Source organism: Camellia sinensis, chromosome 4 (assembly GCF_055761805.1).
Source record: "Camellia sinensis isolate YWXY chromosome 4, ASM5576180v1, whole genome shotgun sequence".
Classification (NCBI taxonomy): domain Eukaryota; kingdom Viridiplantae; phylum Streptophyta; class Magnoliopsida; order Ericales; family Theaceae; genus Camellia; species Camellia sinensis.
Genome location: NC_138964.1, coordinates 166,339,072 through 166,411,160, shown reverse-complemented (window position 1 = coordinate 166,411,160; position 72,089 = coordinate 166,339,072). Strand labels below are relative to the sequence as shown.

Genomic DNA, 72,089 nt, shown 5'->3' with positions numbered 1-72,089 from the left:
ATCCTCCTCCGCAATGCAGATTTGGTTCTAACCAGAGTGCCCATCTATCATTGATAAAATCTGATGTCCTGCTGAGCTATCCACCAGCAAATCTACTATAGGCATAGGATATTCATCTTTCGGAGTCGCCAGATTTAGATTTCTAAAATCAATGCATACCCTCATTTTGCCATTCTTCTTAACTACAGGCACAATATTAGATAGCCACTCAACATACCTGGCTGTCCTGATAAAGCCTGCCTTGAGTAGTCTAAGAATTTCTTCCTTAACTTTCTGGATCACGTCTAAACCCATTCTTCTTGGTTTTTGTTTGTATGGCTTGAAGTTAGGCTTCATGGGAAGCCTATGTTCCACTAATGACCTATCCGATCCTGGTAATTCATTATATGACCATGCAAAACAATCTTTATATCTTCTCAGAATAACCAACAACTGGTCCCTATCAAGAGAATTCAACCAAGCACTTATATAAATGGGTTGTTGTACAGAATCTTCCCCTAAATTTATTTCTTCTAAGGGGTCTTGTATCTGAGTACTTACTGGAACTCCTTCTTTGATCCCTTCTGACTTCGAAGTAGTCTCCTTGTTGTGTTCTGTTTCCAAGCTCTTTGATTCCTCCTCTTTATTCTCCTCCTCATAGACAAAGTCTGTCCACAAGGTTTCTTCTTCCTGTATTTCTTGGACTTTCATTTCTATGTCCAATGCACAGTATTTATCAATGGTCAAAATTCTGGCTTGTTGCTGCTCCCGCTTGTAGCCAATTCTCATGACTTCTTTCTCTTGCTTCCGTACTTTCTGGACTATTGACTTTATATCCAATATTGAAAACTCAATTAAAGCCAAAGACCTGGCTTCTGGTGCTTCATCTTGCTACCTATAACCAGGCATTATTGTCATCTTTAACGACCAGCTCTTCATCAGCACTCTCCTGGACTAAGTGCTTCAGGTGTGCTACTTTCTCATCAGCCGGTACTTCGGCTGAGCCATCGGATTTCATCAGTATACTGAGCGGTGCCACGCCATCAATATACAACTTGGCTTCTGCGAAATCTACATAGGCTATGAAAGGTTGATGATCTGCATTAATTTCCTCTGTCTCCCCATTGCCTAGAGCTATTATCATTTTCTGATTCAAAGAGGAAGGCACACATTTATTAGTGTGGATCCAATCTCTGCCAAGTAAAGCATTGTACTTCGCATTGCTGTCGATGACGAAAAACTCCGTCATGCAGTCCTTGGTTCCCACACTCAGGTTGATGGGTAGAATTCCTTGGGCCATATGTTTGTCTCCAGCAAAACCAGCAATGGTTGTACTGGTTGGGATCAACCTGGGATTCTTTTTTCCTAGTTTCTTCAAGGAGGATTTCGGTAGTAAATTCACCGTTGCCCCATTATCCACTAAGACTCGGTTTAACTGTATCCCATCGAAGAAGGCCTTAATGTACAAAGGCTTAACATGCTGCGTCATAGAATTCGAGAGATATTCAAATGGATACGAGAGGTTAATACTTACCACTTCTTCACTCTCATACTCAGCTTCCATTGGGGTAACCATTTCGAAATTATCTTGTACCATACTCGCTTGTGAATCTTCACTAGAGATTGGAATTGGATCAATTTCTTGCCCCTCTTGGTTCTTATCTCCAGCTTGGAATTCCTGCGGTAGTATGTGTACCATGTTTACTGATACTGGGGAAAACGAGCCAAACTGGATGGCTGGCTGTACCTGTTTCCCCTCTTGGCCACCTTGGTCAATTGCCTCAGAAACATCCTGCATGCTGCATTCTGGTATTTCATTGCTAACAGGTTCCTTCGAATGATTTTCCTCGGCTGGTTTTCCAACCAAAAATGTTTGCTTGGCCATGAAAGCTTCGAACATTTCTTCTTCCACCATTTCTTTCTTTTAGCTCATGCCAATTTCTTCTTCTGTCTCGCTACCACTCTCCATCAGAGCTTTCTCCAACCCTGTTAGGCTATCCTTCTCTCTGACTTTTAGTTCAGAATGAACCTTGGCCAACTGTTCTCTGCTGCAACCCACCTCGTTTTGTAGAACTGGCTTTGGAGTATGGTCTGACTTTCGATTCTTCTTTTCTCCAGTTTGGATTTCAGGTCCTGCTGGTATTGGGTGTACCGATGCTGAATTTTCCTCCTTTGTGATCTGGAAATAACGGGGACCATATCTGGTTCCTTCGTTCTTGGGTGTTTCAGCAATACCCAGTTGTTGGGGGCTACCAAAGGAGGCTTAACCATCCTACCTTGATTTCCAACATTCCTTTGGGTAGGCATTTCCCTAGGTTTGTTTTGCATCACAAACCAATCTGGGACCCCAGGTACCCACGAACTTACTGACCCAGACGTTGAACTGCCCTTTTCTTCCTTCGAGGTCACCTTCGAGGCTGGCTGTGAAGGCAATTATTTGGCCCTGTCTCCAAGCTTTGAGCCTGATTCAGGCTTTCGATGATGGTGATCATTTTTTGTCCTCCGTGAAGCTAGTCCAGAGGGGCCAATTTCTGGCTTTGATCCTAAAACCTGAACTCTTCTCCAATCTTCTTTCAGAATGACTACTCTCCATTCTGTAATAGTTAGGTGACCTGGTCTCATATAAGGACCTCTTGCCTTTAGCATGCATTCTATCAACTGCAGGCTCAACCACTAATGGCTGCCGCCTAACATTAGCTGGATACGGCCTTTTATTATAAGCATTGGTTGGTTTGGAACGCCTCTGCACATTCCTGTAATATTGCTTCCCATCAACTGGAAGGCCTTTCAACCACTTATAGCTCAGTTTGCACCTGGGACACATCCTTTGCATTACGGCTGCCTCTAAGGAGTCATCATGCAGTGCTTCTTCATCAGAGTCTTCCCTCTGATGTGAGAAATCTCGTCCAATAACTGGTAGATTTCTAGTGTCTTTTTTTATTGTTGTCTGGTTGGCCACATGCATCTGTACATTGACTTTTTCCAATTCTTTCAAAGATAGGTTCTGAAAGTCTGACATAATGACATTGGCTACCACCTCTCCAATTTCTGGAAATGGATTGCTGTCGATCCCCATGGCTTTTTCAGCTTTGGCTGGGAATTTCAAACTCCCTTTCCGAATTTGTTCTTGGATCCTGTCTCAAAAAACAACACAGTTTTTAGTCGAATGAGACCAAGAATTATGCCATTTACATTATACTTTTCCTTTAAGTTCATCAAGAAATGGAATTTTAACCCCTTTTGGTAACTTAAGGAAGTTGGCCGCAAGCAAATGATCAAAAATGTCATCTGCCTTAGTTAAATCAAAAGAATACTTCCTGTGGAGATCTTTCTTTTTAAACTGCTGGTCAATTGTCGTATCTTTATGAATTAATGCCTCACAGGTCATAGGCTCTTTTCCCACAATCTCTGCTGCATCAATCTCATAATTAGGATCTTTGTAGTATGTTCTATATGATGCATTATTTCGATCTTGTTCCTCTTCTAGTAATGCTTCATATCTAGATACTTTGTAAGTCAGTTCCACTAGATCCCTGAACTCTGTTGAATCAAACTTCTTTCGAAGCCTGAACTCTAAGCCATTTTGGGCCAATCTTACGAATTCTGGTTCTGGCAAGATTACTCTACATTTATTTCGAGCCCTCTTAAATCTGGAAATAAACTGAATAGCCTTCTCTTCAGGCCTTTGACTTAATCTTGCCAAGTCTGCCATGGAAACTTCTGGCTCTGATTGGAAGAATTGGGCATGAAATGCCTCTTCCATTTGCTGCCAAGTCTGGATGGAGCCAGGTGGAAGGTTAATGTACCATACAAATGCTCCCCCAGTTAGAGAATTTGGGAATAGTCTCAACTTCATATAGTCATGATTGGTAAATTCACCACATTGAGCAGCAAACCTAGCAATATGCTCTACTGTTGATTGGTTTCCGTTCCCATGAAAGAGGACAAAATCTGGTACCCTGAAACCTCTTGGATATTCATGTATCCTGTCAACCCATTTTGGGTATGGTTTTCTGTACACAGGAGTTTGGACCCCCTGAGCCATTGGTCCACATAGCTCCCTAACTATATCAATAATTTGGTCCCTAGGGACCATATTTTGTGCCTGCTGAACCACTACTGGGGGAACAAACACAGGATTTGGTGGACAAACTTGTGCTTGTGGTCCTCTTGGTCCATAGGGTGGTACATTTGGGACTGGCTGTCCCTGTGGTACAGGTTGCTATTGGGGGTGTAGGTAACCTCTTTGACCCTGTCCTGCGAAGGAACCCACGAAAGGTGCTGGAACAGGTATTGTATCCCTTCCATTTGTAGGAAAACCTTCCAACCCCCCGTGTATAAATTCGAATAAGGGATTATTGTACCCCCTAGTGCCAGGTATGGCTTCGAATGTGGGGTTTGGAACCATTCTTATGCCATTTTCTTGTACTGGGCCAGATCCACCAATTTGCATGGCTTCACTGTTGAACATTGAGGCATTCTGGCCTGCTACAGGCCTCGAAATGGGTTCGTACCAAGACTGAAGTGGTAATCTTTCATGAATCTGATTACTGGTTTGACCATTAGAATGTCCATTAACTTGCATAGGCTGTTTATCTCTAGCCAATCTTTGCTGAGGGACATTTACTTCCTCCATGTGTCTTACATTTGTTGGTTAGTGGTTATTCATTCGATCCAAAAAGGATGCTGCCCACCTTTCCATTGTGTTTATTAATTGCTGTCCCATGACATCTACTAAGCCACCCCACGGATTTACTGGCTGAGTAGATGGGACATTGGATGGTCCAATTCCTTGGTCTCGTCCAATATTACGAACAAATGGTATTTGCTCTGAAGTACTGGTCTGTTCGACCATGGGTTCTGATAAGATAGGAGTCTCCACAGGATTTGTTATCACATTATCCTCTGGATTAGGTATCTCCACCTCTCCTTCCACGCCTTCTTCCAAACGTTCATTTTCTCCTTGTCTCTTACGTCTAGCCATTTTAAATATTTTCCCACCGGGCGTGCCAAAAATATATGTTGGCTTTTTAGCTTTCGAAGGTTATTCTTGTAATTATGAGTGTGCCAGCAAGGATCAATCAGTCTTTACAGAATTGTAATTGCCAACCAATTATTCAGACGATTGTGTTATAGTTCTTTTAGCCTCAATGAAGAGGACTTTTACTGGTAGCTTACTAGTAGCTTGATTTAGGAGAATTTAAGCATAAGAACAGTTAAATAAATTGAAGCATTTCATTAGTATGAAAAACTTACAATGATCTCAGCCTCGTAGAGATTTACAGCGGCAATATACTCGAAAACTACTCCTACAAATGAAGTGCAGTGCAGGAATTTAAAGTACAGAAATGTAAAGAACAGGAAATAAAACTGGAATATGTAAAGTAAGACTGGTTTTCTTTAGATTTGAGCCTCTCTCTTTTCTGATGTCCTTCCTGCTATTTATACTCTCCAAAGATAACCATCGAACTGCACTTTAAACTGTCGAACTGCTCCTCTATAATCGCTGATCATGCTGCCTTATGAATAGTTCCACTACGCTTTCACTTGCAGTTAGGCTTCCCTCCTATATTTGAATTTGAATGTGAATAACCGTTGAAGCCACGTCACTTTGCATCTCTTTGTTGATCCACTGTTACTCAGATCTTATAACAACCAATTTTAACTGTCACGTGTATGATCAGGATCGGAGACTTGACTGGTTTCCCCATATTGCCACACGTCGAATTGTCACTGGCGTATACAAAATATGTAGCCAACAGATACTGATCCATCCCAAGGTAAAAAAATTATAAGCGTATTGGCTGGTTTCTAAACTTATCAGGTTATTGTCGTTCACGACACTATTCATATTTGATACAGTCATTTCAATTGCTATTATTTTATTTAATTTTTGTGGCTAATGATTTTTTTAAAAAAATAAGGATAAATTACGTTGATAGTTCCTGCACTTTGCACTTTATGTCATTTTGTCCATATAATTTCAATTGACTTTATTTTGACTTTAAATTTTTAGTTTTGTCTCAATCTAATTCAATTAACAACGAAAGTTAAGATTTTGAACGAACAAGAATGGCACATGTGCCATGATTTTAAGAGTAAAAATGACAATATACATAGAAACTCTATTTCAACCAATCAAAACCATTCGTTTTATATATACAGACACAACCAAGCACACTAAATTATTCTTCCGTCTTTCAATTGGTCTTCCCACCACCTCTTCCCTCCGTCTTCCCACCATCTCTTTCCTCCCTCCCCTTCATTTCCACTACCACCCACCATCTTTCTCATCTCCACTGTCACCCATCATCTCCCTCATTCTTCTCCTTCCTAGCACCACCCACCGCTACTCACGGCCTCGTCGTTTCATCCCGTCTTTTCAAAAAGATTGTCCCACCGAACACATGCTATTCATGTCCATCCAAAACCCTAACTTTCGTTATTAATTAGATTAGATTGAGATAGAACAAAAAAATTCAAAGTAAAAATCAAGTCAGTTGAAATCATAGAAATCAAAATGAAGTAGAAAATAGAGTGCAAAGACTACTAACATAATTTGTCCAAAAAATTTAAACCGTGACATCCAATTACCAATATATATTCGATATTCCCAATATCATTATATTACAAGGCATACCAATATGTCTTCCAATAAGATAGTTTATTTCTAAATTATATTTTATTTTAGAAAAATGCTTCAAATATCTATTTTTTTTAGAAGGTTAGATACTTAATTTATTATCCTTAAAAATCACTCATAATGATATGTTTAATAAGTTTTAAATTTTGATTTGTTAAATATTCTATTATATGAAGTCTAACTTTGATATAACATTATTAAAAATTATTTAAAAGTGATAAATTAAAAAGATGTAATATTGTTAATTTTATTCTCACAACCAATAGAGTTCCGTTAAGAATAGGATAAGGAAGAAGTGGAAGTGGATGCATATTTGACTGATATATTTTATTCACACTAATTAAGGTAATCCAAAGATCATAAATTTTTCATGATCATTTTCATGAAATTTTTTTCATGATCTCTAACTTTTCCGGTTTATTAAACCACCACCAATTCTTTTTGTCTCAATGAAGAAAATTTCACAATTTTCTCAGGTAATGGAGATTGAAAAAGAAGTAGACTTTATTATTGTAGAAAAAGTAAAGATTACAAATTTGGATGAAGACTCTGGGTTATAGATAAACCAGGATTAAAAGACAAAAACGTTAGATAAAGAAATAAACTAATAAACTATCCTATTGATGAACGGATGTAATTTACATATCAGGATAGTATGAAAACTACAACTATGCTAAAAGAAAAGAAAGACATTTTAAGATACAGAAGTTATGGAATGTAAAAGATAAAAACGCTGAGCTGAATTGAAATGTTGAATGTTGAGTTCTTCTTTTTTCTTTTTCTTTTTTTGTTAGAATTAAAGATATTGTACATGGATTATAAGATGACTATACAATGTTTGGAGTGAATGAGTTGGGTTGCAAGATTTTGCAGGATTAGTATTCAAAATATGTGAATTTGAATATTCAAATTATATTGATTAACATCTAAATTAGTTAACCTAACTCTGATATAAAAAAAAAATTTAAAAATTATTTAGCTTACTCATAAATGAGATAAAGGTTATATATATAATAAATTTATGATACAATTTAGGAGACGATATAAATAAGAAAATAATACTAAATCAGTAATTGATACAATTACAGATTATATATATAATACTAAAAATAAAAATAAAAAATTATATACTCTTATTTTTAGATTCAACAATATAAACATAAGGAAAAAAATAATTACTAAGGATATCCAATTGAATATTTAGTGGCTGTGCCGCCGCAACTGTTATTAGTAGCATTCAATAATTTTTCTTTGAAACAATACCCCATCTATGCTATAAATTATGAAATTATCTTTCAATCATGAAGCATGAAGACTAATATGTAGTGCCAATCTATATGCTAGTCATGTCATTCTAAAATGGATGCCAAGGTGACTTATTGGGAAGTCAGAGAGTTCTTTAGACTCGACAAAAAAATGGAAGATTTTCAATGTAACTACCTTCATTTATGATTATCTAGTAAAATAGATTAGTACTCTACAAAATCAAGAACAGAAGGTGAGATATTTTCATATATATAAATAATAATAATAAAAAGTAACAAAATTAAAAGATTTGGGACGAAAAATGTAAGAAACCAAACCATATATTTTTTACGCTAAAATGAAACAAAATCCATATTTTAATAACTAAAATGTTACTAAATGCTTACTTTTAAACTATGTGTTTGGTCATTTTGATTTTATTAAGACTTCTTGTAAAATTTTAAAAATATCTCTCTTTCCATTACTGATTTTGAACAATATTAATGTTAGAATTAAAGTAAATTAATAGCATACTTTGAGAATTAAAGTGGAACAAATACAAGATTAGGATTAAATTATAGCATATCATGTACTTTGAACCATTAACCCAAAATAGTATTATCACATCCATCAAGTGAAACTTTTGGTTAACCCTCTTTGAAGGCTGACAAATTAGGCCATTATTAATGTCCAATTATACACCACTTTTTTTTTTAAACCACAAGAGAGGCCACCTTAAAAGATGACCACTTTATATATACCTCCACTTGATTATCTGTATTCTAAACCTCCTTATTAATTATATAATATGAATAAGATATGCATAACCAAAATCGTCAGCCCTTTCACACAACACAAACAAATGCTAGTGATGGCTTGCTCACAAAGGCAACCTTGTGCCCCCTATAAATTCTCTCCTCCTAAGGTATTCTCCACACACATTCAACACACATTTTTTTTTCATTAGCTAAGCCATAACCACAACCATTTGTTGTTTTTAAACTTGATTTCTGGTAGTGATGTCGTCTATTGGAGCTAGCTTTGCTCAAGTTTATGTGCAGCAAAAGAAGCATGAAGATAAACTAAAGAAGAAGAAGAAGAAAATGGAAGAGGAAAGAGAAACAAGCGGAGAGGCCACTGCAGCTGCCATTGAAATTGGCAGCTGTAAACCTGGGAAGAGTAACAAAATTCACCCAGGTGCAGGCGCCTCTGCGTTGTCGTTGAATCATAAGAAGTTGGATTATTTAGAGGGTTAGTTAATGTGAAGAAAAAAAAAAGGCGGATTTCTGGTAGACATGCATATTAACAGTGCCTGCATGGCTTGTTTGTTTTAAGTTCTATATAGATGTTGTGACTTGTGAGCTTTGTTTGTGTGCTTTAGATACACTGTGAATGTGTGTTTTGAGTGTTTTACAGTTCCAATTCTCTCCTATGTTTCCTTCTCTTAGTTTCCCTTCAGTTTCCATTTCCCTTTTAACAAGTTTGTTTAAATGAAATATTTGGCTTTGTGTTACATTGGTGGAGAGGAGTGACCTTTGCACATTTTCTTTTTCTTTTTTTCTTTTTTCCTTCTCTTCCCTATGCTTTATAGTCATACCTAAATAATAAATAAAAACACTGTTAAGAGCATGTCCTCAATCTATTGTGTAAATCTTTTATAAAAAAATAAAAAACAAAAAATTGATTTATTCAATATTTGTAATAATATTATTTTTTTCAAAAAAAATAGATGTTGAGCAAGAAATTAAAAATAGTATGTTTAAAAAATAATAAAATAATGTAATTATAATCTTTGAATCAATTTTTTTTTTTTTTTTTTTTTATGGATAATATTCAATTATCGGATTGATAGCCATAATAAGCCCACGAGCCCAACTAGACCACCCCATCCACTTTCGTCCCATCCACCAAAATGGACTAGAGACAAGCTAGATTATTAAAATAATCCTTATCTAAAGTAAATAAAATTTAAAAGGGTAAACTCAACAGGCATTGCTTGATGCTTCTAATATTTACAGAACCTCTCGTGAGGTTTCTTAAATTATAGTCTTATTAAAAGAGTTAACCCATGGTCAATCTAACCTGAGTAATTACCCTTAGAATTAAAAAATAAAAAATAAAAAAGAACTACCGTTCAAATTGAAAAGTGATGAAAAGTGAATTTTAAAAAATAAATATTTTTATTTTTTTATTTTAAAATTAATATTTGATTAGGAATATTCTAACTTAGTATAAAATAATAATATTAAAATTATCATGTGACACTGTGTACGTTACTAACTTATGATTATTACTGCTTTGTTGTGCTATTGTAACAAACTTATTCAATTATATATTCTTAACTTCTTAACTAGGAGGATAAAGGGTTCAATTTTTACCAAATCCAAGTATCAATTATTTCTCGCCATTATAAAGTATCATTATTTTTTTTTCCCATTTTGGGCTCATTCTATATTGATGTTGTCATTGTTAGGAGCAAGGATCCTCTAGAGTTTTTTTTTCCTTAAAGTTTTCTAGAGTGGTGTGTTGTATGGTTGAGATTTAATGACAAGTCACATCAATTTTTTAGCATTAAATCTCACCCATACACCACACCACTTTAGGAAACTTTAGAAAAAAAAAACTCTAGAGGATCCTTAGTGCATTGTTAGGCCGTTGGACTTAAAAATATATAGCTAATTGTTCACTTTTTTTAGGAAAGGAGTTAATTGTTCACTTTGATATAATGTAAATCTCGTGATATTGTAAATAATACCCTACCAACTAGGGAAAAATAAATAAATAAATAAAAACGTAAAAAATAAAAATATGGTGAGATGAAAGTGTTTGCATATGCAAGTGTTACGTTAGGTGTGGAGTCAAAAGCATTCAACTCTTCACATGTTTAAAGTAAAAATCCAATGGCTAAAGATTGGGTCATTGGATGTGCTTAGAAGAATTGAAAAGTATGGTTGAAATTCTCTGATATGATGGAATTTATGAGGTCATTTAATATTTTTCATAAAGCAAAAGTACTATAAAACTAGGAGATTAAACCAAGGTAAAACGGTTATTTTTTAAAAAAATTGTTAAATGAAAATTATTTAAGTTTGGGGGGGAAATATGATCACACTAATGAATCTAGAGAATATAGAATATCTTGTTGAGAAGTAAGTTTGGGATGAAATTTGCAATAAAGATGAAATTAAATAAGTCATTAGGATTGTATTTCTATTAAGGCTTGAAAATAACTACAAAGGGCTGGCCCAATATGTGCAGCTTGGAACTTAGGAGGTGTACTCTCTCCAAGTCTCAAAATCAACTTCTATTAAGTGTTAATCAATTTATTGAAACCACATCCGCAGACTTTGCTCAAAATTTGCCTGATCCATGTAGGGAGAGTACTTTGCATGGGTCCTAAAATTAATCGAGATATGCATGGCTAGTCCGAACACCCAATCATAAATAAAAAATATATACAACGAAACTATTGAGTGATTGAGCGTCGTTTAACAGCTATAACAATAATATTGTTATATGCCATTTGAATTTATGCAGAGGAGATTAATTATGGAAGCAATATATTGATTAAAGAAATTATTAATAAAAAAATACAGACAAAAAAATAAATAAATAAAGGATCTGCATTTGAATCATTTTAAGAGTTCATAGCTTACTAATTCCTTGAACCTCGCCAATATTAGGCTGTATTGATAATTTAGCAAATTTTGGAATAGTTTTTGTTTTTTTGGTTTTTTTTTTTTTTTTTTTTTTTTTTTTTTTGCTTACTATGGTGCTACTTAAGGGAATTTAATAATTCATTCCTCAAAAAAATAAAATAAAATAATAATGCAATAAAAAATAAAATAATACAATGACCGATCCTCAAAAAAAACACTTTTCTTTTTTTTCGGTTTTGGGCATTTGGTGTAAATAAATAAATAAACCTCATTTTTAGAGAAGAGTCCCCAGCAAGAACAGAGCATTAAAAACCAAAAAGTTGCAAATGTTAGTCTAGTGGCCAAAACTTTTGTTTTTAGGTCACTAGTTTGAACTCCCCACTCTATCTCTCCCTATAATGTAATGTACCCAAACAAAAAGCAAAACAAAACAAAGAGTCAACAAACCATACGGGAAAAGAGAAAAAAACTAACAAACAAACTAGCTGGTCCTACCCAAGGCAGCTCGGGCTAGAACATGAGCTTCGTGAACCACCTGTCTTTCAACTTTTTTAACTACAACATAATCAAAACTATTACATAACCAGCGAATCTCCATAACAACATTAAGCAATGCAGAGTCATCACAAGAAGTCTCATCTTTAAGAGCCTTCACCACAGTAAGACAGTCTGTCGAAACTGCCAAATTTCGGAATCCCTGCCTGGCCGCCCATTTCAGCGCTTCTAAGCTTGCAATGGCCTCCACCACCCCAGCTGAAACAGCGAAAAATGCATGACTATCCTGTGCTATCCTTCTTCCATGCTCATCGAATGCCACCCAAGCAAAACCCGCTTCGCAATTTGACTGAAACCAAGTGCCATCCACTACAAAGCTGCAAAGAGGTGAATCCACATGCATTCCCATTCCCAGGGAGGTTGAAAAATTATGAGTGCAATGCTTAACCTGCCCAGAATTTGAAGGCACAACGACATGCATCACCTTATCAGATTGCATCTGCAAAGGCAACTGAATGTCAGCATCCATGAAGTTCTATAATACTCAAACCCAAAAAAAACATATCAGACGGGCTATGATGAAAATTGTCAAAGTGAGCTTCATTGTTTCTATTATACCATATTTCCCAAAGCACAAGCACAGAAATAAACGAAAAAATTACAGAATTATCATCAGGTGCACACTCCATCCTCCCTGCAAACCATTCACCAAAAAGGTATTGGTTCACCGACATCAAAATCAAAGCCCAAAGTGGATCCACAACAAACCAATTTAGAGAACACACTCAAAACATCAATGTTTCACTTTCAGACCTCGGGATTATAAACAAGTCTTCATAGGAATAATTCAGCGAATTAAGTTTCCAAATGAACTGACCCAATTTAGGTAGAATCCTAACACTCCATAGCTGTAAAAATACCCCGACTTAAAAGTGTATGTTATGTGGTTCATGCTTTAGTTTCAGTATGAAGGGTATTTGTGTAATTTTAACCTTATTAATATAAATACAAGGTCTATAAGGTGACAGCCCTAATTTTCTGGGTTTTTCCTCTATTTGACATACACTGCTCTGTTCTTTCCTCTCCTCTGTTCCTTCTTGTTCTTCTTTTACTGTAAATCAAACATGCTATCAAAGCTTCATCAATAGATTTTTCGAGTACAAGCATCTCTTTGGTTTCCCTTTTCATCTCTGTAAAAAATTAGGCATTGTTTGTCATAACCTAAAAAAGCTAAAAGTCAAAAAGTCAATATCTTATTTAAGTCGCATCATCTTATTTAAGTCACATCACCTCTCTACCACATCACTTCAAACCTAACTCATACCCAACCCATATTTTATAAAAAGTCAAAAAGTGCACTTATTTAGATCATCCTAAACCACCCCTAAATAGGATAATGACTTTTTGACTTTTTAACTTTTTAAGGAGATGTCAAACCTAACCTTAATAAATAAATAAACAAGACCATCATGATCAATTATGAGAGTCTACCAATGATTTTTTCCAATTTTTTCTAAATACATTTGATATGTTTTTTGTAACTTTTTTTGTGATTTTTGGAAATAAAGGAGTTATTTTCCAAAATCAATGCTCGAGGCTGTTTTTGGCTTGATGGTTGCTTGGGCTCTTCTCCATGGGGGCCGACTGGAGTAGGGGATTAATTTCCATCAGAGTTTTTCAGGTTTGGATGTTTATTTTGGCTTCCTAAGGTCCAACTGGTGGTTTTTTGGGCAGCAGCAGTGAGTTTAGTACTGTTTTGGGTTGTTGGTGCTGTTTTTTGGATCATTTGGTAGGCACTTTGTTCACTCTAGTGAAGTTTTGTTGAGTTGTTTGCAAGTGGGATTTGGTAAACCAGTTTTTTATTTGTTGTTTCATACTATTCATCATGTGGACATGACAGACAGTAGTAAGAGCAGCGAAGAGAGTGGGGTGGGGTGACTCGAGCTGGGACTCCTAGTGCTACCCCATCTCCTTTGGTTGAATTGGGACTCTTGGTGATAGTCCATCTCTTCAGATTAGTCATGTCAAATTGGATGGCACCTATCACTTGCTATGGTCCTGTTCTTGCAGTTTGGCTATTTCTGCTCATACCTCACATTATTGGAGCACTCAAGGAACCTCATGAAGATGGGGGGGGGGGGGGGGGGGGGGGGTAATTCTATTTACACAACAATACTACCTCATTACACCATTTTTCTAATTACACCTCTCAAAAATTCAAAAATATTATTTTATTTCTTTACAAACTTTTTTATTCCACTTATACCATCATCCCTAATCTCCTCTCTTCTCCTCAAGAGTTTTGTGAGAATATATTGTGAATCTTACAAATTAGGCATGATTGTGGTTGTACATATTAGAGTCATATTAGAGGCGTGATTGTATTAGAGTCCTATTAGAGGCATGAATGTATTTTCTTTTTTGGTTTAGGAGCTAGGGCTGTATAATCTAAGGTCTGATTGTAATCAAACATACAATTGAATATACAGAAATACAGAAAGCTTACATGGTATCAGAGCCACGTCTGAAACCCTAGGTCTGGCCTTGATCATTCGAATCATTCGAAGTTCTTCGTTCCTGCTTGCTAGGTTTTTTTAGGTTGATCGAAGCCAGCCCTCTCTGGGTCGTGATAGTCGCGACAACCCTCTTCGAAGCCACGAAGGCCTTGCTAGGTCATGACAGTCTTCTCTGTAGTCGCGACAACCCTCTCTGTCTTCGCCGAAATCACGATTGCCTTCTAGTGCTGGGTCTAAAGTCGCGAGTTTGGTCTGGGCCTAAGGGATCTCTCTCTCTCTCTCTCGCGACCTCTGCGTTGGCTCTCTCTCTTGTCTTTGCTCTCGCTGTCTGGTCCTTGCTCTCGGTTTCGCTCTCTCTATCTTCAGTTTTGTTCTCTGTGTTCTAATTTCAGTCCACCTTGACCCCTCTGTCTCAACTTTGGATTATTACAGGTTGACCCCTCAACTTTATTGGGTTTTATCACTATGCCCCATCAATTCTCTTTTCTTTTATTTCTGGTTCATTACAATGTCAGAAGATAAAATCCAAGCTATTAAATGCAAGTTTACAAGTGACAACTATGCTTATTGGTCTAGTGTTATGAGAAATTTTCTTTTCGGTCGAAAAAAATGAGGATATGTTTCTAGTTCTATTCCTCATCCATCAAATCCCAAACAAGAAGACTATCTGAGTTCCTGTGACACATGGGATTGTGATAATGCTCAAGTTTTGACCTGGTTCCATAACTCAGTGGATAACCGTATCGGGATGATGTTCTCTAAATATAGCACTGCCAAAGAGGTGTGGGATTACTTACAAGTGTTTATCAGCAGTCCAACTTTGCCAAACGGTATGAGTTGGAAATAGCTATTCAGGGAGCTCGTTAGTGGGATCTGTCAATTCAAGACATCTACATTGCTCATAATCAATACCATACTCCTGAGAGAAACCTTTCGCAACCAGACAAGCTTTGTAGCACTCAAGAGACCCATCAGAATGAGTCTGGACTTTGTAGACCTATTCCCAACCTCTCAATTATTCCCTCATGCGTGTCTCTAGGTCTGCTTGTTTTGTCCTCCTTCCTCATTAAGATAGGACCAAACTCAGTGCCCGGTCTGTCTTGTGTGTCTTTTTAGGTTATAGTCTTACTCAGAAAGGCTACCGTTGTTACGATCTTGTCTCTCGTCGCCTTTATGTCTCCCGTCATGTTGCCTTTCTCGAACGTCTATATTACTTGCAGCTTCTCCCTCTCACTGCTCCAGTTTCCAAAGAGAATTTGGTTCACATTGACCCATTTCCTTCTGAGGTCTCGTCTGATGAATACATCTTCGTTGTTCCTCCTGAGCTTGTTCCATCTTCTCCTTCTGCTTCACCTCTAGCTGCTTCTCCTCCTTCAGCTTCTTCTCCTCCTCCGTTATTAGTTTATTCTCGTCGCAAGGCTCCTCCTCCACCGGTTGTCTTTGCCCCTATTGTTGCTCCTCCTACTTCTTATGACACCGATCCTACTAAACACTGATATTCTACTCGAGCGCGTCATCCTCCAAACAAGTTGGGTTAGTCTAATACATATTTTTCTGCTTCCTATCGTACTTTTTTGTTTATTATTCACTGTTTTTCAGAACCTCAGTCTTACAATGAGGCATGTCAGGATCCTCTTGGGTTCAAGCTATGGAGGATGAGTTGTCTGCTCTACAGAAAACTAGTACTTAGGAGTTAATTCCTTTGCCTGCTGATAAGAACTTGGTTGGTTGCAAATGGATCTACAAAGTCAAGACTCATTCTGATGGGTCTCTTGAACGCTACAAAGCTCGTTTAGTTGCCAAAGGTTTCTCTCAGGAGTATGGTATCGATTATGAGGAGACATTGCTCCTGTTGCCAAGATGACTAATGTCCGTACTTTGATCTCTGTCGCTGCTATTCGTTCTTGGCCTCTTTATCAAATGGATGTTAAGAATACTTTTCTTAATGGCCAGCTCACTGAGGAGGTTTACATGTGTCCTCCCCCTGGCCTTTACCGTTCCTCTAGCCAGATTTGTCGTCTTCAACGTGCTCTGTATGGTCTGAAGCAGTCTCCTCGTGCTTGGTATGATCGCTTTTAGACTGCTGTTGCCGAGCTTGGGTTTCATCCTTCTGCTTCCGACTCTGCTTTATTTTTGAGACATACATCGGCTGATTTTGTTATTCTCTCACTCTATGTGGATGATATGATCATCACTGGCTCTGACTCTTCTGCTATCTCTGAGGTCAAGCAGTATCTCTTCCGCACCTTCTAAATGAAAGATCTGGGTCCATTACGGTATTTTCTTGGTATTGAGATTGCTTCTTCTTCAAAGGGCTATTTTCTGTCTCGAGCTAAATATGCTAATGAAGTAATTTACCGTGCTAGTCTTACTGATACTAAGGTTTCTGATACATCTATTAAGCTTAATGTGAAGCTTAACTCTACTTTTGATGTCCCTCTGGATGATCTCACTTTATATCGCCAGCTTGTGGGTTGTTTAGTTTATCTGACTGTCACTCGCCCTGATCTTGCTCATGCTGTTCATGTGGTTAGTCAGTTCGTTCCTGCTCCTCGCTCTACTCATTGGGTTGCTTTGGTTCGCATTCTTCGTTATCTCGAGGGTACCATCTTTCAGGACTTACTGTTGTCATCTACTTCCTCTTTGGACTTGGTGGCCTATGCTGACTCTGATCAGACTAGTGATGTTACTGATCGCAAGTCTACGTCTGATTTTTGTATGCTTCTTGGTGATTCCTTGATCTCTTAGAAAAGCAAGAAACAATCAGTCGTTGCTCACTCTACTGTCGAAGCTAAGTATCATGCTATGGCTCATGCCACTGTTGAGATTGTTTGGCTTCGTTGTCTCTTGTCTAATTTGGGTGTCTCTCAGTCTTCTCCGACCTCTCTCTATTGTGACAACCACAATGCTGTTCAGATTGCTCACAATACTGTCTTCTATGAGCGGACGAAGCACATTGAGATTGATTGTCACTTTGTTCGCCAATATCTGTAGTCTGCCTCTATCTCGCTTCCTTTCATCCCTTCGGCTTTGCAACTTGTAGACTTCTTCACCAAGACTCACACTACCGCTCGGTTTTAGTTTCTTCTTAGCAAACTCTCAGTGTTTTCTGCTAAAACCCTTGCGTTTGAGCGGGGATGTGCAAATATATTGTGAATCTTACAAAGTAGGCACGATTGTGGTTGTACATATTAGAGTTCTATTAGAGGCGTGATTGTATTAGAGTCTTATTAGAGGCATGATTGTATTTTCTTTTTTGGTTTAGGAGTTAGGGCTATATAATCTAAGATCTGATTGTAATCAAACATGCAATTGAATATACAGAAATACAAAAAGCCTACACTTACATCCAAAATCTTTCAAGCCAACTCCTCCATCTTCAACTACTACAATTGCACCACCGCCGCCACCTCCGAGCACCACCCCGCAAACCCACCACCTCATAACCCCCCGCCCCTCCTCCCCCCCCCCCCCCCCACCGCAATCATCACTTCCGTAGCTTTTGTTTTTTAGCATTTGCATTTTATTCGGCAAACTACAGCCGAACAAATTTTGTTTTTTAGGCTGGACACAACCGAACAAACATGATTTGTTCTATTGGAAACGGCCGAACAAATCAAGTTTGTTCGGCCATGTCACACCAAACAAGCCAAAATTGATTAATTAACCATGTTCGGCCATAGAAGTTCGAACAAACCTAAATTGTTCGGCTACCAAAAACCAATCAATTTCAATTTATTCGGTGAACCAAAGCCGGAAGAAGCATTAAATCCTTTTTTTTTTTTTTCAAATAACGCGAACTATACAAAAATTATTGAAATCATACCCAAACATCTTCTAAATACAACAACAACAAAAAAATTGTATATTATTTATTTATAATGATTATATATAAATTTTAAATATAAATTTTACTTTTTTTTGTTTGTATTTTGTTGTTATTTATGTGTGTGTGTGTGTGTGTATATATATATATATATAGAGAGAGAGAGAGAGAGAGATTTTTAAGTTAGATGTATTTGGATTTGTAGATGCATGGAGAGAGTGAGATGGGAGAAAGGGTGGCATGGCAATGGTTAGTGGAGAGAAGGGATGGCGGCTTGGTGGCACGTTTGGTGGAGGAGAAGGGTGGTGGTGGTGGTGGTGGTGGTTGGTGATGGAAAGAAAGATGAAAGGGTGTAAAGAGAAATGTGAAGGGGAAGGTTTGGGGCTTTTAGTCCTTAATAATAATTTTACAAAGGAATAAAAATGTAATAAAAAAATATTTAAATGAGGGATGTAATGAGCTAAAAAGTGTTAAGTAGAATTTCCCTAAAGATGGGCCTACATGGAATGAGGGGTGTTTTGAGATGCTCTTATCATGACCTGGTTGATTAATTCCATGTAGCCTACTATTAGGCGTACCTTCTTATTCATGGATACTGCACATAAGATATGGACAGTGACAACACAGACACTCTCAGAAAGGTAATGATGCACAAGCATATAAGTTACAGAAGAAAATTCGCAGGTTGGATCAGAAGGATTGATCTCTTGCTAAATACTATGCTAGGTTGAGTAGCTTGTGGCAAGAACTTGACTATTACAGAGCTTTCAAGTTGTTTGTTCTACAAATGCTACTATGTTTCAACGAATGGTAAAGAATGAGCGAATTTGTGATCTTCTTGCTGGCCTTACTTCGGAGTATGATCAGATTCAAGCTTAGGCATTTGGGACCGATTTGTTTCCCACTTTGAGAGAGGTTTATGCTATTGTTCAACAAGAGGAGAGTCACTCTGGTGCATTCTTTTCGTCCTGACCACTCTGCCTTGGCTTTTACTTCTACCTTGCATGATGGAAAACTAAGTCAATCTAAGTTTGGAAGCAAAGGTAGTTCCACTAATTGAGATATGTCGAAGTGTGACTATTGTGGAAAAGAGAAACATGATAGAGAGCACTGTTGGAAATTGAATGGTCGTCCCACTTGAGGACGTGATGGTGGCAGCGGTGGTACAGTCAAGGATGTTAAAATTAGAATCTTACATAGGATTGGTAAGAGGGTCTCATGCATCAAATCATAGGATTGGATCGAAAATCATAAGATTTTACTTTCTATTAAAAATAAGGTAAAAATACAAATCAGAATGATGCATATTAAAAATACGGTGAAAAATCACAAATTTAGCTGATGCAAAATATAAGAAGCTCAAGGAATAGTAAATTCAAAGAAGTAGCAATATTTGGAAATTGACATGATTTCATAGAAAAATCAATAGGAACCATTCATAATCATGTTTCTAGTATTATTACAGTCTTATGTTATATTATATTTTCTAGGATTTTTAGGTTAGTGATATTTTAGTAATTTTCATATTTACTGACATGGGTTGTAGGGATCGCCCATGGATTGTCTTGTGGGTCAAGTTATTTAATTAATTTTTATTTATGTTTCTTATTTAGTCTTAAATTGATTTTGGAAGTCAAAGATATTTTAGTAATTTCATTTTTTTGTTCTAGTTGATTTAGGAAGTCTAGTTCTATATAAAGCCATGAAATACTCATAATTTAATAGAATTGATATTTTAGAGAATTTTCAAAAGCTTTTGAAGCTTCTTTATGGTTGTGTAATGCAATCAAATCGTAGGTGTGATGCCTAAGGGATTCCAAGAGTGATTCATAAACCTATCTTTTTCTTTTCTTTCATTCTTTCTTTCTTCAATTTCTGCAACCTGATCAGCACCCAAAACAGTCCCAAAATTCAATCTTCCTGCTCCAAAATTCAATCTTCCTGCTTATTACATTAAGCTCTAACCCTAGTTCTTCCATATACTAGTAAAAGCCCTAACTTTCCCATTACTTTCCAGCTTGAAATCACAATAAAAACCCACAAAATCCAGCTTTATAGTTCTTACAGCGCTATCCCTAATCGTCCTACATCACCAGCAATCCTACTTGTGATACTACCTACAATCCTATAGTGATCCTACATGATCCCATATGATCTTACTTGAGATCCTACTATAATATTAATCCTACAGCGATTTGGATCATTTTGACAATTTAGGATCGTAGGATCGATCCTACGATCTGGGTTGCGATTTTGATAAGCATGGGTACAGTGCGTTCTCAAGCACGTTTAGAAACTGCTAGTTCTTGTGATGTTGTTTCCCTTTCTCAAGATGATACAGGCATTTGATGGCTTGCCTTGATTCTCCCATTACAACAGCTCCTTTTGCTTCTACTTCCTTTGCTCACTTTGCTTACACAAGTACTTCGGCTAGTGCCCTTAGTGCTTCGTCTTCATCCTCTTGGATTATAGATTCAGACCATATGACAAGTCCTTCCAATTTTTTTTTTTCTTACTCCCTTTGTTCTGGTACGGATAAGGTAAAAGTTGTAAATGGATCCCCATACTTTGTATCTGGGAAGGGTTCTATTTACTGTTCATCATCTATTTCTCTTTCCTCGGTTCCAAATTTTTCCACCAAATTACTTTTAGTTAGTAGTCTTATGGCCTCTTTGAATTGTTCAGTGACCTTTTTTCCTACAGGGAGAATGATTGGCAGTGGTAAAGCACATGGTGATCTCTACTTTCTAGACGCCAATCCTCATTCTCTGTCTTTGCCAATGTCTTCTACTCTAGCTCTTCAGGCTACTACTAGTGCATCTCTACACATTCTACATCAGTGGCATTGTCGTTTGGGTCACTCCTCTTTTAGTATTTTAAATAAGCTTTTCCCTCGGTCTGTAAAAATAAGTATTAGGAATAATTTTGTTTGTGACGCTTGTTAACTTGCTAAGCATAAATGCTCTTGTTATCTTTTAGTTTATAAAGAATTTCTTTTCCATTTATGCCTATTCATACTGAAGTGTGGGGCCCTACGTCTATTGCTTCTCTTTCTAGTTATCATTGATTTGTCACCTTTATTGACTGTTATTCTTGTGTTACTTGGGTGTATTTACTTTGTGCTGAAAGTGATGTTTTTTTTCTTGCTTTAAAACAATATCATAAGATGGTGGCCAATCAATTTGATGCTCACATCAAAATTCTTTTAAGTGATAATGGAAATAATATATTGATGGACACTTCTAGCATATCTCGCAGAGATTGGCATTCTTTATCAAATAAGTTTAGGCACTCCAAAAACATAACGGAGTAGCTAAATGCAAGAATCTCCTAGAGGTTGCTCAATCTCTCATGTTTACTATGCATGTTCCTAAATCTTTTTGGGGTGATGCAGTCCTAGCAGCTGCCTATCTTATTAATAGCTTGCCCTTTAGTGTTCTTCAATTTCAAATTCCTCTCGAGCTACTTCCCTTGCCTTTGTCCATTTCTTCTCTTTCCCCCAAGATTTTTGTTGTATATGTTTTGTCCATCTTCAAAAACACACACGTGGAAAGCTTGATCCCAAAGCTTTGATTTTATTGGTTATTCTGGGACTCAAAAGGGCTATAAATGTTAGGATCCTTCTTCCCATAAGGTGTATGTTAGTATGGATGTAACCTTTTGTGAATTTGAATCTTTCTTTCCCTCATCTCAGCCATCTCTTCGGAAGAGTACTACTGGGGAACAGATGTCAAACTCTTATCAGCAAGAGTTGTCCTTTTTCCTTCATAATCAAAAGACTGTTATTTGTTGTAAGTGGGAGAAGGAGACATATGTTGAGGGAGAGCCTGTTGAAGGAGAAAATGCTACTGAGACCTATTCTCAACGTCAGAAAGAACAAACCTCTCTTGTGCAACCAAGCCTAGTGTTAGCTTTTGTTCCAGTTCCAAATCTTTCAGGTAATGAATCTCCTGTTATTGCTTCTTGTTAAAATTCACCTACTACACACCTACCACTACCACCTACTACACACTCACCTACTTCACCTTCTCTCCACCTACTCCTCACCTACTACACACTCACCCTCTTCTATATATAAGAATCATGAATCATTGTAATAAATATCAACACACATCAATCAATAATATACATCAATTTATTTTCACATGGTATCAGAGCTATAAGATTTAGGCCTATACTCCTTTCTTTCCGGCGGGCAGCCGGTCGGCAACCTTGCCTTCGCTGCCCGCTGGTATTTTTCAACACATACCAGACACTCTTCTTTCTTTGTTTCCTCATCTTCAACCTCTTTCTCCCTCTTTTTCTTCATTCATATACTATTCCATCGTTTGCCATGGACAAAGAGTACTTTCTCAGTGCTGGTGTGCACTTCGAACCATCGCCGGTGCAAAACTGACAGACTCTGTTTTCATCCCAGGAGATGACTTGCTCGCCGGAGCAATCTTTGGATTGTTTCCTCAATCCCACATGGGATAAGTCAACGGACCAGTACGCGAACTTCGAGTCTGCCCTGAGCTCAAAGGTCTCATCTCCCGCGGCTTCCACCACCAGCGAAAGCTTTTCCCGGCAAAGCTGTTACTTCTACGCAGTAGATCTTCCTGTTCTGCCGCTCTATCTCCATCGCCAACAGACACCACCTTTCTTCAAAGCTTGAGGTCGGGGATAGCACCAGTGAATAAATTGAACTGGAGCCTCAACACAACAACCTTTTTTTTTTTATTCTAAAGCTTAATTGGTGCACTCCTTGTTCCCCACTTTCTTTATTTTATATATATATATATATATCTCTTTTCATTATATATTAAAAAAAAAAAAAAAAAACATCATCTCCTCTCCTCCGTTTGATTTCAAACTCCATTATTTTTCTTTATTTTCTCCAAACCACTTTCCTTATTTCCCCCATCTTTCATTTTTGATTTCAAATATATTTTTATTATTTCTCTCTTTATTTTTCTTTCACATTATTTTTAATCTTTTTCCAATTCCATTCATACCATATAGCTTTGCACACCAAACCATATTTTATTCATCTCAGGGCTCACCCCGTTCACCATTTTACATCAAAAAAAAAAAAAAAAAACCAACCAAACAACCACATCCACAGGCGGGATTTTTTTTTCTTATCTACTCTGCCGCCGGTCTCTTCTTCTTGCCTCCGTCCTGGGCGGCCCTTGACGGTGCTGCTTCCGTGTTTTCCACGCCGCCGAGCACGTTCACTCCCCCATACTCCTCCACTGCCGCATATGGCGGACCTCCAAATCGGAACATCACGGTGGCCTTCCGCTTCAGCTCCTTGTTTTCCACATTTAGCACACTTATCTCTGCTCGCACATCCTTATACATGCGTTGGAGCAGAGCCAGTTGAGCGTTTAACTGCTGCACCTCATTTGTCCTACTCTGCAACCGGTTCGACAAATTTATAACCGCAGTCATGGTTTCCACACATGACTTCAATGTATACTGATTGGCCTCCACATCCGACTGCACTGCCATTCTTTGCTCCACAAACCGCATAGGAAAGTTCAACGGAGCAAACTCCGGGGCGCTTGGTTGAGGTTCCAGTGCCACCGCACCAGTTATCTCTCTTGTTGACTCGTTGAGGTCGGGAAAGAGAGTGAGCAGACCGCGGGAAGACGAAGCCATTTTCCTGGGCAACAGAGTGTTGCAGAGTATCTTTCTCAGCAAAACGAAGAATTTTTCAGAGGTTTCTCTCAGTTTTTCTGTCTCAGCTTCTGCCTCAGCCTCAGCCTCAGCCTCCGTCTTGGTTAAATAGCCGAGGCAGCCACGCGTATCGCGCGCCACTTGACGCCAGACGACAAACGGGCGCACCAGCCAAGGCACTAACGTGCCTCGCCATCATATCTGGCACGCCTTTTTATGGATTGGGCACGCCTTTTGATGGCACGCCTTTTGAAAGATTGGGCACATCTTTTGAGGGTGCGACTTTTTAAGGGTCCGACAAGACTCTGTAAACTGTCCCGACATTGATTCCGGTTAGCTCCTTCATGGGTCCGACAAGACTCTGTAAACTGTCCCGACATTGATTCCGGTTAGCTCCTTCATGGGTCCGACAAGACTCTGTAAACTGTCCCGACATTGATTCCGGTTAGTTTCTACAAGGGTCCAGCAAGACTCTGTAAACTGTCACAACAACTGTCACAACATTGTCTGCTACAACGGTCCGACATGACCCCATAAACTGTCTTCTACATCGGTCTGACACCGCCATCCAGTGTCCTCTACACCGTTATGACACCACCATACAGTGTCCTCTACAACGTTATGACACCCCCATACAGTGTCCTCTACAACGTTATGACACCACCATCCAGTGTCTTCACCAATGGTCTGACACGACCATACAGTGTCACCTATCCTCTTTTATTTTTATGTATTTTCTTGTTTTGTAACTCTCTCCAAACTCAAGTTGGTTAGTTCCTATCCCCCTTGAGTTTGCGGGGGGCTGTTAAAATTCACCTACTACACACCTACCACTACCACCTACTACACACTCACCTACTTCACCTACTCTCCACCTACTCCTCACCTACTCCTCACCTACTACACACTCACCCTCTTCTATATATAGGAATCATGAATCATTGTAATAAATATCAACACACATCAATCAATAATATACATCAATTTATTTTCACACTTCTGTTAGAGATGATCAAAATGTTACTGCTTCAGATCTACCTGTTGCTCTTAGAAAGGGGTCACAACATCCTATATCTAAATTCGTGTCTTCCTAGCCTTATAATTTACCCTACCCTATCAATGTTCACCCAAACCTTTTTTATTAAAATTGGGTAGTAGGAACAAATACAACTGGGTCAGGTAATTTCGTCATCCCTAATTTCTAGTCACCTACATATCATTTTGTTGTTTTGTCTTTGTCCTCTGTGTATTCCATAGAATGGGAAGGAAGCTAGCAACGATCCCAAGTGGAAAGATGCTATGGTAGAAGAGATGACAACTTTGAACAAGAATAACACTTGGGAGTTAGTTACTCTTCCTAATGGACAGCAACCAATGGGCTGTAAATGGATGTTTTATTAAGAAAAAAGCAAATGGAACAATTGAGAGATGCAAAGCAAAAGACTTGTTGCCAAGGGATTCACCCAAACTTATGACATCAATTACACAGAGACCTTTGTGCCTGTGGCAAAGATGAATTCCATCAGTGGCCTTTACAATAGTTAGATGTGAAGAGTGCATTCTTTCATGGGGATTTGGAGGAAGAGGTATATATCGATATACCAGTAGGATTCTCATCTCAATCCACTGTTGGAAGGGTTTGTAGGTTAAGGAAGGCTATGTATGGGTTAAAACAGTCTCTCCGAGCTGGGTTGATAGATTCCTTAAGGCTATGCTGAGATTTGGATACAAACAAAGTAATGTGTATCACACTATGTCTGTGAAACAAGGCAATGATGAGATTACAGTTCTCATTGTATATGTAGATGACATGGTGGTGATTGGTAATGATATCGAGGAAGTGACTGCACTTAAGGCTAGGTTAGCTAAAGGAATTTGAGATCAAAGATCTTAGTCCTTGGGACATTGAAACAACAGCTATGTTGGGTTGTCGGCCAGCAGATTCACTAATTGAAGCTAATCATTGTCTTAGTAGTGGTGCAGGTAGTAGGTACACAAGGAGAGATATCAGAGACTTGTCCGGAGATTCACATATCTGTCTCACACCCGACCAGATAGGAAAGAACATGTTCTTCTCTTTGTAAAATCTTGCCCTCCTCTTGTGTTTCAGCCTAGGAAGCTATTGTAAGAATTCTGAAGAATTTATGTATATTATTGATTATTTACAAAGTACACAACTCTTAATATAGCCGTAAGACAAAGAGTAAAGAAGGAAATAGAATCCCTATACAATCAAAGGGATATCAAACATACCTAATATAAAAGATATACGAAATATATACTAATATATAGAATATATATTAATATATTCTCAAACTTAAGTCGTTTTAGTAGAAAACACTAAGAGTTTGTTAAGAAAAAATCGAAACTGAGCAATGGTACGAGTCTTAATAAAGAAATCGGCAAGTCGCAAAAACGAAGCAACAAACGGAAGTGAGATAGAGCCAAACTGCAGATGCTGACGGGCAAAATAACAATCAATCTTAATGTGATTCATCCGTTCATAAAAGATAGTGTTATGGGCAATTTGAATAGCACTACAGTTGTCACAGTAGAGAGATGTCAGAGAAGACTTGAGGGACACTCAAATAAGACAAGAGGCAACGAAGCCAGACAACTTCTGCAGTAGCATGAGCCATAACACGATACTCAGCTTCAGCAGTAGAACGAACAACGACAATTTGTTTTTGTTTTTCTAAGAGATCAAGGAATCGCCAAGAAACATATAGAAACTAGAAGTGGACTTGCGATCATTAACATCACCAGCCCAATCAGCATCAGCATGGGCCACTAAATCTAAAGAAGAAGTAGAAGACAACAGCAATCCTTGAAAGATAGTACCACGAAGACAACGAAGAATCTGAAGCAAAACAATCCAATGTGTAGAGCGAGGAACAAAAAGAACTAACTAACCACATGAACAGTATAGGCAAGATTAGGGCGAGTAACCATCAGATAAACTGAGTAACCCACAAGCTCTCGATATAAAGTAGGATCATCCAGAGAGATACCATCAGTAGTGCTGAGCTTCACATTAAGCTCAATGAAGGTGTCAGAAAGCCTAGTGTCAGAAAGCCTAGTGTCAGTAAGACTAGCACAGCGAACAACCTCATTAGCATACTTGGCCTGAGACAGAAAGTAACCCTTCGGAGAAAAAGCCACTACAATATCAACAAAATACCGCAATGGTCCCAGATCTTTCTTTTCGAAAGTGCGGAAAAGATGCTGCTTGACCTCAGAGATAGCAGAAGAGTTAGAGCCAGTGATGATCATATTATCTATATACAGTAATAAGGCAACAAAACCAGCAGAGGTGTGGAGGAGAAACAAGGCAGAGTCATGGGCACAAGGATGAAATCCAGGCTTAGTAATAGCTGTTTGAAAGCGATCATACCAAGCACGAGGAGATTGCTTCAAACCATACAGAGCACGCCAAAGACGACAAACCTGTCCAAAGGAATGGTGAAGGCCAGAGGAACAACGCATGTAAACCTCTTCAGTGAGATGGCCATTAAGAAAAGCATTCTTAACATCTATCTAATAAAGAGGCCAACGACAAACAGCAGCAACAGAAATTAAAGTACAAATAGTAGTCATCTTGGCAATAAGGCAAAAGTCTCTTCATAATCAATATCATACTCCTGTGAGAAACCTTTGACAACCAGGCGAGTTTTATAGCGCTTGAGAGAACTATCAGAATGAGTCTTGACCTTATAGACCCATTTGCAACCAATCAGATTCTTGTCCATAAGCAAAGGAACCAAAACCAAGTTTGAATCCAACTCATCTTAAATAGCTTGAATCCAATTAGGATCCTGACAGGCCTCCTTGCAAGACTGAGATTTTGAAAAAGAGTGAATACCAGACAAAAAGGTGCAGTATGAAGAAGAAAAGCATGTTTTAACAAAACCAAGTTTGACTACCTGTTAACGGATACAGTTAGCAAGATTAGAGTCATCAAAAGCAAGAGGATCAGCAGCAGGGGTAGAGACAACTGTTGGAGGGAGAGCCTTGCAATGAGAATAGACTAACAACAAAGGAGAAAAAGGAGCAGGCGGGGCAGGAGGTGGAGAGGATGGAAAAGACTCATAGGGGACAATGGAGAGGGACTCGGCAAGAGAAGTAGTAGGAGGAGAAAAGGGAACAAACTCGTAGGGAATAATAGAGATGTACTCATCAAGAGGGACCTCAGAAGGAAATGGATCATTGTGAATCAAATCCTCTTAAGAAACCGGAGCACTGAGAGGAGAAAACTGAAAGTAAGCGAGACGTTCTAGGAAGGCAACATGGCGGGAGACATAAAGGCGGCGGGAAACAAAATCGTAACAACAATAGCCTTTCTGAGTAAGACTATAACCCAAAAATACACAGGACAGATCGGGCACTAAGTTTTGTCATATCTTTTCAGGGAAGAAGAACAAAACACGCAAATCCAAAAACACGAAGGAGAGAATAATTGGGAAGTTGGAAAAACAAAGCCTCATAAGAAGAACGACTAGAGAGTTAAGGGATAGGCATACGGTTGATAAAAAAAGCAACTGTAAGAACTGTTTCCCCCCAAAAAGGAGCCGGAACAAAGGCAAAAAGGAGAGACCTAACTGTCTCAAGGAGATGACGCTATTTACGCTCAACGCAACCATTTTGGACAGGTGTATCAATACATAAAGTTTGGTGAATAGTACCCAAATTGGCCAAATACTCATAGAACTCAGTTTTAAAATATTCTTTTCCTAAATCAGACCGTAACAATTTAATGGTAGACCCAAACTGTGTAGTGATCATAGACTGAAATGTACAGTATATTTGGTAGAAGTCAGATTTATGAGTCATAAGATAAACCCAAGTATAGTGGGTGTAATCATCAACAGAAGATATAGTATGCAGAACCCCTTTTAATGAGAACAGGAGAAGGTTCCCAGACATCAGTATGCACAAGAGAGAATAGAGAAACAAAAATATAAGTACTTTTATTAAATGGTAAAGCTGACATTTTGGCAAGTTTACACCCCCCGACATTTATCAATTTGATTAGGAAAAACTTTACCCAACACTCCTGACTGAGCTGAAGACCGTAAGCGGTCAACAGACAAATGACCTAGGCGAGAATGCCATAAATAAAACTGATTCAACTGAAAATCTAACTGAAACGAGAAAAGTACAACTAGAGAGGTGGATAAAGGAAGATGCAAGCTTTCTACCACATAGAGATCTCCAACTCTACAGCCGGTCCCAATCTGCTTCTTGGACACCCGATCCCATACACAACAAACAGAAGAGGAAAAGATAACATCAAAATCAGAAGTATCAAGTTGACTGATAGATAATAAACTGACAGATAGTTGAGGAATATAAGAATAGAGCGAATAATAACAATAGACATGGCAGAAGGTAAGACAGACCCAATATATAGAACGAGCATAACAGACTTACTAGCAATAGTAATAGGAACGGGAGAGGGAATACAATTTTAAAGTAAGAAAAGGTTGAGAGTCATATGATGAGAGGCACTAGAATTAAAAAGCCAGACAAAACAAGGGATACCTAAAGAGGACCCAAGCAAACCTAAATGAAGGGAGGTAAGAGCGGAGACAGATGGGGATGGCTGAAAGGTGGACAAGATATGCTGAAGTTGAGCAATTTGAGCACTTAAAGAGGCCAAGTCAGGATCTAGAGGCGGAGTAAATGCAGTATAAGCAGCAAGAGGCCGGAAAGTACTCGAAGCAAGACCACAGAATTGTGTTTGAGGTGGCTGAGAAGACATCACAAGCTGACATCCCTTCTTGGGACAGTTGTACTTCCAATGACCCTTCTGATGGCAGAAAGCACTCATATGAACCTAATGGCCCCTTTTTGGGCTTTGCAATGGCATAAGCTAATGAGGAGGTGGGGTCGATATCAAAGGACGCTTAGCAGGAGCCAAGAAGACAGAAGGAGACAGAGTCTGACTAGCCGTCTTAAGACGGGCTTCCTCAGAGAGGAGCTCACGAACAATAGCATCCACAGAGGAAAGAGGAGACCAGTGAAGGATGCCACCAAGAATAGGCTCATACTGAGGGGAGAGAGTCGTTAAGAACTGCACTAAACGACCCTGCTCCCAAAACTCAATATACACATCCAGTACCTTAAGGCTAAGTGGTTCTATGAGAGCCAACTAATCTCAAAGACCTGTCATCTGAATATAGAAATCCTGAATAGTCTAATCCCGTTAACGAGCACTCTGAATAACTGTTTCCAACTCATACCGCTTGGCAAAGTTGGACTGCTGATAAACACCCAATAAATAATTCCACACCTCCTTAGCAGTACTGTATTTGGAAAACATCATTCTAATACAGTCATCCATAGAATTATGAAACCAAGTTAGAACTTGGGCATTATCACAATCCCAAGTATCACAAGAAGTCAAATATCCTTCCTCCTCCAGGTCCATTGGACGAGAAATACAACCAGAAACATAGTCCCATTTTTTTTGACCGAGAAGAAAATTCTTTATAACACTGGCTTAATAAGCATAATTGGAACCAGTGAGTTTGCATCTGATAGCTTGGATTTTGGTGTTTGACATAATAATAAAACAAAGTTATAGAATTTTGGGATCAAAATATATTAACTAGGAGCTGGAGAAGCAAGCTGAAATATACCACTATCTCAATGCTCTAAACACATAGAGGAAAGAGCCAGACTTCAGGAGAGAGAGAGAGAGAGAGAGAGAGAGAGAGATCAGACCTAGAGCAAAGTTCGCACGAAGCTCGTGAGAAGCAGAGGTAGCTGACCAGAATTTTCTTCGATGCAAATGGGTTGCAATGAGGGTTGCGATAAGGGTTTCTTTGGGTTATGAACCAGATGACCAGACAAAGGACGACTCATGTCCTTCAATCAAACTAGACGAACACAAAAGAAGAGGAGGGAGTTGCAACTTGCGACTTAGAGGGATAAAACCAGAGGGCTGATTTCTGAGAGACGATAGTGATGAAGAAGAGCGCCTATGATCACGACTCAGTGAGATTCTGATGAAAAAGACAACGCAGACAATTTCTAGGGTTTTGGCTGAGAGACGACTCTGGTACCATGTAAAAATTCTGAAGTTCTATATATTCAATTGATGATTTACAAAGTACACAACTGTATATATAATCCTAAGATAAAGAGTAAAGTAAGGAAATAAAATCCCCATACAATCCATATACAATCAAAGGCATATAAAACATGCCTAATATAAAAGATATACGGAATATATACTAATATACAGAATATATACGAATATATTCTCACAGATATAACAAAAGTTGATGAATGTTTCATTTCGTTTATTTACGCACTGCTCTGAATGGATATCTATGGGATAATCATGTAAGGAAATTGAATGCTTCCGCTACCAAATCAAATTGTACCCCCAACTTTATAAGAGTACTGCATGTTTGTTCACCTAGACCTTTGGTAGTCTATGAGTATTGACTGGTCAATACTCTCTCTCAGTTTGGGGTGGGATAGGGTCGTGGCATCACTAGTTGTGGTCCCTTCAGATAAAGAGTTGGTTGCACTGGTAGAGTAATACTCATCCTCGTGCTAATCATACTACTAAAACTGAGTCTAGTAGCAACAAGAATACAATGACTCCTAGTTCTTTAGTTTCAAAGACAGAAGCCCTTGCTAAGGATGTGATTGACACTTGCAAATGTCTTATGATTCAATTGAGTACATCCACTACTACTTCCACCTCTTATGCTCATTCAAGTAACTATAGATTCCCTTGATTTATCAAATAATACTTCTCATACCCCATGGATAATTTATTCTTAGGCTTCAGATCATATGATTAGTTATCTCTTCTTATCACATTTGTTTAGGCAAAGACAGTCAGAGTTGTTGATGACTCTTTGCTAACTTTCTCCAGTGGAGGTTCTATTTTTATTACTCCATCCATGTCCTTGCCTGTAATTCACATGTGCGAGTGTGCCTAATTTTTTGACGAATCTTCTTTACAAGAGTCATGTCATTATCAGTTTGAATTGTGGTGTAACATTGTTTCCCTCTCATTGTGTCTTGTAGGACCTAAACACAAGGAAGATGATTGGCAGTGGTTGTGCAAGAGATGTTCTTTCCTTTCTCGATTCACCCATAGAGAATCAGGCTTCTACAAGCACCTCATTCCGAGAGTATTGATTTGTCCAAAGAGAAGATTTGTCCGTGGCACAAATGTTTGGGACAACCTTCATTTTATTTATAGCACCATATTTTTTCTTCTTTGCTTTCTGGAACTAGCATTTCCAAGTTTCAGTGTGAAATTTGTGAACTTGCTAAACATCATTATGTTTCATTTCCTTCTAGTATTAATAGAAGTTCTCATCCTTTTGCTATTGTGCATTCTGATGCTTGGGATCCTTCGCATATTGCCTCTTTATCTAGTTACAATTGGTTAGTTTTATTGATGATGCTTATTCTAGGACAAAGTGGGTATATCTTAAACAAAGGAGTAATATTTCTTGTTCAAGACCTTCCATAAAATGGAGCAGGCACAAAGTCATATTTTTCAGAACATGGCATAGTTCATCAAACAACTTATGTAATGGAGTTATTACTACAATTAGATTACCTATACGAAAAACTAGTGAATTTTCAATCAATGTATGGTTGCATCAAGGATCAATTTTGAGTACTAAATTAAACACTACGGAAAAAATTAAACACTAAATTAAAAATCTGGAAAGAAGTACTCAAGTTAAAATGGTTTAAAATAAGAAAAAAAATAAAATTGAATATATAAAATGTAACTTTAGTGACAATAGAAGTCAAAATATTAGAGAAGTAAAAATTGAAAACCAAGAGATAACAAATGGTTAATATTTTCATAAACTAGATTCGGTTATTAATAAGAACAGTGAGATTAAAGATGATACGAATACGATCGAAATATGTTCGCTCAAGCGGACGAGGAAATCTGGCATATCATATTATTGATGAATACCAACAAAATTGAAAAAGAAATTTAATAGAACTACTATAAGGCCAACGATGCTTTATAGGACATAATTGCTTTTTTGATGATTAGGTATCCAAATAAACCCAACTAAGAAACAACACATTCATGAAATAAGTTTAGTTAAGATAAGAATACTTTACATGGATGTGTGATGAGACTAGGAAATATAGAATTAGAAAAGACTATATTCATAAAATGGTAGAAGTAGCACCAATAGAAGATAAAATGAAAGAGAACAAACTAAGATGATTTGGTCATTAACAACAATGAAGACTTATAGATGCCACAGTAAGGAAAAATGATGAACACCATAAAAGAACATGCCAAAGGAAGGGTAAGACCTAAGCTACAATTAATAACTCTATAGACACTAACACTTTCACTAAAAGTACAAGAGGCCAAATATGATGGCTGTCAAAAAACCAGTGATTACTTGGTCATCTAATGATGTTCGGACATCTACTTTTATTAAGAATTTTAGTACATGTAGTATTGCTCAACTGAAATAGGATGTGCTAGTAAAACAAAAAATATATGAATTTATTTAATTTAACTACACATATAACCCTTGATAGAACAGAATGGAAAAATAGATGAGATTATTTCATTTTTATCCCTATACTTTGTCACGATTTTCAATGACCCCCCAGACTACTCTTATTTTCACGCGTACCCCTATACAATTTAAGTTACTATCAATTTTGTCCCTGCCATCAAATTTAAAACAGAAAAAGTTTAAAAAATTACATTTTGGCTCCAAACTTCAAAAGAAAGATGCAGACCCACCCAGCAAACTACCACCAGCAACCACCACTTCAAGCCCTTCTATCTCCTTTGTCATTACTCCATTTCATCTCATTTTTAAGTCATTGGATTCAACTCACATCCTAGTTTTCGTATCACATCTCACACGTCTCGTTCTTCCTCTTTTTGCATGCTATCGGAGCTCTGAAAGTTGATAAAAAAAAAATAAGACTTTTCTTCCCGTTTTTGACTTTTCTTCAAGCCATCTTTCGAACTTCATATCTTTCCCGATTCTTGACGGTTCTACTTCATTCTTTCGCTATTTTCTTCACCTCACTTCCTACTTCGCCCTACACTACCTCTCTTTTTGACTTCTTCGTGTAATGGGCGGTTTTGGTATGCGAAAAGTTGTCCGAAAACTAATTTCGAAAATTTCAAAATATTCATCTTTTGTTTCTTTCTTCTCCATCTTCCTCATTCTTGTTCTTCTTTTTCACTTATAACATGATGTGGAACATGGTTCTAGGTGGTAACGGAATTGGTGATGGTGGTGGTGGCGGGCCGACGATGGCAGTGGGATTGGTGTTGTGAGGTGGTGGTGATGGTAATGCTCAGGGTGGTGATAATAGAACTTGGTTGTGAAAAAGGTGGGTTTCGTGTTGTGAGGTGGTGGTGATGGTAATGCTCATGGTGGTGGTAATGGAGTTCGGTGGCAGTGAAGTTGTTGGTTCGGGTGGTGATGTTGGTGAAGTTGATAGTTGAGATTGCATGTGCCCCGAAGAATATCACTTTCAACAATATCATTCGAGCACTTTGTGTCATGAGAAAAGTGGAGGAGGCATTGTCGGTATTAGTCCTCATGCGTTGAGGAAGCTCAGTCCCCACAAAGATTTCTTTCAACATTTTGACTAGTGAGTTCAATCGACAAGGCAGGCGGTTGAGTGCTTGTAATATGTATGGTGCTGAGAAAATTCCATTAGGAAAGATGATATATATGTATATAATTGAAGACGAAGAAGATCACTACCCGAACCACCAACTTTACTGCCATCACCGGACTGCCACCACCACCATCACCAGTTTCATTACCACCTAGAACCATGTTCCACATCATGTTATAAATGAAGAAGAAGAACAATAATGAGGAAGATGGAGAAGAAAGAAACAAAGATGAATGTTTTGAAATTTTTGAAATTAGTTTTCAGACAACTTTCAGCGTACCAAAACTACCCATTACACGAAGAAGTGAGAAAACGAGATAGTGTAGGGCGAAGTAGGAAGCGAGGTGAAGAGAATGGCGAAAGAATGAAGTAGAACCGTCAAGAATCGAGAGAGATATGAAGTCCGAAAGATGGCTCGAAGAAAAGTCGAAAACGAGAAGAAAAGTCTTCTTTTTTTATCAACTTTCGAAGCGCTGATAGCATGCAAAAAGAGGAAGAACGACACATGTGAGATGTGATATGAAAACTAGACCGTGAGTTGAATCCAACGATGTAAAAATGAGGCGAAACGGAGTTATGACAAAGGAGATAGAAGGGCTTGAAGTGGTGGTTGCTGGTGATGGTTTGCTAGGTGGGTCTACATCTTTCTTTTGAAATTTGGGGCAAAAATGTAATTTTCCTAACTTTTTCCGTTTCAAATCTGATGGCAAAGGCAAAATTGATAGCAACTTAAATAGTATAGGGGTACGCGTGAAAATAATAGTTTGGGGAGGTCATTGAAAATCGTGACAAAGTATAGGAGTAAAAATGAAATAATCTCAAAATAGATTCATGTGGCCGACCCCACTTGATTAGGACATAACACTTAGTTCGGTTTACTCAACCGATTGTAGGATAACTTCTCCCGTGAGAAACAAAATATAAAAAATGTCAATCTCGTGATCATAAATTCATAATACAAAATGGAAATACACTAATGTAAATTTACATAACATTTTATCCAAACTTTCAACAAATTTAATCAAAAACCAAATAAATATACATTAATAATCAAGGAATCAAGTGAGAAACTAATTTGCCGATAGGAAAAAAAAGAAAGGTAATAGCTGTTCATAGAGAGAGAGAGAGAGAGAGAGAGAGCGCGCTAAGCTTACCTAACCTTGATAGCAACTCAAATACCATAAAACTTAAAGATTGGAAACACAAAGCATATAGATCAAAGATTTTCACAAGTTCTATGCATATTCTTTTGTGATTTTAACAGCAGGAAAAAAAATGAGAAAAAAGGTGCTCTTATATGCAAAATTTGTTGAAAACAGAGGTATAATAATCATTAACGGCTGTTGTGGCCTTTATGTAACAGTTATGGCCATTAAGGCTTGAATTACCATCACTGCTATAGGGGCTATAACGGGTGATGGTGACCACCGAAACTATTAATAGCACCAATGTGTAACGGTTGCGGTCGATTTTTAAAACCTTGGCCATTGATGTTCCTATCATTTGTTTCTTCTTCATTAGTACCCAACTTTTCAAAGTTTCAGGCCACTCTGCAAGAGAGTTGATTGTCCACTCAAGAAGGACAAAAGGATAAGACCGTCTCTCCACCGATCTCCTAGCCATTTCCCTTGGAATCAAGTGATTCTAAGCTCAACAATAATGTTGAATCCTCTTCAATTGATGGCTCTAATCTTCACGTTGCCCGTGATAAAAAAAAAAAGATCTTGTACTAAGCATCTAATTACGAATTTTGTTTCCTATCATCACCATCTTATCATGCATTTGCTCCTCGCTTGTCCTCTATCTCTATTCCTTAGAGTTGGCAAAGATGCCAACGAAGCTAAGAAATAAGAGCTCTTCAAAAAACTATTACATGGGAGTTGGTAACATCTCGGGTTCGAAACCCTAGTTGAACACACGCATATAGGTGTACCGACATGGTTCCAAACCCTGAGTGTATTAGATTGGGATTTTGAAGATTGTGATAGTGACGGTGTTAACTCTTACTTGACTTTTGTGTACTTAATATTTGAGTTTCGGACGTAAGGATGAAAAATTGAGATGAAGGACACCTTAAGGAAAAACTGGGACTCACCAGGTGCGGCCACACGTGTAGATCAGTGCAGCCTGAGTTGGGACATTTGGGCAAAGCTCTGCACATGTGGAGGATTTTCCCGCGCATGCGGCAGCTTGTCCCGCACGTGTGGCCAAGGGGGAGAAATTTTGCTGGTTGCTTGCAGTAAACCACACATGCATCCAGAGGCTCTGAATGTGTGAAGGTGCACGTCCAACCCAGATTTTTTTGGCCCTTTTCTCTAAAATTGAGACCACTTTTGTCTCTCGTTTTATTTCCCTCTTCTTCTCATATCTCATTTTCTCTACCTTCTCTCCACTTTCTCTCTCTAAAACACATGTTCCACCCATGATTTTATCTACCTAGAGGAAGAATTTCACCAGACTTCAAAGTTGTAGAGCAAGACTTGGGCTTCATCCTCATCAAAGAAAATCCGAGTTTGAGGCGATTTTGGAGTTCTAGGGTTTTTCTTCTCTTCTTTGAGGTAGGGGTTTCTTACTTTTGCTAAATATGAACTCTAATATAAATGTGTGGAATATTCTCTATGAAAATATGAAAAGGTTGTTGCATGATTTGTGCGAGGGGTTGGGTTTGATATGAAATTGGGGAATTTTCTTGGTATATATCTTGTTAAATTCTAAATTGAGCAATGTATTTCTTGTTTGATTATATTCGAGGGAAAAGGCCCAATTTTGGTATAAGCCCTAATTTTTATACACATTGAATAATCTTGAGAAATTGGAATTTAACTACCTACACAAGAAATCGATGGTGGAATTGGATATTAAACCCATTTTGAGAATGTGGATATGAATTGAGATTTTGAAGCCTTTATATTTTGAGAATTTGAATTGCAGAGATAATTCTTCTTTTTGGCAATCGGTGAAGGATTGCATGATTGAGATTTGAACAATTGTATATTATGTTTTGATAATTAGTTGAGTAATGAATCCAGGTAGTATAGTTTGGTGAATTAAGCTGGTGAGTGCCCTTGGCAAAAGATTGGGAACCCACGAGGGAGTAGGTACCGCTTTCCTTCCGACTAATAACTGGTAAAGTGGGGGCATTATTGGTGGTCCACGTATTTTAGGACCACTGGTAGATACTAGCCTGGGGATTCATTATTGTGATGTTTTATAACTCTTAATACAAATTATGAAGTTGATTTTGATTATCTCTTATCATAGCACTATATGCAAATGTATTTTAGAAATGATAAAGCCTTGAAACAATACGTATTATGTATCATGTGCATCATGATCATATTCTAATTGTGGGCATATTTCTCAAGTATAGAATTCTCTACTGCACTTCGGTTCACCCCTTGTGGTTAACAATTTTTCAGCTTTGGATGGTGTGCCACCACCAAAATGACGAAGTTGCGGATTAATGAGCTTGTATGCTCTTTTTGTTGTTTTGTGTATAGACTTAGGGCCTTGATGTAATTATGATGTAATTAGCTGAGCATTTGATTTGAAAGAGGGGATGCCCTCTTTAACTTGTGTAAGCCTTAAGGCAATTATGTTCATTTTGTGAGTTTGGTGAACTTGTGCACATGCCATAAATATAGTTATATATTCATGTCATGTTGAATTGTGAGTATATGTTGCATGTGTGTTTTGTAGAATCATGCTCTGTGTGAAATGAATACATTCGGAAAGTGAGTTATTTATCTTATCGATCTTGTCATCCTTAAATTTGATTCTACTATTTCCTTCAATTCAACTTCTTCATTCCTTCGTTGCTATGAGTTCAAGTGTATATAATTTGGGAGCATTACAGAGCTAGTTAAATTACCTAAAGGCAACAAGACAATTGGATGCTAATGGGTGTTGAAGCAAAAAGCACAAGGAAAATGAATATGTGGAAAGGTATAAGTCAAATTTTGTAGCAAAAGGCTTCGCTTAGATTTATAGGACTGATTATCGGGAGATGTTTACTCTTGTTGCCAAGATGAACGTCATCTGTGTTCTACTTTCTTTAGTTGCAGAGTTTGGTTGGCCTCTTCAACAATTGGATGTGAAAAATGACTTCCTCCATGAAGGCTTTGTGAGGAGGAAGTATTTATGGATGTTCCACCAAGTTTTGAGGATTTTAATCAATTGCGGAGTATCCAAGCTTTAAAAGGCATTGTATGTGTAAAAACAATCCCCTAGAGCATGGTTTTAGAGGTTTACTCAAGCTATGCAAAGATGTGGATACAAACAGAGTCAAGGTGATCATAAATTGTTTATTCACCATTCACATAATGCAAAGAACTGCACTCGTAATGTGTGTTGATAACATTATTATAACTGGAGATGATCTAGAGGAAATACAAATGTTGGAAATTTATCTTGCTAAGGAATTTAAGATAAAAGATTTGTAAAACTTAAATACTTTTTAGGTATTGAGGTTGTGAAATCCCAAAAAGGGGATATTTATTTCACAAAGCAAGTATGTTTTGGGTCTTCTTAAGGAGACAATAATGCTTGGAAGTAAGGCCGTTGACACTCCAGTAGAGTCAAATCACAAGCTAGGGGATGATACTAAGGATGCCTTAGAAGACATGGGGTTGGATAGAAGTTGACTTATATAACTTGTACTCAATCAGATATAGTTATGCAGTCAATCATCATTAGTCACACCATTAGAGCAATTTTATTGGATCCTTCATTACTTGAAATCTGCACTTGGTGAAAGTTTGTTACCTCGAAGCATCATCACTTCAGAGTAGAATCATATACAGATGCAGATTGGCTTAGTTCTATTACTTATAGGAGGTCTACTTCAAATTACTACACTTTTATGTGTTGGTGGAATGGTTGAAGACCTTTAAACGTCATTTGAGTATTATGTATGATGTTCCTGAGAGGAAAGTGAAAATTGCTTCTCAAAGCCTCAAAGGTGGAGCCTCCGATTGGTGGAAACAACTGCAATTTTGTAGACAAAAAAGAGGCAAAGAAAATATTAGATGTTGGGAAAAAATGAAGCACAAGCTTAGGGACCAATACTTTCCTTGCAATTACTTGCAACCTTTGTTGAGCAGCAAGTGACAAAGAAAGAGTGCTTCAAAGTCCAGGCATTGATCCCAAGGTGTCTATGAACTTGGGCAATCATTCTATACCACTTCCAAAGTCGATTATTCGACTAGTGTATGAAGAAGTCTTATGATAATGAACATCATAGGGTGCTCTTTAGTGAGGAGGCGGTCGTACTAAGCTACGACAAGAAAGTTTCCACCTTTGATGAGGAAGAAGTGAAAGAAATTATGACCAAGGACAAGATTGTGGTCAAGATCTCATCTTTGACGAAGATATTCCCATCTTTGATCAAGATGTTGTCTTTGACAACAATATTGAGTATGGTCATGCTCAAGATGTTTCCATCTTTGATGACCCGACAAGTGAAGGGGAACAAAATTATGAGGAAGTTAATGCTTATGGATATGAAGATGTTTCCACTTTTGACCATTATGACAACGATGATGCTCTATTGGAAGATGAAAATGGCACTGGTAATGAGGCAAGCTTCATTGAAGAAATAGTTGCAACTCAACCATTTACTGCTTTCTAGCTTCAAATGAGAATGAAGTTATGGAGGAGAATTATTTGGCCATGCCTTGGCTTTATTTTACAATGTATTAGGAATTGATTTTGTAGTTCAACAAGTTGTCGAAGAATCCAAAGAGCAAAAAGTGGAAGTTTCAAGGGAGTCCGGTGTTCTTTGCTCTCCAAACTAATCTCTTCAGGAACTTCTTTCGCAGGATGTGCAACTTTGTTTTGTGTCGGTACTTGGTGATCCGTTGTGAGAATTTTCTTTTGAAAAGTCTCGAGCATATTGTGGAGCTTCGTGACATCTTGTTCACAAAGGGCATACTACATGGGTGATCTACTCCCACTTGAACATGGCTTCAATGGATGTGCATAAACGAAAACTCACTTTTAAGGAGGGGTATTTGTTAAAGTGCATGCTCGAATAAGGACTTGCAACTATTAGTCTTATCGACATTGCAAGTCCATTATGTCTCCATGAGTCATTGTTTTGAGTCATTATGTTGATGCCGTTGATGTTGTTATTTTAAGTCATTGTGTTGATGTCCCAACTTGAGGACAAGTTGTTTTCTTAGTGAGGAAGTCTAATGTAGTAAGATTTAGGGTTTAATGTTTTTAGCACCATAATGGTTGGGTTTTTTAGCCTATACATAGGTAGTTAGATTCTTGGAAATGCAGTTTTGGACGGTATTTTGATATCGTAAATAGAGCTTTGGCTTTTTGTATCCCAATTTGGAACTTCCTCTAATCAAATTTGTTCTCTAATTTTGGTTTCCTCATTAGCCATCAATGTAAATCATTAAAATGTACAAGATTCAATAATAAAAAAGAAGTCAACAATTAATGAAGCCACGCAATGTAGTATTAGTGTGTACCAGTGGAAAAACAAAGTACAGTGGAAGCATAACCGATCTGAGCCGAAATGTTGCACATTGAGGCCCTCTAATTTGCATTTTGAGTTCCTTATCCTATGTCACCTGACATAAGTATGTGTTTCCCTTGTCATATAGGTCTATTGAGCACCGGAACCGAGAAGGGTGAAAAATGGGTGAAAAGGAGCAAGAGCAAGAACAATGACCCAGCTCAATCCGCACAAGTGGATTTCGCCCATTGCATGAGTGGATCAAGTAATGGCCAAAACCAATCTGCCACAATCTGCTCAATCAAACCATTTATGCCGCACAAGCAGATTTGCTTCATTTTGCGTGCACATAACCTAATTGACTAGAACAAGCTGGGGGTTATAACAGGAGGTTCAAAACTCGGTTTGAGTGTTCCAAAACTTTGCAAAAGACGGCTTGAAGCTAGAGAAATGATCCCAATCAACAATCCCTGGCGTTCTCTTAAACCTTTGTGGACTCCATCCACCATCTCTTGAGTGGGTAAGCTTTCTTAGGATCGAGAAGAAGCCCTAGTCAAGTAATATGTGTTAGCGTAGTTTGATTTTAGTGTTTTTTTTTTTGTTTTTGGGATTGGATAATCATTGTATTACCTTTTCAAGATCTTTTATTCAAATAAAGTTCTCATCCAATGAATGTGTTCAATTTTTGTGATTGAGAATACATTGTCATACAATCGTTTCTTTGTTTGTATATCTAAACCATGAAATGAGTCACGCCTAGGGGAGACAAATTGTACCACAATCCTAGTTTAGTGTGGACAATTCATGCAGACCGAAGATGAGTCATGCCTACGGTTTAAATATACTCAAGGCTTGTAGCCACAATACATCACTATTATCTTGGCTATTGAATTACTCGCATCAAATATGCTAATTACATGTAATGCACTTAGTGGTGGATTCGTCATCCTAGGACTCTATCCACCTCGAAACAAATTAACTTTATCTGCCTAATTAAGCTTGTCTTTGTTTGCCATTTCAACTAGTAGTTCAATTCACTCCACCTTTCTGCAATCAAATTAATTTAAGAGTTGCCATCTATATCAGTAAACTTAGCCCATTAGTTTGTGTTGTACGACAATTGAACAAACCACTATTCTACGGAATAAGTGTCACATACGGTGACTTATCTTTGATTGAAAATGACCAATCAATAACACATGAAGAAGGGCTTTTGATGGCTGAACACTTCAAAAATCAATTTAAAAAATAAAAAGATGAAAGAAAAAAAAGAAAAAAAATTAACAAGAAAAATATCGATTCAAAATCAAGGTAACATTAGAAACCTTCCTATAACGTGTATGATAACCATATTGTAGCATTGCTATCCTCTTAATCCAATGATACAGTAAGACCTATTTTACCCTTGTGCATTAGTTTGTGCTAGATCACAAACCAAAACACCAAATTTCACAAGGGGTACAATCTTCTCCAAAAAGAGACCAATAACCAGTCAGAATTACCAAGAATCCAACACTTAGAATTCCCTTTTCCCATGAGAAAGGGCGGTTTGCCAATTTGGCAATTGAGGTTCTTCAATCGAGCTTTATTACTTGTTAAGCAAGTGCTTGTGAAGATATGCTATTGAGGAGAGGGGGAGGGGGGTGGGGTGGGGGTGGGGGTGTTGTTGGAGAAGGGTGGTGCAGAGCAAGTATGCTTTGGATGAAGTTCAAGGAAGGAAAAAAGGCTTTTATGGTGTTGGTTTGTGGAAGGGCATCAGGAAAGGTGGGTAGGCTTAATTTTAAAATTGTTAGATTTGTGATTAGAGATGGGAGGAGAATCAAGTTTTGGCATGATGCGTGGTGTGGTGAGAACCCTTTTTTTGATGTCTTCCCAATCTTATTTTCCATTGTTGTGAACCAAAATGCCATGATAGCATATTATTTGAGCAATAGTAAGGTGGAAGTTGTGTGAAAGCCTCTCTTTTATAAGGCATGGCAGGAAATAGAGGCTTCTTTAATGTCTGAAACAAAGCAGACAGAATAGAGAGGATAAGATGGTCTAGAAAGGTGATAAAAGGGGTTTTTTACTTTAAGCTTATTATGATCTCCTTTTAAGTTCTTCTCCTTAAAGAAGTTTTTGGAAGATTGGGGCCCCTATGAAGCTGGCTTTTTTTTTTTTTTGGATGAAGACTTTGGACTTAATTCTCTCAATTGACAATTTGGGAGGAATAAGATATTATCAAATTGTTGTTGTACGTGTTGAAGGGCAAAGGAGTCAGTAGATCACGTTCTATTGGCTTGTAACGTGGTTAGAGAGCTATGAAGTTTGCATTCAAGAAATGCTTGGCATTCAATAGGTTACGCAAACGCCAGTGCTACTGTTGTACGAATCATGGTGGGGAAGTTGTCAACCATGGAAAAAAGAGGAGACTTGGATGGTGGCTCTCATGTGCCTGATGTGGTGCATTACGAGATAACAAAAGCATCGAACTTTGAGGAAATACAGATGGATTTATTGACATAGATTGAAGATGACGTTGCTTCATATATTTTTCATTTTTTGTTCTCTATGAAGTTTTGCGATTTCTTTCGCTCTTATAGACTTCTTGAGAGAGACAATTTGCTTTGTGTACTACCTGTCTAACAAGCACATTGTGTACTCCTTGTCTAAGAAGCACAGATACAAATAACAACACGAACGCTGATAGCAATTACCAAAAAATCGGGACATGGGAGGAATATGTCAAAAATAGATTATCTATATATTTTTTATTTAGTTTGTATATAAATATTACATCGAAACAACCAAAAATATTGAAAAACTACTAATTAAATGTGAAAAAACTACAAAATTGAGCATTTAAACATCATTTAACATATAAAATACTATTTTGTCAATCATAAACTACTATATCACAAATCTTAAAAACATTTATTATTTATCAAAAATAAATAATCACAAGTCAAATGTGTCCTAGGGTGTGTCTGGAGGCATGACACGCATGTCCATGATGTGAGCCGAACATGTCTAACAAGGAAAAAGTAATAAAAACAATAGAAATGCCATGAGGTGTGTCCAACATGTGTCCCAGCCAGGCCGAAGCATGTCAGTGTCTGACAGATGTCGGATTTGGCTAAGGCAACTAGCAAGTGTTTGTGATTCATAGCTTCCTATGTACAGAGGTTGGGGTCCCTTTAGGTGCTTTTTGCTCTAGAAAATTTACTTAACAAAAATAGAATTTTCAAGTTAGATGCCAAAAGTGATAAAAGTGGTGATGTTCTCACAAAATTGTGAACTATCAACTTTGGAAATTTTTACTTATAAGTATCATATGCCCAACATTCAAAAAGATTAGTAAATAGAAAATAAACAAAAAAAAAAACAATAAGAAAAGAATGTCTTCATGGTAAGCTAGGATAGAAGTGGAGCAAATTAAAGAGAAGCCGAGAAATTGTCAAAGATGGTTTTGCAAAACAAGGGTCTTTATCAAAGGTAAAGTGCCAGGATAACCAAAAGAAGGAAAAGAACAAGAATTTTGTGTAAATAGGTATAATCCATATAATTGTAGAAACTATCAAAATGAAAGAATTGATGATAACAACTATAAGGGGTTGTTTGGGAAGTGGGTTAGACGCTAAAATAGTCAATAAAGATAAAATAGACTAAAATAATCAATAAGACAAAATATCACATCCAAACCATAATCATTTTACTTTTTTTCTCACAACCATCAAATCAACTACAAAAAAAAAGTCAACCAACTTCCCAAACACAACCTTTTTAACAAAGCTAAAATAGTCAAAAAATGAAAAAGCCAACTAACATAGCCAACTTCCCAAATGAGGCCCAAGTATACAAAAGAAAAATAACCTTTTTTTGGTAATTCCTATGACGCAAGTGGAGCTTATCGACATAAACAAATCAATTGAGGCCTCGTTTGGCAACATCAATTTTTAGCCTAAAAGCCAAAAAGTCACTAAAAAAATAAAAAAACCAACAACCTATACTAAAAAGTCAAAAATTCCCTTTTCTCTCTACTTTTTGCACATCTTTTCATAAAAAGCCAAAAAATCATCCCAAACATATTAGTTTTTTTCCATCATATTTTAGTCAAAAAACCAAAAAGTTACAAGCTATACAAACAGACGTGTTGCCTTGAACAAGACCATAAAAATGCATTTACAAAGGGCAAATAAGAGACAACAGAACCAAGTAGCAATTAGAAACAATTGGTTTAGGGGTTGCTAAGCTCACTTCAAGCAATAGAAGAATAATTCAAAATACCTATACAAATATATATATATATATATATGAATCTCCTTAATTTGACTAACAAAATAGCCTTGGATAGAGTCGAGTGGAGAAGAAGATTCATGCAACCAACCCCATTTGATGAGACTTAAAGCTTGGCTTGGTTTGGTTTGGTTTGGTTTGGTTTGGTTTTACCTATACAAAAAAAAGGTTTTGGGCTCCCAATTTGCTCATTTGCAATTAGTCTTACTTTGTCATTTTGAACCAAATAGCCTATTCTCATCATACTTTTTAAGTTATTGGCATTAAGTAATGTTGCATTACAAAATTCAATACAATATGAAAAATCATTGATTCCTTTGTTTAGAATTTAATCAACTATAAGTAAACATATTGCATGGGGTTTCAATATCAACAGGAGTATCCATAGCATGAATAAGCCACACAAACAAGTTTATTAAAAGATATATTGAATTGTATTAAACCTTCAAGACCCAATCATAGTTAATCTCCATCAAACATCACAAAATTCATCTATTTCAATGTTTAACTCCTGCCTCTCAAAATTTAATTTGTTGTCCTCGTTTTTGTTTTGAAGACTATACAAATGAGAGATAAAAGGAATATGTTTTTTTTTTATTGGCAACAAAAAAACATTTTATTAAAAAGGACAAAAAGACAATTTTAGTCCTTGAAGTATGCGTTCTTTGTCATTTTAATCCCTCAAGTTTCAATGTCCTCCAAGTTATCAATTTGAGTCAATTTAATCCTATCTCTAACGTTCGTTTACATTGATAACGAAAAAGGTAATTTATCATTTGATAAAAGACAATTTTTGTGCGTAAAGTATGTGTTTCTTATCATTTAGTCCCTCAAGTTTTAAATGTTGTCATTTGGCCCTCAAAGTTGTCAACTTGAGCTAGGACCAAATTGACTCAAATTGACTACTTTGATGACCAAAATCTCAAAATTTAAAACCTGTGGCACTAAAATGACAAGAACGCATACTTTAGGGACCAAAACTGTCTTTTATCCATATTTCTGTTATCATTGTCGACGGACGTTAGACCTAGGACCAAATTGATTCAAATTGAAAACTTTGAGGACCCAAATAACAAAATTGAAACTTAAGGGACAAAAATGAAAAACAACGCATATTTTAGGGACTGAAAGTGTTTTTTATTCTATAAAAAAAGAGGAAATGAGTACAAGAGAACAAGAAGTTTGCCAAAAAAAAAAGGCAAAGCAAATCAAAGTTTCAAACTGCAAATCGCACACAACCCTCTAATCTCTAGAAATCAAAAATATATATGGAATTCCTTTGAACGGAGAAGAAACAAAAGTCCAGAGAGATGCCAAATGACAAACTCTAGTGTTCTGTTCCAACCACAAAACCCAAAAAAAGTGACAATGTTAACGCCTATGAAGCATGGGTAGTACGACAAACATGTTGGGTACTTACCGAGTACTGGTACTTCATATGGTTCTTCTGCATACGTGACACGAAACATTTGCCCAAATTTTTTCTTCTTAATTTTTGACGTACCAAGACATACCCTAGTCTATAAACCCAAGTTGTACCGTACCTCAGTTGAAACAGTATTTTCTTCTAATACAAAGGTAAATTTAATCTCATTGAACTTCTTTTTTATTTTTATGCATAGTATGATTTTAAAATTAAGTTATGGTTTGCAAGTCATTTAACATAATAACATTTAATTTTGGTTTATACCTTCACTTTTGGCATTAAATGTGCATTGTAGGTTGAATCTTAATAAATTAAACCATTTATCTAATTTTTGCATTACTTTAAATTAAAATTAAATATTTTTTTAACACATGTACACAGCCACACCCGTACCCTACTTTTTTAAAAATTTTACTGTATCAACGTACCCATACCCGTACCAGTGTTTCATAAGTTAACGTTTTTGCTTTCTTGTTGCAACCAAAACCCCAAAATCAATCAAAAGCATTTGCAGCATTTGCTCACAAGTAGCTGGAGCCACCCAACAAATATCCACCAGTAGAAAAAGGTGATGCCATAAACCAAAGCCAAAGAGCAAAAAAAAGATTCATGATCCAAAGATTCCTCAATACACCATTGAGGACAAAGATTGTGATAAAACCTCTCTTTGTTTTTTAAAACATATCACTACTCATGATACTTCTATGAGCCAAGGTTACAAGGCACAACCACTTTCCAAATTCTTTTATAATGACAGACCGGAGAACAAATGGGGTTATCAATAATTTTGTCATAAAAAAAAAAAGGCATGCAAGAAGAGACCAAACTCATTTATCACTGACATTTGGTTTTAAGGAAAAAAACATGAAGCACGGCCAACAAAGGTGTCAACTCAAAAGTTTCCCGGTCGTTGGAATATCTAAAGAAATTGAAATCGCATGAAATTGGAACCAAAAAAACAAGCTATGTAAACAATGGAAACATAATGAGAGCGAACCAACCAATACAAGTGCGGAAACAACACATCAAACGAAAAATCACCCACCCAAACATCCTCCCAAAACCAAGTCTTATCACCATTACCCACTTTCAATGACAGTAACCCCCCCCTATTGACCACAATAGGATCCCTACCATTAGCTTGAACCTCATATTTACTCTTTATAAGGGAATGCTATAATGAAATGACTTGCAATCAAGGGAAATCTCAATATCCACTTTCCTAGTAGAGCAATGTTCCTTCCCACTATGTTTCCAATGGCAAGTCCCTTTTTCTCTTTGGGGAGAGAAACTACCTCCCAATTCACCAAATGATCTTTCCTTCAACTTGTCCTTCCCAAAGAAAGTCCCTCATTGTTTCTTAATTTATTTACAACCCCAACCAGAATCTTAAACAAAGATGAGTAATAGATAGAAATACTACCGTCACAGACTGCAACCAAAGTGAACCTACCTCGTCTAGAGAACAAGGCTCTTTTCCAGTCGTCCCAAGGAGCTCAGTCGAGATCCACTTTTCCAGTACCGGGTTCGGATTCTAGGAAGGGTGGTTAGGGAGAGATGACTTGTTTCAAATGTGGTCAATTGTCTCCACCTTGCCCGCAGAAGGGAGGAGGGCAGTTGTCTGCACCGTCTTCGGCTCATTCTCAGGGCCAAAGTCAGGGGAGAGGACAACCGCCCACTTGTTATCAATGTGGGTAGGCGGGGCACCTGAAGAGGTTTTGTCCACAGTTGGGTGGCACATCTGGTGCGTCTGCTCCAAGGCTAGGAATGGCAACGGGGCGGGGCCGGGGATCACACTCCCCGTCCCCGATCCCCAATGGTGAAAATTCCCCCGGCCCCGACCCCGATCCCCGATGGGGAACCTATCACCGTCCCCACCCCCTAACGGGGATCGGATTTCCCCGACCCCGAATATTCCCCGACCAAAAAAAAACAAAACAGCAGCTACTGTAGCTCATCATCATCAACATCAACAACAACTAGAGTATCATCATCATCAACAACAACATGTATATATATATATGTATATGTATATATATTACCTCGGATCAAAAGATATGAGAGGCCAGTGTACATATATATAGTGAATATCTAGATATGTATATCAATGATGTTGATATAGGTGAGAACCAATGTATATATATAGTTGAGAACCAGTGGCGCGAAGAAATGTTCATCGCGGCTCGGATTTAAAAGAAACTCTCCGTTGCCGATCTGTCTCTTGGCTTCTTCTCCGTCGCGGCTTAGATCTGGTGGAAGGTGCTCATTCATCTCTCTCACAGAGAGTAGAGGGAGAAGAGAGAGAGAGAGAGAATGAGAACTTAGAGATAGATATTAGATAAAAATATAATAAAGCCTAAACGTATATATATAGGGGACTAATCGGGGGCTATTCGAGGCGGGGGCGGGCAAAGGCTAAGGTACCTATCACCGTGCCTGACCCGAAAATTATCGGGCATTTAATTTTTATACCATCCCCAGCCCTATGGAGATAATTTTCGGGAAAAATCCATTCTAATCGGGGTCGGGTCCCCATCGAGCCGAATTCAAATTGCCATCCCTATTTGAGACAGATACTGAGTCACCAACCAACTCAGTCAATACAGGCCTCGAGGGCCAATCAGGGAGCCTCTTCGGCTCAGTCAATACATCAGGCTTATGCTTCGAGGGGTGAGCAAGTTGAGCAGAGACCTACTGGGCGTGTGTATGCTATTACCGTGTCGGATCTTATACCAACACCTTTTGTAGTGAGAGGTACCTTCTTATTTTGCAATTCAGTCGCTAATGTGTTGATTGATACGAGTGCATCCCACTCTTTAACCCTATCTGCATTTGCATCGATTTTGAAGTTGGAGTTGGCACAGTTAATATCTCCTATTTGTGTAGAGTCACCTATTGGTGCTGAGGTCATCTTGAAACAAGGGTGTCAGGGTTGTGATATCGAGGTTGCCGGTCGTCGACTTCCCTTTGCATTTGTATTGCTTGACATGTCTAGTTTTGACATTATTTTGGACATGGACTGGTTATCATCATACTGGGCCGTTATAGATTGCCACCGTCAGAGGGTTACTGTATGTACCTTGAGCGGTGACCCTTTTTATTTCTTAGGGACCGGGTGGATAGAGTCTTATCATCGATATATGATCCACGTGGACAGAGTGAGCTTAGTTGCCTCCTTGCTAGTTTTTGGAGTAGCAAGCGTGATGAAGGCCGGGTTAAGTTGCCAAGGGTGGTTTGTGAATACCTCGATATCATTCCCGAGGACCTTACTAATTTACCACCTCACCGAGAGGTTGAGTTCTCTATTGATTTAGTACTTGGTACGGCACTGATTTCTATGGCACCGTATCGGTTTACACCAGTTGAGTTGAGTGAGTTGAAGGTTCAACTCCAAGAATTGTTAGATAAAGATTTTATCTGCCCTAGTACTTCGCCTTAGGAAGCACCGGCCCTCTTTGCTAAAAAAAAAAGATGGAGCGTTGCGACTTTGTATCGATTACCGGAAGTTGAACCAAATAACTGTTAAGAACAAGTACCCAATGCCTAGTATAGATGATCTATTTGATCAGTTGAAGGGGCCTTGTTGTTTCTCTAAGATAGACCTGAGATCGAGTTATCATCAGTTGATGGTAAGGGAGGAGGATATCTCGAAGACGGCATTCCGTACGCGGTATGGCCATTATGAGTTTCTAGTGATGCCTTTTGGGCTAATCAATGCTCCAACTGTGTTTATGGATTTGATGAACCGGATCTTCCATGAATTCCTAGACCGTTTTGTGGTCGTCTTTGTGGACGACATCTAGATTTACTCATCCTCTGAGGAGGAACACTTGCGAGTAGTGCCTGAGCTGCTTAGAGTTCATAAGTTGTATGCTAAGTTTGGTAAGTATAAATTCTGGGTGAAAGAGGTTAAGTTCTTAGGCTACGTGATATCCAAGGAAAGGGCGACTGTAGATTCATCCAAGATAGAGGCAGTGCAAGATTGGGCACAACCAAAGAATGCTTTTGAGATCCGTAGTTTTCTAGGGTTGGCCAGGTATTATCGACGATTTGTGAAAGATTTCCCTAGATTAGCCTCACTATTGACTAGATTGACGAGGAAGGGAGTTAACTTTGAGTGGAGTGAGACTTGTGAGAAGTCATTCCAAGAGCTCAAGGTTAGCCTTACCACTGCTCCAGTCTTAATTATTCCAGAGAGAGGTTTGGGTTATTCAGTCTATTATGATGCCTCACGGGAAGGTTTGGGTTGCGTTTTGATACAAGAGGGAAAGGCAGTAGCCTATGGCTCGTGGCAGTTGAAAACCCACCAGAGAAACTATCCTACCCATGACCTAGAGTTAGTAGCAGTAATTTTTGCCCTGAAGATTTGGAGGCACTATTTGTATGGTGAGAGATTTGACATGTTTTCTGATCACAAGAGTCTGTAGTATTTGTTTACACAAAAAGACTTAAATTTGAGGCAGAGGAGGTAGATGAAGTTCATTAAGGATTATGATTTCGAGTTACATTATCATCCGGGGAAGGCCAACATTGTAGCTGATGCCCTGAGTAGGAAGTCTATTAGCATTGTGGCTTGTATTGCCATCCGAGAATGGGAGATGCTAGGTAGCCTTAGCGAGTTTGACTTGCATCTGGGCGAGAGAAGATTTCCAGTGGAAAGGTAGAAAGAGGCTTGACTGTGTATTCCGACTAGAGTGTGAGATACCGTGACTTTTTGTTTGTGCCGGAGTCTTGCCGAGAAGAAGTACTTCAAGAGTTTTACCATTCACGCCTTGCGGTGCATCCGAGAGGCACAAAGATGTATCACGACTTTAGTCGCCAGTTTTAGTGGAGAGGTATGAAAAAGGATGTAGCTGTGTTTGTATCAAAGTGCCTTACTTGTTAGCAAGTGAAGGCCGAGCATCAGAGGCCAACGGGTTTGTTGCAACCCTTGCCTATAGCCGAGTGGAAATGGGCGCATGTCACAATGGATTTTGTTGTGGGCCTTCCGAGGACTCAACGAGGTAGTGATGCCATTTGGGTGGTAGTTGACCGGTTAACCAAGTCTGCGCACTTCATACCTATGCGCGTGAGTGATTCAGTAGACTATCTTGCCGACTTGTGTATCAGGGACATAGTGAGGTTGCACAAGGTCCCTGTGACGATTGTTTCGGATAGAGATCCGTGTTTCACAGCTCGATTGTGGCAGAGTCTACACAGTGCCTTGGGCACTAGATTGACCTTTAGTACTGCATATCATCCTCAGACTGACGAGCAGCTCGAGCGTACCATCAAAATCCTTAGGGATATGCTTCGAGATTGTGTCCTTGATTTTAAGGGGTCGTAGGAGAGGCACTTGCCCTTAGTGGAGTTTGCCTATAACAGCAGCTTTCAATCAAGTATTGGTATGGCCCCATTTGAGGCCTTATATGGCCAACCGTGTAGATCCTCGGTGTCTTGGGCCAAGGTGGGTGATGCACCTTTGTTGAGTCCAGAATTGGTTCAAGAGACGACGGAGAAGGTGGCACTTATTCGTAAGAGATTAGTCACGGCTCAAAGTCGCCAGAAGAGTTATGCCGACCGTAGGAGGAAGACCCTTGTCTTTTGAGGTGGGAGATCATGTTTTTCTGAAAATATCACCTAGACAGGGTTTGATGACATTTGGAAAGAATGGGAAATTATCCCCTCAATTTATTGGCCCATTTGAGATCTTTGAACGGATTGGGGAAGTTGCCTACCGTTTAGCGTTATCACCACAGCTTTCCGAGATTCATGACGTGTTTCATATTAGTATGCTTCGGAAGTACGGGCCGGATCTATCGTACGTGTTGGATTGGACCGACTTAGAGGTAGATGAGTATGCCTCGTGTAAGGAGAGACCGGTGAGAGTCTTGGATAGACGGGAGCAAGTCTTGCGAGGTAAGACTTGGTCCCGTCTATAGGTATTGTGGAAACACCACGGAGTTGAGGAAGCAACTTGGGAGCGTGAGCTGGAAGTCCGAGAGAAATATCCAAACTTATTTGTTATGTTTGAACATGTATTGTTTTGTGATTATGATTGGTAGAATATGAGAAGCATTACACATGTTTTGGAAAGGTAGAAGCATTGTATATGTTGTTTACATTTCGGAAACATGAATTTATTATAAACATTGCATATGTTTGAGGATATGGAATATCATATGTACCGTACCACTTTTAGAAGCATTGTATGCTATGTAAAATTTTGAGAACTTGGATTTTGATTTAAACATTGCAAATGTTTTGGAAATTGTAAAATGTACTTTCAATGTGGAACTTGTGTATCGAGTTGATGGGAATGGATGACCAGAGAATGGGTCAAGGTGTTGAACTTGCAAGAATGTCATTGTTAGGAATGGTCTAAATATGATTTTAAACTTGATTTGTAATTTCTGAGGCAAAATTTCTGAAGGGGGGAAGGTTATAGCGATCCCGGTTTTGACCCGTCACTTCTTGTATTTCGAACTCGGGTTTGTATGGGTTTTAAATGGTGTTTCATAACTCATTTCCCTTATCTTCCCCTTACTTTGGTTATCGGGTTGTAGTTATGCATTTGGAACAGATTGGTTTCTTGTTTTTCCAAACCTTTGTTGCCCAGATTTTGGCTTTTGCACTCGAGCAGGCTTTACAAATTTTGCTCCTCCGCTCGAACGGCCATTTTTGCGCTCGAGCGGGATTTGTCAACTTTCAGTATTTTTGCAGACTTACAAATACTGGGAGAGTGTATTCTACGCTCGAGTGGCGTTTCTTACGCTCTAGCGAGTGAACGCTCGAGCATCCTGTTCCACGCTCGAACGGGGTCCTTCGCTTGCAAAACTTCTGAAAGTATGTATTCTACGCTCAAGCGTAACTTTTCACGCTCGAGTGGAACTTTATGTCTGACGCTCGAGGGTGACTTTTCACGTTCGAGCGGACTGCATGTATAACAATCCGTGAAGATGATATTCTTGTTCACTTTTTCACTTCTCTCTCTCAAACTTTCCAAAAACCTAAATCTACACATTCTCTCTCTAAAATACACTCTCTCTACTATTTCACCTAGATCCATTGAGATCTTCACCCTAGTGCCTTTTAGAAAAAGGTAGAGCACCTTGAGAGCTCCGTTTTGATCTGATTAGAGTTTAATTTCGGCGTCATTGAAACTTTGTCCTCGCTCCATTGATCTCCTAACTTGAGGTAGGATTTTTTCTACACCTTCATATGGCATTTAGCTTAGTTAATTGTCTTTTGTGTAACAATGGTGTGATTTGGGGGTGTCTTAAGTAAAACTAGAGTTTGGGTTCAAGTTGAAAAGAGGGATTTTCGATGAATAAAAGATAAATGATTGTGAGGTTTGAAAATGATGTTATATTGTGTCCAACTTGATGAATTTGGCACTTGGTTAATGTTTGGGAAAAAGGAGGGATTTTGCCCTAATTGGACCAAATTATTATTTTGTATAAATAATTGAAATTGACATTGAAAATGTGAGATTGGAAGGTCATTGATATGAATGGTGGGATTGGTTATGCATTATCTCACTCTTTGGAAATCTTGAATAAATTATCTATCTTAAGATTGAATATCTGTTTAGATATAACTGTATTGGGCTATCGGTGGAGGATAGCTATGATTGTTGTAGAAATTGCATGAGGATTAGGTAAATTGAAAACTAATCTCTTGTTGATTATCATTGAATATGACTATATTTAAATACATTGTATATGTATGATTGTTAGGGAGGAGAAAGTGGATGGACTTAATTGTTTAGGAGGAGAAAGGGGATGGACTCCACTATAATTAAGTTGGCCGGAGTGTCCTGGGTAAAAGTCTCGAAATTTATATATGGGTGCCGATTCCGCAGACGAAATATCCGTAAAATGGCAGTTTGAAGTGTTTGTGTATGTTTTGTATGATTGGAAAACCATTGAGTTGTAATCTCAATTTGGTTGTCCAAAAATAATGAATTTGACTCATGAATTGAGAAAAATAAATGAATTGGAGAAAACCAGACTATGATTTGAAAGTTGATGTCCTATGAGTGTACAAATTGTGGATGTTTTATTGTAGGCATTGTATATACACATTGTCCTTATACCTTCGTTAAATTTCATATACTGCGTTACATGATTCCTACTAGGCTGTGACTCACCCTATTTGAGAATAACATTTTCAGGTGTTGGTGACATGCCTCCGCCAAGGCAATAGCTTGGGGGAGAACTTTTGGAAGCAAGAGCTTCCCTACTTTTAATTATTTCTTATGTAAAGCTGAGGGCTTAAAATGTCTTGAGCGAAACTCATTTTTGTATAAACAAGCAATGACTTGAAAAGGTGTAAGCCTATAAGGCATTTAGTTTTGCCACACTATTTAGTAACATTAACTCTATGTAATGAAAGAACAATATATTCCGATTCATGTTGTTATTTCTATATGCTTTTAGATTATATTCATTGTATAATTTTGGGGGCGTGACACCAACACTACAGCCCAAAAAGACTCCAATCTAAGGTTATCCCCCAATGGGAGGCCCAAGTACTTAAATGGAAAATTCACAATGGCACATCCTAAAATACTCGCAACCTTTGTAATTTGTCCTGCTAAAAGCCAATGCCCACACTGTTACTTTTATTCAAATTGACTTTAAGACCAACTCAAAAATTCTTAGCAGCAAAAACAGATTAACCACCTTAGAATCATCCTAAAAAAAGAAAAAAATAAAACATCATTTAGATACTGTAAGTGGGACACAAACCTTATCCCTACCGATAATAAAACCATCAACTAAACAAACCCACCAAGCTTTATCAACCAACCTACCCAAAACATTTGCCACCAAAACAAAATGGAAAGGGACAACGAATCTCCTTGTCTAACACCCCTAGAAGCCTTAAAACTACTTCTTGCATTACCATTTACTATGACTGACATATTGCAAGAAGACAGGGATTCTCATTTCCAATTCCTCCATCTTTCCCCAAATCCCTTTTTATGCATCACAAAATCCTAATGCCAATTGACTTGATCAAAAGCTTTTCAAAATCCACTTTAAAAATCAAGCTTTCTTTACTTAACCCTTCATATTCTTCAACTGGCTCATTCGCAACTAGTATATTACATCTAAAATCTGACTGCCCTCCACAAAAGCTCCTTGAGTCAAAGATATAATTCCCCAAAACTGCCTTCAATCTTTTTTATATCACTTTCCAAAATTTTATATAAGAATGTGACTAAACTAACATGCCTAAAATCATTCATCTTCAGGGATATCTTTTTATAGGAATCAAACAAATGAAAAATGCATTTGTACTCATATTTACAACCCCATTCTCAAAAAACTCAAACTATCACCAAATCTGATTTTACAACATCATAACAATCTTTAAATACCACCATAGAGAACCCATCTAGACCTGGGAATTTTTCACAATCAAAAACTGCATCTCTAATTTTAATTTCAACAAAAGACCTTCCCATGCATCTAGCTTTATACTCATCAATCAAAACCCAATTTATACTCATCAATCAAAACACAGTTTAGACCATCAATCCTTGGCCTCATAACTCCCCCATCCAAATATAGAGTTGAACAAAAAGAAGAAAAAAAAAATCTTTAACAAATTGGTCATATGCATCCACAAACCCTCAGTTACCCACCTCCAATCTCTTGATGAACTTATTTCTCTTCTCATCAACAACCCTACCTTACGAAATTACTGGGAATTATTATGACCCTATTTTATCCATTTCATTTTAGCCTTTCGACCCCAAAAAAATTGTTCACTAAATACAAAGTATTCATTAAAACCATCCCTAAACTGAATTCCATCGAACTCCTCAATCTTTCTAATGATTTCATTCTCTATCCCATTCAGGTTTCCAAATATCTCCTTATTAAAAACCTTCAATTTTTCTTTAATCATTTTCAGTTTCCACAAACTTGAAACCCTCCCATCTATATCACCTACTCATACTCACCATTCTTCCAAAGACTTCTTAAATGATTGTTGTTCCAGCCACATTCTCAAACCTAAAAGCTGAATAACCCCACTTAAAAGGGCAACTTTTTAGCACCATGGGATAATGATCAAGGTTGTTAAAATCGGATCCTACATAGAAATGGTGAGAGGGTGTCGTGGATCAGATTGCAAATTGAGGATCGTAAGATTCTATTTTCTATTAAAAATAAAATAAAAATACAAATTAAAATGATACATATTAAAAATAAGGTGAAAAATCATAAATCCAAAGATCCTACCTATAATCCTACTACCATCCTACACGATCCTACTATAACACCGACCCTATAACGATTTGGATCATTTTGACAATTTAGGATCGTAAGATCCTACGATCCGGGTCACAATTTTGACAACCATGATAATGATCTGATATAGCTCTTGGAAGAACCTCCTATCTAATATTTGAAAACCTCACCTCCCATCCCAAAGAAGAAAAAAATATATCCAACTTTCAACACACAAAATTAGAATGAATATTAGACCACATAAAACAAGCATTAGACAAAAGGGGATCAATCAGGTTACATTCCCTTATAAAAGCATCAAAATGCCTCATACCCCAAGATACCATAGTCCCAATAAGCTTTTTAGAGAGAAACCTTACACATTAAAGTCACCCCTACACACCAATTGAGGGAACATTACACAACCCAAATAACCAACCAACTCATCCCACCACTCTGCCCTTCTATTAGGTCCGTAAACCCCAATCAACCACCACTCACAATTATCAGGATTCCTAAACCTAATTGACAAAGAAAACTCCCCTTAAAACAATCTCACAATCACAAACAACACTCTCATCTCAAATAATCAAAATAGCGCTTGAAATACCACACAACGACAATAAAAGCCCATTCTCTAAACATAAAACCTCAAATACTTTTAATCAATTGGCTATCACACACGTCAAATTTGGAATCTCGAAGCAAAACTATATTTGATTGATGCTTATTAAGAAAATCTTTAATCACCCTCCTCTTTTTCCTTGATCTAAGACGTCTAACATTCCAACTTATACCTAGAAAACTTTTCGACTTCTGCAAAGAAATTAAGAACTTCATTGATCACACGCATTAAATTTTTTTGCGCTACATGAAAGCCTCCACAACAATTTCCTTTCATAAGAAAACCAAAGTTTTAACGGTGGGGGGAGCCATAATGGTAACAGTGACTGACAATGAAGTGGTTGCAAGGTGTAATGGCTATAGCATAACAGTGGCAACAACTGAACCCATGATATTTTTATTCTTCACACAATTTCGAAAATAATTATCAATGCAACTGTATTTATTGCATAATCACATTTGGTGAGGCTTACATAGGCTTCGTTTGGAAAGCTGCTATTTTAGTAGGCTATTTTAGTTTTTGGCTATTTTAGTAGGCTAAAATTTTTGTGTTTGGGAAGATGATTGGATTTTTTTATGGTTGGATGTGATGTTTGTGAAAGAAAAAGTGAAATGATTATGGATTTGATGTGATATTTTGTCTTATTAGCTATTTTAGCCTATTTTGTCTTTTTGTGAATTTCAGGCTAAATTAGGTTTTTTTTTTTCTTCCCAAACACCCCCATAGTTTTTCATGGGTTTTGTTAGGATTTTAAGCATGATCTGATGTATATACTAAATTTTACACTAGTTTTAAGTTGTGATGAAAAATTTATGCATTTAATTTTATTTACTTTACTGATTGTACTTCACTGATTTTTTTACTAAGTATACTAAGTTGAGAGATAATAGCCTAAGGTGGTTTGGTCATGTGCAATGAAAATTATAGATGCAACGATACGAGTGATATGATCACTATAAATGAAAATGTTAGGGAGGGAAGAAGACCTAAGATGACATGAAATGTGGTAGCAAAAAAGATATAAATTTATTTAATTTAACTGAATTTATATCCCTTGATTGAGCAAAATGGCAAATAGGATTCATGTAGCTGATCAAATGTAGGACAGAAGGTTTAGTTTGGTTTGATTGGTTTACTAGTGATTGTACTTATTGAAAACTTTCCCTTGTTATGAAAAAAACAAACAAACAAACAAATAAAATCATGAATTTAAGTTCAAAATGCAAAATCCCAACATAAACATTCAAGTTTCGTTCAACAAATTTAACCTAAAATTAAATAGATATAAATTAATAATCAATGAATCAATTTTGAAAGTAATAAAAGTTTGTCAATAAAAAAAAAATGTAAAGAAAATTTGCCAATACAAAAATTTTAAAAAGGTAAGAAAAGTTCGAGATAAAAAAGAGAAATAGGCTTATGTAACCTTTATAACAACTCAAATTTTGTAGAACTTGAATATTGGTCAATCAATATAAGTAGATCTAAGATTTTTGCTTAAGTTTATGGGTCTTTTTTAAACATAAGTTCATAATACAAAATCCCAATATGCTAATGTAAAAGTACATAACATAAAATTCAAGTTTTGTTCAACAAATTTAACCTAAAATTAAATAGATATAAATTAATAATCAAGGAATCAAGTTCGAAGGTAATAAAACGTCAATAAAAATTTTATTTAAGAAAAAAAGTAAAGAAAAGTTGTCAATAAATAAAGAAGTAAAAAAAAAGAACTCAAGCTTTTCTAAGAACTTGAATTTTGTACAACTTCAATTTTGTACAACTTGAAGATTGGACAATCAATGCATGTAAATCCAACATTTTCACAAAAGTTTATGGGTCTTTCTTTTCTAAACATAGGTTCGTAATACAAAATCGCAACATGCTAATGTAAAAGTATATAACATGAAATTCAAATTTTGTTCAACAAATTTAACCTAAAATCAAATAGATGTCAGCTAATAATCAAATGAGAACGTAATAAAGGTTTGTCAATAAATAAATAAAAAATAATGAAAATTGGCAATTAAAAAAAGTAATAAAAGTTGGGGAACAAAACTTATATGCATGTAGATCTAAGATTTTCACATAAGTTTCTTTTCTATGATTTCAACAATTGGAAAAATAAAAAATTGAGAAAAAACGGACTTATATACAAAATCTATTGAAAATAAAAGCATAACAGTCGTAATGCTATTGAAATCATTCAATGCTCCTGGAGCAAATACCCTGTATGGACTAACACTAAGGAGCTTATTGCAGCTAGTGAGTATTCAATCTAAGACCTAGGGGGAGCACACCACCAGGCCCTATATGGGCTTATATGTGATACTTGCGAAGAAAAAATAATTACGCAAATGACCATGATGATTTTTAAGGGAAAAGGCAAAGATCCTATCTGAAAGTTTGAAAATGAAGACATGACCAGAATACAATAATGTTTAGTTTTGAATGGGAGAAATGCATAAAGTGTTAGAAAGTGTTGTAAGTTGTTAGCGCAATGAACCAACTCTTCCATTATAGAAAGATGAGTTATAACTGCTAACTGCCAAACTTAATTGCAAACTGGCAAATGAAAACTTTGTTTCAGCTTGTCCTATATGCATTTGTTACAAGTATAGAAACAACTAGACAAAACCCTAAGGGCCTAAGGCCCTCAAGTGTGTGCTCTTTTTCCCTTTTTTTTTATGGGCTCAAGTGTGTGATCTAAGGTGCACAACATAAGGGTAGCTCCATAGCATCAGGTTAAGTTTCGATTGTCAAAAGCAGCATTTGTTGAAAAGCTATGGAGGAATAGTATCCTTCACATTGTAATCTTTATTCATGTCAGATTCTTATTAACATCAGGGGAAAAAACATGTAATTTCATAGACATTTATATAAATCTGGGATGTCTGGAACTCTATTTTTCTTTTTTAATAATATTTGAATTAAAAAATTACGGCAAACACACAAAAAAACAATGTAGTATGGATCTGCTGGAAATATATATATATACATATATACAACATTATTAATAGAATTAAAAGCCAGGAAAAAAGGTTCAAAAATATTTAACAGCAAATAAAATCTTATCTTAAATTTAAAATGAGCAGTGACAACAAAAATTATCTGCTAACATAAAAAATAAAAATAGAAGACAGGAAATTGACAGGATCAAAATTAGTTTAGGGAAATTGCAAATCAGTGAAAGTTTCAAAAACAAAAACAAACAAACAAACAAAAAATCAAATAAAATCAAATTAGTGGTAAACTTTATCAACTTTAATACTTAAAGTCATAAACGCTTTCGTAAATTTGTAAAATTTTATGAAAGATCCCACTGAATTGGAATTTCCCCAATTTATTTTACAACTACCAAAAATTCAATAGAAAACAAGCATAAAAACATAAATTTGAAAAACAAGTAAAAGGTGAATGAATAGTAGATGTGAAATAATCAATCATACCACATTTGTGAAATCGGGTGGTACGTGTGATGGTGGATAATACCCACAGAGAGAAGCAGCAGCGCCAGGAGCCCTAGAAGCAGATGAAGTCTGTCCAATTTGGGAGACGGCAGTGTCCAGAGAGGCTAACCAGCATGACTTAATCAGATTGTCGACCTTCTTCCTCGGCTGCTTGGCGAAGACCTTGCGATGGGAGACGGCGTCGCGGAGGCGAGTGAGGACGGCGGCATCCTTGACGGAAGCGTGGATGATGAAGTCGAGGAGCTGGTCCTTGCTGTAGGGTTCGAAAAGCTCCTGGATCTTCTTCTCCGAGTCGTCGTCGTTCTCAGCCTCCTTAGTCTCCTTTGGGGCTGATAGGGTTTTCTCCACCAGCTGTTTGTTCTTCTCGAAATTGTTATTCTCTGGTTGAGGATTCTTCACCATCTTTCGCCTCATCATCTTCTTCTTCTCCGTGTCGATTTTGTTATTCAGTGGTCGTTTTCTCACCATCTTTCGCTTCATCATCTTCTTCTTCTCCTTGTCGATTTTGTTAATCAGTGGTCGTTTTCTCACCAACTTTCGCTTCTTGTTCTTTGCCATGGCGGAGAGAAAGTAGAGTCCGATTGCATTGGCCATTTGGGGGAGAAGAGAAGAGAAGAGAAGAGGGAAGCAAAGCGACTCTCTCTCTGTCTCTCTCTCTCTCTCAGGAACCAACAAGAAATCCCTAATGAAAAAGAGTTTCATACGCATTGTTGACTTCTAATAAGTTGAATTCACAGTTTCACCGGAAAATAAAAAATAAAAAATAAATTATAGTTTTTAAAATTTTTATAAATATAAATTGAAAATTAAAAATAAAATAATTACCAAACAGGCTCTTATTATGCCGAAATTTACTCTCAATGTGCAATTAATTTTACAATTATGCTATGGACCCCTAGTGGGGGTCACCCCAGCACCCTACTGATATTTCATTGGCTAGTTTTTTTTTTTTTTTTTCTTCCAATCACCCACCCCACACGGGAGTGGGGTGGGGCCTGGGGCATTTTTATTAATTTTATGTTTTTTTTCAATTAACAACCATTATGGCTAGATTTCACATTTAAATTTTAAAATATACATCATCATAAAAAATTATTATGAAATTCCTTTTAAAATACTAATAAAATTTGATATTTTTAAGAATTGTTATCAAGCAAATGAGATATTTCATTGGATAGCCTATTGTTGGCACTATAAATTTGTAATTTTATTATTTATTATTTATATAATTGTAGGACGTATAGCATCTTCCTACTTATTTAGAAGTTATAAGAAATTATGAAATATGGAAAGATGATGGAAAATAAAGTGAAAAACATGGAGTATCAAATGAAAGTTAAATGAAGTTATGGAAGATTATGGAGGATGAAATGAAGGAGGTGGAAGAGTGGATAGTTTTAGGTAGTTTTTTTTTTACAAATTTTTGTCTATAAATAGTCATTCATTACTACATTATAAGGGATTCAAAACTCAAACTAAAGACAATTAATTTTTATTTTTCTTGTCATTTATATTTCCTGCACTTAATTTTCTGCACTTTATTTTATGTACTTCATTTTCAAAGTAGAGGAGTAGAGGTAAATTTTTTACACTTTATTTTATGCATTTCCTTTTCGAAGCATATGAGTAGAGGTAAATTAATGGTTAGTTTGATTGTTTACTCAATCACTCTAATTGTCCGCTCAATCAACTTTCTCCATCTCCCTCTTTCTTCTTTTAATTTTTCTTTTCTCTATACTTGGCAATTTTGAAATCCTCTTCATCAAGGCAAAAGAACTGTCAACACAATTGCTTGATAATTGACTTAAATTTAATCTGTAAAGATTTTTCAATCCTTGCTAGCATGTTCGCATTTATGATATTTTCCTTCGTAGGAAAAATAAGCCAACAATTTTCGGCACGCTCGGTGGAACATCAAGTGTAAGAAATGAATAATGAATTTGATTTGTCCATTCTAAATAGCCTAGATGAAATCTTTTGGCGTAAATAAAAAATTTGGGATCTTCAATAAGAGATTCATTTTCTTGATGAAAAAAACTTTCAGCCTTTACAATATTATTTTGTAGAAGAAAAAAAAACATCATTTTGTTTGAGAAATTCATCAACTTTATATGAAAATTCGTCAATGGAATGATAAGTTGTTAATTCTCACTACCAAGTCTATAACTAAGGCTTTAATGGTCGGAATTGGTAAATTTTTTCCGAATTTTTCCATAGTTGAAAAAGGCAAAAGCAAAGAGTTGGTTTTATCAATGGTTCGAGGGGTCAAAAAACTCATTTTAAAAAAAATAATTTATGAAAATAACAAGGCTAAAAAGCATGTCGTTGAGCCAAGAATGTTAAAAATAATGTCCCATATAAGACTCAGGGGTTGAAAAACTCATTCTTAGAGAGTCAAATCATAGAAATAAGATGTCTATGAAGTATTTTCATAAGCCATTAATGGCTAAAATGGAACAGCCCATTAAGCCAAAAAATGATGAAACTCATATGGAGGATTTTCTTAAGCCATTAATGGCTAAAATGGAACAACCCAATAGACCAAGAAATGATTAAACTCACATAGAGGATTTCATAATCCATTAATGGATAAAATATAAAAACAACCCCATTTGTCAATGAATGGTGAAAGTTATTTGGCCAAAGAACATGTTCTCAAGCCAAACATGAGTAAGATTGATGAACAATTCAATGTTCATGAATCTTAATTTTTTGAAATTATTCAAAATGTTAAGTTGTTTGAAATTTTAAGGACATCTTGTATTATAGTTCTTAGTGTTCAAAATCATTTTTAGATTTGTGGTTCACATAAAAATTTATTTTTGATGAAATGGCTAATAAAACAATCTTCTTTAAGCATTGTTTTGATGAGTTTGATGTACTAAAGAACAACTTAGCCGCTTGAAATGTTGAACTTGGCTAGGAAAAGCCTATGTATTTAAATCGGTGGTTAAGAATGACTTATCTTTTTAAATTGATGACCAATTTTTTTTTAAAGGCACAAACTAATGACAATATGTGTGCTTCGGTCGTAGTTGAACAATGGCTTTTGCATTCAACTAACAAAATTGTGAACATTTGGTGACTTATATGTACACAATCAAAGCATCGAAGATACATTCGAAGCATCAAAAGTTGTTTCGAAGGTTGATTACTTCACCTTCGAAACTTTATAAAGCTTCAAATCATATCATGAAGTAAGATTACTTTGGAATAAATATGTACATGCATATATAAAATTGCCTAATTTTGGTTTGTCTCTTCGAAATTTAAAAGCATATTGTAAGATGAGAGAATGTTCTAGTGTGTAACAGCTACTTATTACATGATCATTATGTTAAATGGCCGAATATGTTGTTTGAACCACTTTGTTGGTGTTATAATGGTATTTTAAGCAAGTTTGTTTTGTTACTCATACCAAGCAAAAGAACTTTTTGTAAAATTCACAAAGTCAGTTTGTTTGGTATTTTATATTTCAATATGAGAAACCAAATTTTGGTTTGATCTTTAAGTATTTACCCAATTATTTGGTTTGAATTGTTGGAACAATCTTCTGTGTAAATAAAATAAATTGAAACTAAATCAAACAAAATAAATAAATAACATAACAAATTTATTTATCGAACCGAATTAAAAATAAAAGACCAAGTTTAGTGTGTGACACTCTATCTTTAAGACAGATTCGCCCTGCTACGGTGCTTACGGTTGAGTGGCGTCTATCTCCCAGGATACAATGATCTTCACAAATTGTAGTAGCACTCCAAACAATTTGTTCGGCGAACCAAACCTGTGTTGTAACTCTCTGATAATTTAATCTAAATCTAATATATGAAGAATAAATGCGGCAGAGCAAAATCTGGACAAAAAAGGCCAAGAGCATACTGATTTTCGGATCTTGAACAATGCTGGACAGTGCTGGTATATATAGAGCCGAACAGGTGCAAAATTTTGAACTGAACAGGTGTGTTTTGAATTGAACAGATATGAGTTTAAATTCAAACAGATTTAAAACTGTTTCAACAGATGCAGCAGTTAAAAACCTGTTCCGAAACTGCCTGGACAGTTTGGAATTCAAATCTGGCCGAAATTAAACCTGTTCGGGTTCAACAGAAAAAACCTGTTTGGACTGTTATAAAAGTTGTGGAATTTATCTGAAAGATATGAACAAAAAATTTGAATTTCAAATTCAAATTCGGAATTTAAATTCTCACAAATTATTTTTGAAAAAAATTCAAATGAATTTTGTCCAAAAAATTAATACAAGAACCGACCCGACCCACAACCCACACCCACGCCCGGCTCGGCCGGACGGACGACGGCGCACGTGTGGTGGTTTGAGCTAAGGTTCACTTTGTCCATAACTCCCCCCTTCTACAAACTTGGGGTGCCCCTTGGGGCCCAACGCAAGTATTGTAGGCTAGAGCTTATAAACTTAACAAAACTCTTTTCAAGTTTCAATGTGAGACAAGCCTCACAAGGAAACCCACATTCAAAACTTAAATGTTCAATTCCACGAACCCGAAAACGATGTCATGTTCCCATTTACTCATAAATGGTTTTGACGAACTGTCTTCACCGTGTGACTTGCCACGCGGCAATGAACACTTCACCTCTTCGGATCTGCCCCAAAAGATGTTCGGGGCCCACTCAATTTTGGACTCAAAGTCGGCCCAAAATATGCCTATATTAACTATTTTTCCAACAATCCCCCACATGAATGGAATTTGACGGAGAGAAAATGCAACAACATGATCTAATTACAGAGAGTACAAAAATTGGAAATATTCTGCAAAGGATAGGTAGCTTTTGGCTTTGAACCTTCCCTGGTGAGACACTATCGGATTTACTAGCTAACCAGTGAACATGATGTCTTGAACTGTTCAGCCATTTGTGTAAACTAAGACAATAGAACTCACACAGTATATTCCCAGACATAGTTTAGTTCTCACTATTGTGTTCATTTTGGCCCTGAACAACCTGGTCTTTCATGAGTGCTCTAAAGACTTGTAACTCTTCATAAATCTTATAGAACCGGCCCAATTCACACTCACATAGGTGATTTTTATGAAGAGCATCCTGCCATACTCCACTAGGTTTACCTAGATATAAGAATCATTAAAATTTTACTTAACCTTAAACGCTGCAGACATCACTATTTCATCAAAGAAATGGGTAGGAGTTAGACTCCCCAGTGATCCTTCTGAGTCAATCACAACTCGGTTGTCCCTTTGAACCTAGATCTTGGGATCTCCAGTCAACTAGGTTGGGTTACCGTTGTGGTAACTCTTATTTAACAGGCTTAAGTCCTATTCCCCTCGATGAATTCTCAATTAACTCTCTTGCTAACCCTTTGGTTAGTGAATCCGCTATGTTGTCTTTAAACTTAACATATTCTATGGAAATAATTCCATTAGAGAGTAGTTGTCTCACGGTGTTATGTCGACGACGAATGTGTCGTGACTTACCGTTATACATATGACTCTGTGCTCTACCTATAGCTGATTGACTATCGCAATGTATGCAAAAAGCAGGCACCAATTTTGGCCAAATTGGAATATCTTCAAGGAAGTGGCGAAGCCATTCTGCCTCTTCCACTGCTTTGTCTAAAGCTATGAATTCTGATTCCATAGTAGACCTAGTAATGCAAGTCTGTTTGGAATATTTCCAAGATGCAGCCGCCCCATCAAGAGTAAAGACATACCCACTGGTGGACTTCGAGTCTCTAGTATCTGATATCCAATTTGCATCATAGTATCCTTCAAGTATTGCTGGATATCTAATATAATTTAACCCAATGTTACGAGTAAATCAGAGATATCTTAGAACCCTTATAATTGTTTTCCACTATTCTACACCCGGATTACTCGTATATCTACTTGATTTACTAACTGCATAAGCTATATCCAGGCGAGTGCAGTTCATCAAGTACATTAAGCTTCCAATAATTTGGGCATACTCTAATTGAGAAATACTTTCCTGTACATTCTTAGAAAGATACAAATTAGCATCTACGGGTGTTCTAACAAGATGATCATCATCTTGCTGAATTTGTCAAGTATTTTCTCAATGTAATGAGATTGTGACAAAGCATATCCTTCTGATGTTTTGGTAATTTTCATAGTAAAAATTACATCAGCAATGCCCATGTCTTTCATGTCAAAATGTTTATTCAACATTTTCTTAGTAGTTTTAATCATATCATTATTACTACCAATGATGAGCATATCATCTACATAAAGACATACAATGACATAACCTTTGTCTGTGTTTTTAATATAAACACATTTGTCACACTCATTAATTTTGAATCCATTTGACATCATTGCCATGTCAAATTTCTCATGCCATTGCTTTGGCGCTTGTTTTAAACTATATAATGATTTAACCAATTTACACACTTTATTTTCTTTCCCTGGAACAGAAAACCCATCTGGTTGTTCTATGTAAATTTATTCATTTAACTCACCATTTAAGAAAGCGATTTTTACATCCATTTGATGAATTTCTAGATTGTATAGAGATGCAATGGCAATTAGTATTCTAATGGATGTTATTCTAGTAACCGGTGAGTATGTGTCAAAGTAATCAAGACCTTCTTTTTGTCTAAAACCTTTGATCACAAGTCTTGCTTTGTATTTGTCAATTGATCCATCCGCTTTCAATTTTCTTTTGAAAATCCACTTGTACCCAAGAGGTTTACAACCTGGTGGCAAATCCACCAATTCCCAAGTGTGATTTTGCAAGATGGATTCAACTTCACTATTGACAGCTTCTTTCTATAAAGGAGATTCAGGACTGGACATAGCCTCTTTAAAAGTAAAAGGCTCATTTTCTAACAAAAATGTTAGGAAATCTGGACCAAAAGATTTTGAGGTTCTAGCACGTTTACTACGCCTAGGTTCTTCTTCCTCATTTTGGTCTAACTCTTGCTCTTGATCATGTTCTTGATTCTGATTAGTAATAACATCATGAGATCTTTTATTGTTACTAGTTTCCTGTCTAGTCTTATTTGGAAATACATGTTCAAAGAATGATGCATTTCGAGACTCAATAATAGTATTTACATGCATTTCGGAATGTTCTGATTTATGAATCAAAAACCAATATGCACTACTATTCTTCGCATAACCAATGAAAATGCAATCAATGGTCTTAGGACCTATCTTAGTCTTTTTAGGACTAGGAATAGCCACTTTAGCCAAACACCCCCACACTTTTAAGTATTTGTAGGATGGTACTCTTCCATGCCACAATTCGTAAGGTGTTTGATTCACTTTCTTTCGGGGTACTTTATTAAGTATATAATTAGCAGAAAGTATTGTTTCCCCCCACAAGTTCTGAGGTAATCCAGAATTGATTAACATAGCATTCATCATTTCTTTTAAAGTCTTATTTTTCCTTTCAGCAATTCCATTTTGCTGAGGTGAGTAAGGAGCGGTGGTTTGATGAATTATTCCATGTTCTTTACAAAATTCACCAAAAGGTGATTCATATTCACCACCTCTATCACTTTTAAGTTTCTTGATTTTCTTACCAAGTTGATTTTCAACTTCATTCTTAAATTGAATGAAAGTTTCCAAAGCTTCATCCTTGGTTCGAATTAAATAAACATAACTATATCTAGTATAGTCATCTATAAAAGTGATAAAATATTTTTTCCCACCTCTAGTTTGAATTGATTTAAAATCACAAATGTCACTATGAATTAATTCAAGTAGTTCTGTACTTCTTTCAATTGAATGAAAATGAGTTTTAGATAATTTTGCCTCAACACAAATTTCACATTTATGATTTGAATCAATGTCAAATTTAGGTAAACATTCCATATTAATTAATCTACGCAAAGATCCATAATTAACATGTCCTAGTCTACCATGCCATAAATTTGAAGACTCAAGCAAGTAAGAAGAAGATGTAGTATTATTAATAACTGAGGGTACAACGGTCATTACATTTAACTTGAAAAGGCCATCAGACATGTAACATTTTTCTACATACATCTCATTCTTTATAAGTACAAATTTATCACTCTCAAATACTAGCCTAAACCCATTCTTACTCAACAAAGATCCGGAAACAAGATTCTTGCGAATGTCTGGTACATGCAGCACATTGTTGAGAGTGAGTTCCTTTATAGATGTCATATTGAGTACAATCTTTCATGTCCTTCAACTTTGGAAGTTGAGGAGTTGCCCATAAAAAGTTGTTCACCATTATCCACTGAAGAATAAGATGTGAACATCTTTTTGTCGGCACAAATATGGGGAGTAGCACCAGTGTCCACCCACCATTCTTTAGGATTTCTGACAAGATTTGCCTCGGAAACAACTGCTGAAAGATTGATGCCATCGACACCATTAGAAATATTGTCCACTTCGATCATATGGGCTTGAGCAGGCTTCTTGCTTGTTCTTCTTTTGCTTTTACCTTTGCTACGGCAATCTTTGGCTCGATATCCCTCTTTATCACAGATGTAATATTTGCCATTAAACTTGTATTTTTTATTATCCCCCCCTTTGGAACCTTGTGATGAACTTTCTCCAGAAGACTTTCGTTTCTTGGTTTTTGAAGTATATTCCACCACATTTGCCTTAGACTCCATAGGATGCTTACCAGTCCGCTTTTCAGAATTGCGGTTGTCCTCCTCAATTCTCAAACGCACAATTAATTCGTCCATAGAAATTTCTTTGCGCTTGTGTTTGAGGTAGTTCTTGAATTCCTTCCAGCCTTTTGGTAATTTTTCAATTAAGGCTGCAACTTAGAAGGATTCACTGAGAGACATACCTTTTGCGTGAATGTCATGCAGAATGAGTTTGAAATCTTGAGCTTGGCTTATCACAGTTTTTGAATCAACCATTACAAAATCCAGGAATCTGCCAACCACAAATTTCTTTGAGCCGGCATCTTTCGTTTTGTACTTTTTCTCCAACGATTCCCAAAGTTCCTTTGTTGTATTGATTGGACTGTAGACGTTGGATAATGTGTTGTCAAGTCCGTTCAAGATGTAGTTCCGGCAAAGGAAATCGGCATGTTTCCAAGCATCAACCGTAGCAACCACTTGCCGGTCGGTTTCATCCTCTTTCAGGATAGGAGCATCTTCACCAAGGAAATGAGCCAAGTTCAGAGTTGTAAGATAGAACAACATTTTCTGTTGCCATCTTTTAAAGTCAGTTCCTGAGAACTTCTCTGGCTTTTCACCGTGATTTACCGGTACTGTTATAACATGAGAGGGGGTTGGCGTCATTGCAGCCACCATAGTAGTACTTGTTTGGGCATTAGTTTCAATAGCCATCGATGCTAATTTATAAAACAAAATTATAATTAGAATTTACACTACACAGAAAATCAAACCAAATTCACAGAATTAAATTCTGTAAAAAATAAAAGAAACAAGAATGTAACTTTTATTTCTAATTAATTTGAAAATAAATTAAAATTTTATTCAACCAAATTAATTCCACACAAGAAATTAAATTCTTGTGAAATAAAAGAAATAAGAATATAACTTTTATTTTTCAATTAATTTGAAAATAAAATAAAATTTTATTCAACCAAATTAATTTCACACAGAAAATTAATTTCTGTAGCACTTCAAAAATTAAAATACTAAAACAGAATTTTAAGTAATGAAAACTCAAAAAATAATTTCTAAAACCCAAAATTAATTTCTGAAAAAATTCCACAAAAATACATTCTGAATTGTTAATGACACCAGTATCGTACTACTAGTTGTCAAAGAAAATAGACAGTATATTACTACTATCTGTCAAATAGCATATAATCACTATTTGTTTTTCCAACCAAAATATTATTTTGAAACTCCACAAAAAATAATTTTCTTAAAAGAAGAAAGAGAAAAGGAAACAAACAAAAAATTCTGTAAACAAAATAATTCAAATATGTTTTAAGATTGTTGGAACAATCTTCTGTGTAAATAAAATAAATTAAAACTAAATCAAACAAAATAAATAAATAACATACCAAATTTATTTATCGAACCGAATTAAAAATAAAAGACCAAGTCGAGTATGTGACACTCTGTCCTTAAGACAGATTCGCCCTGCTACGGTGCTTACGGTTGAGTGGCGTCTATCTCCCAGGATACAATGATCTTCACAAATTGTAGTAGCACTCCAAACAATTTGTTCGGCGAACCAAACCTGTGTTGTAACTCTCTGATAATTTAATCTAAATCTAATATATGAAGAATAAATGCGGTAGAGCAAAATCTGGACAAAAAAGGCCAAGAGCAGACTGATTTTCGGATCTTGAACAATGCTGGACAGTGCTGGTATATATAGAGCCGAACAGGTGCAAAATTTTGAACTGAACAGGTGTGTTTTGAATTGAACAGATATGAGTTTAAATTCAAACAGATTTGAAACTGTTTCAACAGATGCAGCAGTTAAAAACCTGTTCCGAAACTGCCTCGACAGTTTGGAATTCAAATCTGTCCAAAATTAAACTTGTTCGGGTTCAACAGAAAAAACCTGTTTGGACTATTATAAAAGTTGTGGAATTTATCTGAAAGATATGAACAAAAAAATTTGAATTTCAAATTCAAATTCGGAATTTAAATTCCCGCAAATTATTTTTGAAAAAAATTCAAATGAATTTTGTCCAAAAAATTAATACAAGAACCGACCCGATCCACAACCCATAACCCACAACCCACACCCACACCCGGCTCGGCCGGACGGACGGACGGCGTGCGTGTGGTGGTTTGGGCTAAGATTCACTTTGTCCATAACTCCCTCCTTCTACAAACTTAGGGTGCCCCTTGTGGCCCAACGCAAGTATTGTAGGCTAGAGCTTATAAACTCAACAAAACTCTTTTCAAGTTTCAATATGGGACAAGCCTCACAAGGAAACCTACATTCAAAACTTAAATGTTCAATTCCACGCACCCGAA

The 72,089-nt window shown here is 36.9% G+C and overlaps 1 protein-coding gene across 1 annotated transcript; it reads right to left on the bottom strand.

The window, feature by feature from the left end:
- Positions 1-11,797: 11,797 nt before the first annotated feature.
- LOC114297517 (uncharacterized) lies at positions 11,798-61,890 on the bottom strand. The gene is made up of 2 exons (XM_028241954.2): positions 61,157-61,890; positions 11,798-12,520 (listed from the first exon to the last, which is right to left on the bottom strand). Exons 1-2 carry the CDS (start codon positions 61,883-61,885, stop codon positions 12,008-12,010), a joined length of 1,242 nt encoding a protein of 413 aa, XP_028097755.2. The 5' UTR covers positions 61,886-61,890; the 3' UTR covers positions 11,798-12,007.
- Positions 61,891-72,089: the final 10,199 nt, after the last annotated feature.

Excerpts from the sequence above, each read along its gene's own strand:
- LOC114297517 (XM_028241954.2), bottom strand. The coding sequence starts at position 61,885 with ATGCGTATGAAACTCTTTTTCATTAGGGATTTCTTGTTGGTTCCTGAG. Across the intron at positions 12,521-61,156 it reads CACCCGATTTCACAAATGTG|ATGCAATCTGATAAGGTGAT; the intron begins GTATGATTGATT and ends TTGCCTTTGCAG.